We start from the raw sequence: 72,089 nt of genomic DNA, 5'->3' as shown, positions 1-72,089 counted from the left end.
ATTCATTCAATATTAATGATCTAAATGTGTTCTTTGCCCCCCCCCCCCAAAAAAAAAAACAACCTCCCTAGGAATAGACCCTAAGATCATCAAATTTGAGTTGATAGTTACATAGTTATGATCATTAAGACATTTTGGTGGCCATCTTGAAAAAAAAAACTTTTCCAGGGTCCTACTTTGGTAAACTTTTAGTATGTTATAAAGTACACTAAACCCTACCAGAATCAGTTGAGAAACCTTTTCTAGCAATTTTTGGGGGGTTAAACTGTATTTTGACCTGACTATTGATGTCAGCACAAAAAAAAAACACTGAGATTTTATTATAGGGCCACTCCTGAAAATTCCCTTGAGTGGCTGCTTAATACAGATTCTACGGTAATAAAAATAATTATAATCTTTATAAAAATTACTACACAAATACATATTTTCATTACAGAAATCCTTAGCTAAACATACATTATGATAAAGCGAAATCTGCCTATTACGTGTAGTGCGGTCCTCCTGCACTTACTATTAGAGTAGAGTTTTTAACTCTTCGTACTGCAGAATGTTCTCGTTTTTGGGATTTGCTCCTGTTTGCTCACTACACTTATTATTTAGCATTTTTCAATATTCCTTCCGGATTATCGCCCTTATTGTTAAAATTGTTTAACTCAGGACGTCAACTGGCAGACTATCGACATTGAAGAGACAACCACTGTCAAGATTGGTCGCATTATTTCTGTCTTTTTTTGTAAATCAATTTTTTTTTCATTTTTAGTCAGGCCTGTAGCGTAACAGGCCTAGGACTGTACAGCGCAGTGGATGCTTACGGCTAGCCTCGGGATCCATTCACTTTATTTCAAGAATTGTTCGTTTGTTTGTGATTTCTGCGTATGATGTCTTGTCTGTATATTTATTTTTGTGTAAATTATGTGTGGTGCAGTCCCCTTGCACTTTTGGTTTTTCCTCTTGTATGACTTCTGATGTGGGTCTGTAGATTACCATTCTGAGCAAATGATTTACTACAAACATCACATTTAAAGAGATTTTCACCAGTATGAATTCTGATATGGTTCTGTAGATTACCAGTCTGACTAAATGATTTACTACAAACATCACATTTATAAGGTCTTTCACCAGTATGGTTTCTCCTGTGGACCTGTAGATTACTACTAGTAATGAATGATTTACTACAAACATCACAATTATATGGTTTTTCACCAGTATGAATTCTTGTGTGTGACTTTAGAGAATACTTAAGAGGAAATGATTTACTACAAACATCACATTTATAAGGTTTTTCACCCGTATGTGTTCTGACATGTTTCTGTAGATTACCTTTATGAGTAAATAATTTACTACAAACATAACATTTATAATCTCTTTCCCCTGTTCGTCCTTTCTGATTAACATGTAATTTACAGTGTTTTTCTAAATCAGTGTAAGATTTAAATTCTACATTACACAAGTTACACTGATAAACAGTTTCAACATCTTCAGTTTGACAATAGCCATCAACAAGATCAGGTTTCTCTTCTTTAACATGACAATATTCATCTACATCATCAGTTTTCTCTTCTTTAATATGACAATATTCATCTACATCATCGGTTTTCTCTTCTTTAACATGACAATATTCATCAACATTATCAGTTTTCTCTTCTTTAACATGTATTTTATTGTGTTTTTCTAAATCATCATATTGTTGAAAAATCTCATCACATACAACACACTGATGGAAAGTTATAACATCATAAGTTTCCTGTAATATATAAAAGTTATAACATCATAAGTTTCCTGTAATATATAAAAGTTATAACATCATAAGTTTCCTGTAATATATAAAAGTTATAACATCATTAGTTTCCTGTAATGTATAAAAGCTATAACATCATTAGTATCCTGTAATATATAAAAGTTATAACATCATTAGTTTCCTGTAATATATAAAAGTAATAACATCATTAGTTTCCTGTAATATATAAAAGTTATAACATCAAATAACATTTGTTGCATGCAAAACATTAAATTGTTTAAATTTGAAATATCCAGTTCATATCTCATTTCCCTCATAGCCATTAAAAAATCTGTACTGACAACCTTGCCGTATACACATAACTGTAGAATTTCGTACACCAAACACAATTAAAAAATTCTATAGAATACTATAGTATTTTCCTATAGAAATTTACCATAAAGCTGTAGGAGAAATTATAGGATTTGGACTACAGAAAATATGTAGACTCCCAATATTTTGATGAATATTATCAACTTTATTTCATCCTACAGAAGATGGGACACGCCCCCTATCACCATAATATCACTAGAATTTTCTCAGGCTTCCCGCGGCTTCGTCAAACATTTTTTCAAAGATATTCAAGGATAAATATACGTCAAATATTCAAGGATTTTCAAGGACATTTTTTAGCCTAAAGTTACAATTTTTCATCTTAAAAATAACCAAAACATTACCAACTATCGTTATAATCTCATATTCAGAGAAAATTAGGTGTTTTCGTAATGCTATAGGATTGGAATGAAAGCATACCAACCCGTAGGCTATCTGCTTCAAATTTACGCCAGTAATATTCCTCCAAAATTATGTGTCTTCATTTACACAACAGAAAATGAAAGCAAAATATCTGCGATAAGAAAAGTTTGTGATGTGGAAACATTGTTAGCTCCTTTAAAATACCATTTTATAACGAAGACTAAGTCCGTAACTCAATATCATCTAAAATCTTCGACATTGAAAACACGAATTCTTTTGCAATTTAAATCAGCATTGGCGTTGTGATCTTACCTGGAAAAGATGGGCTTCTGATATCCAATATTTAAGACAAAATAAACATTTTATCATTGGTACACGAATCGTGTACCATAATACGTTTCAGCGCCATTTGTAACAAGGTGCTCAAAGAATGAGGCTAGACATATTCCACAAGTCATGTCAAACGGTGATATCATGTTCTTATTTGGAGAGCATGCGCAATAAATAATATAGGTGTTGACTGAAATAACCAGACGATAGAAACTGACTTGCGGTTGACACTTCTGGCGTATTTCGCCGAACATAACTGATGACAATTAACAGTAAAACGAACACGATTGAATATAAAACAGTTTATATAAATTCATATTACATTATTATATGTGTTGTGCCCCCTTTGTGCCAATTTCTAGGTCCAAAATATTAGCGATTTAGCTCCTTTAAAAATACATAGTAGCATTGACACCCGTATGCAATGCATGCATTGTCGCCATGTTGTATTTATTTGTCCACGTGACATTTTTTCCCGCCAAAATGAACTAAGTGCCATTTTAGTCGCATAGTAGTTTGTAAAACGAATAGCAATTAAAATGGTGTGTATAGGTAATAACAGTGCGAGCTTCGGGTGGATACATTTTTCGTATGATTATATTTTGTTGTTCTGTGAAGGGAAAACGATTAAAAACAGTGATGGTAAATAGGATGCCAGATGGGAATTCGTACGAAACAAAATGGCTAGAGATAAAAATTATTGTTTTGTGAATAATTATCGAGCTACAACTTCAATATTTATGAAATTATCAAATCTAACGTTTGTACTAACTTTTAGTTAGATCGTGAACTGAATGACTGTTAAAAGGTTAGCTTACAATTAGTTTATTGACTAATCATTGACTACTTTTAATCTCATCGAGCGACATCAAGGCGATTAAAATGTCCGTACGCAGTGGAACGGTAAATCAAGTTTGTTAAACATTTTTTCACGCTTAGTTTGGGACAAGAAACTTGATTCGCAGATTCCCTTAAATTTGATAACTTTCTGCTAATCAATTTAATATTTGATTCCCACTTACGTCGTTTTTGTTTAGCAAACTGCTATGCGATACCGCTTATCATATTCAATGCTAAAGACCAGAAATTTTTCAAATCCTGAGAATCATTAATCTGTTTAAATATTCAAAATAGGTTCAAAACCTTTTTTTTTGTACTGTAGCTGGTTTTATATACCCATACGTAAGCACCATTTTTTGAAATTCTGTCAAAATTTTTTGACTAACTGAATGACTTTGAAGCAGGCTCAAATTTTACATTCGTGTGCTCGATATACACATTTACTAAAATCAACCAGAAAAATATTGTTTTTAGCTTTTAAATTTAAAGAATTTAAAGAAATTCAGCAATATTTCGTAAAGAAAACCAATACAAATAACTAGATAAAACAAAATCATAAAAAAAAAACCCTTTAGATTGGAATAAAATTAAACATACATTATGCAAGAGCTAAATCTGCCTATTGCAGGTATTTCTTTAGGCCTGAAATGTTATCTACATTATTAATTAGACATTAATTAACGTATCCAGACCATAATCAACTCTCGATGTCAACGCTAGCCTGTGAGATTTGTTGGATTATGATCCGATTTGCTGCATAACTTTCCTTCTCGATTTAACGATTAAATGGATAATCAAGACTATGATTTTTGTCATACCGACTTTAGTAATGATGACAGAGGCTATGCGGAACTTTCGATCCATATTTCTCGGTTCATAGTGCATCAATTTCCATATCTAGTTTTAAACTATTTTAGTGAGAACTACCAGCTCTTTATCTAATTTCCCATATTGTATCTTTAAAGGAAATTCGTTTATTTCTGACTGAAGCGGAAAAAATAACAATATCACAATAACTAACAAGCCAACAGTGAGGCTGATGTCTCCCGCCGAAATCCCAAAATAAATTGATGACACACATTAATTAATCACACATTTATTTTATTTTTTCAAAAGTATCAAGCAATCAAACTATACACTAAGTTTCATCACTCTCTATCAGATAGAATCAAGATTATCTTGTCCCAAAGCATTGACTAATGAAATAGATTAACTCAAGACATTCACCTAATGAACATCTACATCAAGTCTAAACATTCTACCTCAATTAAAAACAGAGTTGTTATGTTCAAAAGTCTTGACCAATCAAATTGCTTATCGCTCATTAGCCTAAGCAGAAAATTATCACCATCGAAATTAGTCAAGGTAATGATATAATGAATCTATATTCAGAGTTCCATCGCTCTCATCGTGGGTAACTCTATAAGACTTTTTGCTAAGGGGGGTAACTCTATAAGGGTGGAAAGGCTATATAATGGTATTCTATAGGACTTTTTGCTCAGGGTTGTGTATACATTTGATAGGATATTGAAGACGATACCAATGACCGTATGAGCTAATATTTTACATACTAGACGACACATATTCTATTCACTTAATCGTATTTTACTCATTATATATTCTTTGTTTTGTACAGGGGTTTCAGGTCATGTGACTCTCGCGTGAAATCTGACAGCCAGCGACTGAAATATAACCCACTTTAATCTACGATTCTGAATTACTATTTAATTTAATTGTATTGCTGGCAATTATATTGTAATAGTTTAAAGATACATTAGTTAAGAGTTATGGATGATAAAAAAAAGAAAATATTGGAAATTTCTGTCAAATTACTTTATTCTGAACAGAGTTTGGATGAGAAATAGGCATCAACTGTGTCTGCACCGTCTACAAGAATTGCCGATCGTTTGATTGACAGGCAACACATACAACCGGGGATTCGAAACCATGCCAGTTAACTCAATGACATGATATAGTGCACACCTGAAGTAGGGGTTTCAGGTCACGTGACTTTAGCGTGAAATCGGACAGCCAGCGACTGAAATATAGCCCACTTCAATCTACGATTCTGAATTACTATTTTATGTAAATGCATTACTAGCAATTGTATTGCAATAGTTTAATATAAATCTCAATATTTGCAAAGATTCAGACTAAAAAATTATTAAAATGTAAGCGAAATTACCGTTTGTTTACATGAGACGCTCGCGGCCTGAGATTTTCATTTTTGTGGTTATTATGCTTGTTGATACCACTTGATCGAACAATTAGACCCGTAGAAAATGGGATTAATCTGTTTTGATGACTGAAAATTGCTAAATTTCGACTAAATATAAAAAAAACTTTCTTGAGGTATCATCCAGATTATAAATATTTGACATATTATCATTCAAATTATTACAATTTTAATAAATTTTAGCTGACAATAACGTGCAGATTTCAGTTTTAAAATTGGTACTAGCGATTCTGAAGGGAAAATACCGCTTATGACGTCGCTCAAATATGACTGAAAAGCACTTATTTTGGTGCCATGACACGCATTGACTGGTATAGAGCATTTTGATTACATTATTGACGTCAATCTCGGATTTTAAAATTCCATAACTTTGAATCTAATTAGAATATTTTGATGAAATAAAAAAATTTGGGTAGCATTTTATGTATATTTTCACAAAATATTTTTTTTAATTTTTTTTCTGTCATATGAAACTTTGACCTGAAACCCCTATAATAATTGTTGTGTTGCTTTGTTTAATCTAAAATCACCTCACCATTATTTTGTTGACAATTGTCTATTTGTGAAGCTGTTGCATCACAGGATTGCTGATCTGTCTATTCTACAAGTACAAGTCATAGAAAATAGGCATTCATTTAGTAAACAAGTTTTCAGTGAAGTACAGAATAACGTTAGCTTCCGTAAAAATATTACGTCACGGAAAAAGAATTCATTTCCGGTAGAAAGTTGTATACATGATATAGTCCTGGATCTCTCCAACCCGAATAGTTCACAAAAATAATATTTCTTGTGAAATTCACTTCATTCAGTCAAAATTTCTAATTTTCTCTTTGGCTCTTTTCCAAAATATCGCCCTGTATTCTCGAATGTTCGCTTTATTCAATGCAGTCTGTATTTCTAAGACACTATGTTGTATATTTAAAAAGCCTCTGTCTCAATGAACATTAGGTAACATATAAACCACCATAAATTCAAAATGTGTTATCTTCTGATTTTCTCAGCCACATTAAAGTTGTATTACGCCAGATACTTTAAACTTATATTACCCAAACCTATTTAAAGTTATATTACTTCAGCTATTTTAAAGCTATATTCCCCCAGCTATGTTATAGCTCTATTAATTCAGCTATTTTAAAACTATATTACTCCAGCTATGTCACAGCTCTATTACTTCAGCTACTTTAAAGCTATATTACTTTAGCTTTTTTAAAGCTATATTACTTCAGCTACTTTAAAGCTATATTACTTCAGCTACGTGACAGCTATATTACCCTAGATCCTTTAAAGTTATATTACTTCAGCTAATTTAAAGTTATATTACTTCAGTTCATTTAAAGCTATATTACCTTAGATAAGTTAGGGCTGTATTACTTCAGCTACTTTAAAGTTATATTACTTCAGTTACTTTAAAGGTATTTCACTTCAGCAGCTTTGAAGCTATATTAACTCAGCTACTTTAAAGATGGGACACCCTTGGTATTTTGAAGTTATATTACCTTAGCTACTTTAAAGCAATATTACCTTAGCTACTTTAAACCAATATTACCATAGCGACTTTAAAGCTATTTTACCCGAACTACTTTAAAGCCATATCACCATAGCTACCTTAAAGTTATATTACTAAAAAAATACTTTAGAGCTATCACTGTAAACCAGGTATCATTTAATGTTGTGTATATAGCACTAATTTCTTTCACATTCATTCAATATTAATGATCTTAATGTGTTCTTTGTGCCCCCCCCCCCAAAAAAAAAAACCTCCCTAGGAATAGACCCTAAGATCATCAAATTTGAGTTGATAGTTACATACTTATGATCATTAAGACATTTTGGTGGCCATCTTGAAAAAAAAAACTTTTCCAGGGTCCTACTTTGGTAAACTTTTAGTATGTTATAAAGTACACTAAACCCTACCAGAATCAGTTGAGAAACCTTTTCAGCAATTTTTGGGGGGTTAAGCTGTATTTTGACCTGACTATTGATGTCAGCACAAAAAAAAACACTGAGATTTTATTATAGGGCCACTCCTGAAAATTCCCTTGAGTGGCTGCTTAATACAGATTCTACGGTAATAAAAATAATTATAATCTTTATAAAAATTACTACACAAATACATATTTTTATTACAGAAATCCTTAGCTAAACATACATTATGAAAAAGCGAAATCTGCCTATTATGTGTAGTGCGGTCCTCCTGCACTTACTATTAGAGTAGAGTTTTTAACTCTTCGTACTGCAGAATATTCTCGTTGTTGGGCTTTGCTGCTGTTTGCTCACTACACTTGTTATTTAACATTTTTCAATATTCTCTCCGGATTATTGCCCTTATTGTTAAAATTGTTTAACTCAGGACGTCAACTGGCAGACTATCGACATTGAAGAGACAACCACTGTCAAGATTGGTCGCATTATTTTTGTCTTTTTTTGTAAATCAATTTTTTTTTCATTTTTAGTCAGGCCTGTAGCATAACACGCCTAGGACTGTACAGCGCAGCGGATGCTTACAGCTAGCCTCGGGACCCATTCACTTTATTTCAAGAATTGTTCGTTTGTTTGTGATTTCTGCGTATGATGTCTTGTCTGTATATTTATTTTTGTGTAAATTATGTGTGGTGCAGTCCCCCTGCACTTTTGGTTTTTCCTCTTGTATGACTTCTGATGTGGGTCTGTAGATTACCATTCTGAGTAAATGATTTACCACAAACATCACATTTAAAGAGATTTTCACCAGTATGAATTCTTATGTGGGTTTGTAGATTACTACTAGATGTGAATGATTTACTACAAACATTACATTTATAAGGCCTTTCACCTGTATGATTTCTCCTGTGGGCCTGTAGAGTACTATTAGCGATAAATGATTTACTACAAACATCACATATATAAGGTTTTTCACCTGTGTGAATTCTTGTGTGTGTCTGTAGAGAATATTTAACAGCAAATGATTTACTACAAACATCACATTTATATGGTTTTTCACCGGTATGTGTCCTGACATGTCTCTGTAGAGTTCCATTATGAGTAAATGATTTACCACAAACATCACATTTATAATGTCTTCCTCCTGTTCGCCCTTGCTGACTAACATGTATTTCACAGTGTTTTTCTAAACCAGTGTAAGATTTAAATTCTACATGACACAAATTACACTGATAAACAGTTTCAATATCATCTTCAGTTTGACAATAGCCATCCACACGATCAGGTTTCTTAACTTTAACATGACAATATTCATCTATATCATGAGTTTTCTCTTCTTTAACATGACAATATTCATCAACATCATCAGTTTTCTCTTCTTTAACATGACAATATCCATCTACATCATCAGTTTTCTCTTCTTTAACATGACAATATTCATCTACAACATCAATTTTCTCTTCCTTAACATGACAATATTCATCTACATCATCAGTTTTCTCTTCATTAAAATGAACAAGACAATATTCATCTACATCATCAGTTTTCTCTTCTTTAACATGTATCTTATTGTGTTTTTCTAAATCATCATATTGTTTAAAAATCTTATCACATACAACACACTGATGAAAGGATTTAACATCGTGCGTTTCCTGTAATATATAAAAGTTATAACATCATTAGTATCCTGTAATATATAAAAGTTACAACATCGTTAGTTTCCTGTAATATATAAAATATATAACATCATTAGTTTCCTGTAATATATAAAAGTTATAACATCAATAGTTTCCTGTAATAAATAAAAAGTGACAACATCATTAGTTTCCTGTAATATATAAAAGTTATATCATCATTAGTTTCCTGTAATATATAAAAGTTATAACATCATTAGTATCCTGTAATATATAAAAGTTATGACATCATTAGTTTCCTGTAATATATAAAAGTTATAACATCGTTAGTTTCCTGTAATATATAAAATATATAACATCGTTAGTTGCCTGTAATATATAAAAGTTATAACATCATTAGTTTCCTGTAATATATAAAAGTTATAACATCAAATAACATTTGTTAGATGCCAAACGTTAAATTGATTTAATTTGGAATATCCAGTTCATATTTTATTTCCCTCATAGCCATTAAACAAAACAGTAGTGACAACATTGCCAAGCTATAGAATACCATAGTATTCCTTATATACATAACTGTAGAAAATTCTATAGAAATTTACCATAAAGCTGTAGGAAAATTATAGGATTTGGACTACAGAAAATATGTAGACTCCCAATATTCTGATGATCTATTTATCTCGACGAACAGCGCCTGAAATACTGCCAGACTGCATTTCCGGCAGTCTGTTTTTCAAAATTTTCTGGGAGAGGCCCCCCTACCCCTAGTTGAAGCTCTTGCCTTTGCCCGATTAACCTTGGACTTTGCCCCAGCTTTGCCCCTCCAACCACCGACAGCTGGTGCCGCCACTGTTTGTACGGTAGATGGTTTTATATACCCATAGGTAAGCACCATTTTTCGAAATTCTGACAAAAAGGGACAAAAGTGATAAAACAAAATGTTCACTAACTAAATGACTTTGTAGCAGGCTCAAATTTTACACTCATGTGCTAGATATACACATTTACTACAAAAATATTGTTTTTAACTTTTAAATTTAAAGAATTTAAAGATACATTATGGGAGTTGGCAGTTCTCACTATAATAGTTAAAAACTAGATAATATAAAAGGCAATTTGCTGAAAATTTCATTCAAATTGATTCACTACCAACCAAGAACTAAGCGTTTGAAATTTCTGTCTAGCCTCTATATCATTACTAAAGTCGGTACAATAAAAAACGGTCTTGATTTTTCATTTCATGATTAAATTAAAGTCTAGCAGAAAATCGGAACTTAATCCAATAAATATTGCAGGTTGGCGATGCCATCGAGAGTTGATTATAGTCTGGATAAGTTAATTAATGTCTAATTAATAATTTAGATAACATTTAAGGCCTAAAAAAGACCTGCAATAGACAGATTTAGCTTTTGCATAATGTATGTTTAAAGAAAATCGGCAATATTTCGTACAGAAAAGCAATACAAATAACTAGATAAAACAAAATCATCAAAAAAACCCATTAGATTGGAATAAAATTAAAGGAAATTGGTCTATTTCTGACTGAAGCGGAAAAAATAAAAATATCACAATAACTAAAACAGACATTAGATCTTTAGAAACTGATTTTCTTTCTGATGTTGAAATGATAAAATCAAACCTTCATTCTTAAGTTTTTTTCAGCTCTGCATCATGCACAAAAAAAGTTACAAAATTTTAAACTTTTCAATAGGAGAAAAAAAATATTCTGACACTGTTGTGTACGTGAGAAATTTCCCATATGGAGCAACCGTGACCACTTAACTAACATTTTTTGGTTGGATGGAACTGGTATAAATTTCAGGAAACCGACAGGAGGCCGTGCGCAAGATTTACTTTTCGCGAAAAGATTGCGCCATATTTGTGACTGCCAATTAAGATAAATGTGTTACATCCCTTTTTTGGTTGGCACAGGCTACTGGTACATGTTTATCATCAGATACATATATTCTATTCACTTATTTATTTTATTCATTTACTATTCTTTGTTTTATACAGGGGTTTCAGTTCATGTGAAATCTTGAAAGCCAGTGGCTGAAATATAACCCACTTCAATCTATGATTCTGAATTACTATTTAATTTAATTGATTTAATTTTAAATCCAAGCCATCCAAGGGTCTACAGAGTTGATGTTGAGCTTGTAATGTAAATAAAGGTCTAATTAATCATTTCTATAAAATCCGAAGCCTAAATAACTTTGGATCTAATTAGAATATTTTGATGCAATAATTTTTTTTGGGTACGGTAGCATTTTATGTATATTTCCACAAAATATTTTTAAAAAATTGTTTCTGTCATTTAAAACTTTGACCTGTATTAAAATAATAATCGTTGTGTTGTTTTGGCTCACCATTATTTTGTTAACAATTGTCTATCTGTGAAGCTGTTGTAACACAGGATTGCTGATCTGTCTCTTCTACAACTACAAGTCAAGTAAATAGATCTTCATTTAGTCTTCAGTGAAGTGCAGAATAACGTTAGCTTCCATAAAATATTACGTCACGAAAAAAGAATTCGTTTCCGGTAGAAGGTTGTATACATGATATAGTAATGGATCTCTCCAACCCGAATAGTTCACAAAAATAATATTTCTTGTAAATTCACTTCATTCAGTAAAAAGTTGTAATTTTCTCTTTGGCTCTTTTCCAAAATATCGCCCCTGTTTTCTCGAATGTTCGCTTTATTCAATGCAGTCTGTATTTCTAAGACAATATGTTGTATTTTTAAAAAGCCTCTGTCTAAATGAACATTAGGTAACATATAAACCACCATAAATTCAAAACGTGTTTATCTTCTTTTTTCTCAGCCACATTAAAATTATATTACGCCAGGTCCTTTAAACTTAGATTACCCAAACCTATTTAAAGTTATATTACTTCAGCTATTTTAAAGTTATATTACTTCAGCTACTTTAAAGCTATATTATCCTTGGCACTTTAAAGTTATATTACCTTAGATCCTTTAAAGTTATATTACCTTAGATCCTTTAAAGCTATATTACCTTAGATCCTTTAAAGCTATATTACATTAGATCATTTAAAGCTATTTTACCATACCTACTTTAAAGTTATATTACATTAGATACTTTAAAGCTATATTACCCTCGTTACTTTAAAGCTACATTAGCATAGCAAATTTAAAGCTATACAACCTAACTACTTTAAAGCTATTTTACCATACCTACTTTAAAGTTATATTACCATAGCTACTTTAAACCAATATTACCATAGAAACTTTAAGCTATATTACCCAAACTATTTTAAAGTTATATTACTAAAAATACTTTAGAGCTATCTCTGTAACACAGGTATCATTTTATGTTGTGTATACAGCACTAATTTCTTTCACATTCATTCAATATCAAATCTGTATTTAGAAATTCGCAAAAATCAGTTTAAAGCTGACCATTTAATTTTGATAATGGGTGTTTAATTTACACTTGTTTAGTTTCTTGATCACTGTTAAAAAATAAACAATCCAATTGATTATTGATGTATAATGATTAATATTTGAACAGTGGTCAGGAAATTAAATACTTGTAAATTGGAACTCATTACCAAAATTAATCAGTCACCTTTAAACTGGACACAAGTACAAATAAGATGACTTTTGGTGATTTTAAATGATATTTACAAATTTTTAAACAAAGATTTGAACAAAGAAATTAGTGCTAGATACACAAGATTAAATGATACCTGGGTTACAGTGTATACTTCTATAACTATTTTAAATCTATATTACCATAGCATGTCTCAAGCTGTTATGATGTCATACTACTATATTACCATAGCAGGTCGCAAGCTGGTATGATGCCATACATACAATGAATAAATGTAGATTTACTGAACAATGTTTGTAAATGAAATTGTTAATGCTGTTATGCAAGAGCTAAAACTGCCTATTGCAGGTCTTTCTGTAGGCCTGAAATGTTTTCTAAATTATTAATGAAACATTAATTAACTGATCCAGGCCTTAATCAAGTCTCGATGGCATTGGATTTCTCCGATATTAAATAGATTAGAACGGTTCAGCCACATTTTGATTTAATCTAAAAATGGAGGAGCGAGACTTAGCTTCGTACAACCAGTACGGTGGTTACAATTATTGCAACGTCTTGTCAAACCTTCAGAGGCTAATATCTTCGTTTTTCATTATCCTTTTTTTAACTATTATAGCGAGAACTATCAGCTCTTGATCTAATCTTTCATAATGCCCCGGCTTTAATGACAGACCTTGCGATCAAACTGTTCTGAAGTTGTCTCTGATCAATAAATGACACACTGAATAAAGTTTCTAACGATATATTTTTGTACTGATTATACACAGAGGTCAAAAATGGTCGTCATGGGTGACTGGATAAAAAAAAGAGCAAGTAACTCTGACCTCTTAATAAGGAGTAATGCTACTGAAGTTAACTATTTATCCTTCACAACACCATAATCCTTTTCTTTTTCTAGTAGATATATTTATTCACAAAATACATAATACACAGGATTTGTACAGTTTAAGTTTTGTATATATAAATATATACACAAATGCACGCACCAGTACATACATTTACATAGATGAATTTAATCACTGACTTTACAACCAAATTTTTCGTGACGATGAATTGGATTAAAAAAAAACATAGATACATGTATGACCCTTGAAGGGAGAAATTTTACAATAATCAATTTGGAAGTGTTGGATGATTATCAGGTCTGAAAAGATATTTCTTAAATTAATTTAATGCGATTGTGTCCTCTGAAACAATTACATTTTGTACATAACGTAAAAGAATGGAATGAAATGAAATGGGATTTAACGTCCTACTGTTCTCCTTTCTAAACTGGGCTAATTAAGACGGGCATACGCTCGGCCAATGCAGGGATCGAACTCCCGACATCCAGGGTAGCGAGCCAGCGCCTTACCCACTTAGCCACCGTGACCCCCTGGTGCATATATGTTCTAATCAAATTAAAATACAGATCTATATTTCGTTTCGTATTTTTATACTTCCCGATGGCCTACGCTACACTACAGATCTATATTTCGTTTCGTATTTTTATACTTCCCGATGGCCTACGCTACACGAAGATCTATATTTCGTTTCGTATTTTTATACTTCCCGATGGCCTACGCTACACTACAGATCTATATTTCGTTTCGTATTTTTATACTTCCCGATGGCCTACGCTACACTACAGATCTATATTTCGTTTCGTATTTTTATACTTCCCGATGGCCTACGCTACACTACAGATCTATATTTCGTTTCGTATTTTTATACTTCCCGATGGCCTACGCTACACTACAGATCTATATTTCGTTTCGTATTTTTATACTTCCCGATGGCCTACCCTACACTACAGATCTATATTTCGTTTCGTATTTTTATACTTCCCGATGGCCTACGCTACACTACAGATCTATATTTCGTTTCGTATTTTTATACTTCCCGATGGCCTACGCTACACTACAGATCTATATTTCGTTTCGTATTTTTATACTTTCCGATGGCCTACCCTACACTACAGATCTATATTTCGTTTCGTATTTTTATCTGATTGGTTGTAGCCATAAGAGGTCATACGAGCTGCTTTTGACCCTATGACATCAGCCATTTCATTAACCAATCAGCAGTAATGTTACTAGTGGATTACCCACATTTCTGTGCAAAACATGCCTAAAGCTCGCCGTAACAGATCGTTTCATTGACTAATCCCTCACACCATCCAGAACACATCAATGATAACAACTTTTCCAGATCCTAGTGTAGTAAAGACAAGTAAAACTAAATTTTGAACTATAAAAAATGAAATGAAATAGGATCTGTGTTTTATTCAGATTGGTAAAAGACAGGATAATCTAGCCTATGACCTAGTTATCTAATATTTGTCTGAATGATAGAGACTACTTATACAATGTATGGCTTGTCTCCAATATGAGACTTGATGATAGAAACTACATGTACTTATATGGTCTGTCTCCAGTTTGAAACTTGATAATGTGTCTTTGCAGAAAGTCATTTCTGTAAAAGGATTTGTATCCAGTATGTGTTTTCGAGCGATTAAGCGTTGCTCCGCTATGAAAAAATAATTTACTTCAAACATCACATTTAAAAGGCTGTTTTCCAGTATGAATCCTCATGTGAAGACGGAGAGAACTACCATATTTAAAAGATTTACCACAAACATCACAGCTAAAAGGCAGTTCTCCAGTGTGCCTTATTACATGATTCCTTAGAGTACTACTCTGGGTACATGATTTACCACAAACATCACATTTATAAGGTTTTTCATTTGTCTGAGTTCTCATGTGTGTCTCTTCACTACTATTATCATTATTATAAAGTTTTTCTAAGGTATGACTTCTGATGTGGTTCTGTAGGTAACTACTACAAGTAAATGATTTACTACAAACATCACATTTATAAGGGTTTTCACCAGTATGAATTCTGATGTGCTCTTTTAAGTCATAACTTCTAGAAAATGATTTACTACAAACATCACATTTATAAGGTTTTTCACCTGTATGTATTCTTATGTGCCGCTGGTGATTACTATTATGGGTGAATGATTTATTACAAACATCACATTTATAAGGTTTTTCACCAGTATGAATTCTCATGTGGGAACTTAGATTAAAGTTCGTAGCGAATGATTTATCACAAACATTACATTTATAAGGTTTTTCTTCTGTCTGAAGGTCACCCACTCTTCTAGAATAGGATTTACTACACATGTCACAATCAAAATGTTGTTCTCTCGTATGAACCTTTACATGTTTCTGAAGGTTCGAACGACTTGTAAATGATTTACTACAAACATCATATTTATAAGGTTTTTCTCTGTTATATTTATGAATTTCTATATGTTGTTTGAGGTCAGTACGTCTTTCAAATGATTTACAACAAACATCACATTTATAAGCTTTTTCTCGGGAATGAATCTGTGCATGTTGCTGAATGTTAGCTTTTCTTGTGAATGATTTACTACAAACATCAGATTTATAAGGTTTTTCACCTGTATGTTGCCTCTGTAGATTATTTTTCAGTTTAAAAGTTTTACTACGAACATCACATTTTATATGTTTCTTCGAAAGTTTTAAATTTTGTGTCTGTGATTCATTATACTGGCTAAAACAAGTCTCCTGTCGTAAAACAGATTCCTCTTCTTTAACATGTATTTCACAGTGTATTTCTAAATCAGATTCTAATTTAAATTCTTCTTCACACAAATTACACTGATAAACAGTTTCAACATCAGTTTTCTCATCTTTAACATGACAATATTCATCTACATCATCAGTTTTCTCATCTTTAACATGGCAATATTCATCTGCATCATCAGTTTTCTCATCTTTAACATCCCAATATTCAACTATATCATCAGTTTTATGTTCTTTAACAGAACAATATTCATCTATATCATCAGTTTTCTCTTCTTTAACATGACAATATTCATCTACATCATCAGTTTTCTCTTCTTTAACATGACAATATTCATCTATATCATCAGTATGACAATATTCATCTACATCATCAGTTTTCTCATCTTTAAGATACTGGTGAAAAGTTATAACATCATTAGTTGCCTGTAATATATAAAAGTTATAACATCATTAGTTTCCTGTAATATATAAAAGTTATAACATCATTAGTTGCCTGTAATATATAAAAGTTATAACATCATTAGTTTCCTGTAATATATAAAAGTTATAACATCATTAGTTGCCTGTAATATATAAAAGTTATAACATCATTAGTTTGCTGAAATATATAAAAGTTATAACATCATTAGTTGCCTGTAATATATAAAAGTTATAACATCATTAGTTTGCTGAAATATATAAAAGTTATAACATCATTAGTATCCTGTAATATATAAAAGTTATAACATCATTAGTTTCCTGTAATATATAAAAGTTATAACATCATTAGTTTCCTGTAATATATAAAAGTTATTATTATTATTATTATTACAGCATATTTATAGTGCACCCTTTCATATAACATGTTCAGGGGCACTTTACAAAGTGACAATGTAAATCACACATAAACAACAAGATTATGGGCATGTTAACGATTGTATACAGAGTCAGTTAAAAGCCTGATTAAATAAATGTATATTAAAGTTATAACATCATTGTATAACACTGATCCAAAATATACTATTCAAAAAAGTAGGGGATATTTGATTTTTAAGTGTTATTAAAGTCACCTAATGAAACTGACGAAGAAACAAATGACAAAATGAAATGAAGTTCACATTCATCGATTTATTCCAAAGTGTTATTAAAGTCACCTAATGAAACTGACGAAGAAACAAATGACAAAATGAAATGAAGTTCACATTCATCGATTTATTCCAAATGATCGTTAGACTAAGTAAGGCACAGACTGACCATTATAAGGGTAAAATGATACCCGGGGTCAAACAGCAAAGTTACCACAGCATCACAACCAAGTCAGTAACGGGTAAATCCTCCTCTGTTTGCCAAACAAGCATTGATCCGACGTGGCATACTCCTAATGAGACGTCTAAGGTCATTTTGGTCCAGATTGTCCCATTCCTGTTGCAACGCAGCAGCAAGTTCTTGGACATTGGCAGGACGTTGTTGACGTTGACGTAACCTCTGTCCAAGCATGTCCCAGACATGCTCGATGGGGAAGAGGTCGGGACTCAGTGCTGGCCAAGGTAAGGTGGTGAGGTTGTGTTGTTGGAGGTAACCTGTAACGATCCTGGCCCTGTGACATCTTGCGTTGTCATCATGGAAGATGAAACGGCGGCCATGACGTCGTGCGAACGGCACAACATGGACTGCCAAGATGTTGTCCCGGTAGTACTGGCCTGTAACACGCCCTGCAACAACATGTAAAGCCGTTCTTCCAGCAACAGTGATGCCTCCCCACACCATAACAGAACCACCCCCAAATCGATCATGTCTGATGACGTTAACGTCTTGGAAGCGCTCGTTTCGACGACGCCACACCCTCCTACGTCTGTCCAAAAAATCAACAGTGAACCTTGACTCATCTGAAAACATCACATTGCTCCAGCGTCGATTATCCCAGTGTTGACGATCCCTACACCAACGACGTTTTGCCTGAATGTGATGATCTCTCAAACAAGGGATCACGCGAGGACGTCGGGCGCGAAGGTGACCCCTATGCAGTCGATTCCGAATCGTCTGGCCACTCACTCTCACACCAGTGTCTGTTTGAAGACGAGCGCTGATCTGATTTGCTGTGATGACACGATTTCTCAAGGCCAAGGTACGGATAAATCGATCCTGGGCTTGAGTTGTCGCCCTTGGTCGACCTGAGCGTGGTCTGTCCTGTACAGATTGTGTATCACGGTATCTGGACCATAGCCTGCTTATGACAGACTGAGAAACATTCATCGTCCGCGCCACAACCGCCTGTGTTGTGCCGATCTGTAGCATGCCAAGGGCACGTAACCTTTCATTTTGGGTAAGCCGACACATATCAAAATTTGTTTTCTGGTCACTAAAACAATTAAACTGATGTTTCCACCCTGGAATTCAATGCCACAATGACTGTAACATTCAAAGTCAGAGTCGTGCAAATCTTGGGTTGGACCCCCATGATGATCCCAAGCATCACCTGCATTCCATGCGGTAGCTATTGGTGCGTTTGGGCGTCACATGTAACTGGAAATGTTTCTTCTGTTAGGTTCTATAGTGACTTTTTTCGTAGTCATTTGCATATTTTAGTATTATGCCCCCAAAATCAAATATCCCCTACTTTTTTTGAATAGTATATTTAAATTTAATTTTCGATATACTGACATTTTTGCATTTTTGGCACTATTGAACATAGGATTTCCCAGGGGCATTTTATCTGATCAGACAATGTAATAGATCATTACATAGCCCTGTGGCTATTTGATAAGCCAATCCGGTTATTAAAACTATCCCGACAATAATCTCCATACCGGAAGTATGCAAAAAATGAAGAAAAAAGGTTTAAAAAAATAGCGCTCTTGCGAAAAACTTGATTTCTCCATCAGATGTTAGCAGGCCAAAAGAACTAAAGTATCGCTAGATAGCCCCATGAATGGACCATCATATGACATCTGAATGATACGATTTAGATGGCTAGAAAATAATTTATGGTACGCCGAAAATCTAGTATTTGGAGCATTTTGAGACGCCATTTTCTCGAAACCGAAAACTACAATTTTTCTTAAACTTCTTTTACTTAGAGTCCTAGCAGTGGACTATGGCGTGAGTCCAAAAATAAAAGCATTGAAATAATATAAGTGGTCCAAAAAGAGCCTCAATCTTGGAAAAAAGTTGAAAAATCCTTAAATTACTGAAAATGCTCTTCTATTTTTCTTTCTTTGGAAAACAGCTAAATGGATTTTTCTGAAACTTCTTGTACAGAAGGATAGGTAACCAAACAACTTGTTAAAACTATCCCGACAATTTTCCAAAAACCGGAAGTAGTCGAAAAAATATCCGATATATTGAGAAAAAAAAAATAATGATCCGTAAATAGGAAGTAGTCGAAAAAATATTCGATATTTTTTTTTAAAAAGAAGACAATAAAAAAATCGGTACTCTTGCAACAATCGGGATTTCACCGTTGGGTGTGACCGGATCAAAACGTCTAAAGCATCGTTTGGTAGCTCGATAAATGGGCTATTGTATGACACTTCCTGTCTGTTCCTGAAAGCCGGTTCAGTGCTGCTTGCAGGTCTAGTTATAATTGCTTTTATTAATCCTTCATACATGACTTTAATTGTTTATTATATACATGATTATAATTGCTTTTATTAATCCTTTATACATGACTTTAAACGTTTATTATATTTATTGTCAACAGAAAGAATAAGTACGAGCCAGTTGTTAAAAAAAATGTGGATCAGTTTATGGCCAGTGAATAAACGCGCCGATCAGAGACATCAAAAAATACAAAAAAACAAAAAAAACTTAATAACTTTATTACATCAAAAACTAAAAAATTGTTGATGTAATAAATATGAATATGCTACTTACCTGTACCATATGTTACGGGCATATTAAAAATAAAAAAATATATTTTATAAATTGTTGATGTAATAAAAATGAATATTTGCTAGATTTTGTATAGATTCATCTATAAATTATTTGCGTCTTTGAATTAATAAATAATATTTATTTAACTTAAATTTTGAATTTTATTTTTTAAATTGAATGGTCCGAGAGGCAACAAATATTATTCCGAGTGGTCTTCCAACACAAATTGAATTGGTCCGAGTGGTCTTTTGGGTTGGTCCGAGTGGTCTCCGTTTTGGTCCGAGTGGTCTTTTTTTTTGGTCCGAGTGGTCTTTGGTCCGCGTGGTCCGGGTACCCTCATTCGAACCTTCAGTGGCGAGAGCATTCAAAATATTTTAGTAATACGACAAAAATGACAATAAACTGTGCAATTAGCGATTGAGATCCGGAACAATATCATGTATACAACCTTATGCCGGAAACGAATTCTTTTTCCGTGACATAACCTTTTATGGAAGCTAACGTTACTCTGTACTGAAGATTTGTTTAAATGAAGATCTATTTTCTTGACTTGAAGTTGTAGAAGAGACAGATCAGCAATCCCCCGCCGGATTTTTATAATCGTCATTCAGTCACACAACAGCATCACAAATAGACAACAGAAGCCATTAACAAAATAATGGTGAGTAGCGGGCGCAGGCTGCTTCGTACTTGGTTCATTCGTACCTCACTTCGTACCTCAAATTGATTCGTACCTTTTCCTATGTTGTTGAAATCAGTTGAAAGAAATTGAATATATGGCGAATTAGAATATGCACAAGATTTGTACCTCAAATTGATGTAGAGTGGTTCATACTTATTTTTTTTTAACAACAAACAGACACTATTTCGGGATTATTCTTACATTATATGATAAGACTTACAATAAAAACTTCATTCATCAACAATGGAAGTCTGACCACATTTGATTTTTGAGGATATAACCATTTATAAATAATATTATAATTGTTTGAAAATCTACCCGGCTTCCATAATGAAGGCAGAAGGTGAGAATAAGAGTCCCTTGGTACCTGTAAAACTGAAACGTACTCCCCTGAAACGAAATTCAATTATCGCAGTCGGAAAACATCGTTTATTTCCTTGCTGTGAAGTAACGGAATACACTCGATGAGACGATTGAATTTGACATGTGTCTGTATGCGCAAACGCTTAGTTGTTTTAACAATATACCCACGCCTTCAAATGTCTTAATATTAACTGTTTATAATGTTTATAAATTAAAATACAAGTTTAGCTGGATATGAAAAGATCGAAGTTTGACGTGAATTGCTTAAAGATTAGCCTAATACATGTATTAAAAAGAACGGTGATTTCATTTCTGTATACCCACAGACACCGGGTCTGTTTATAATGGCATGTTATATAGCAGGAGCAAACGAGAGAGGGAGAGAGACGTCTATAAATCTAATAATGTAACAATTTAATGCTAGTCCCAACGATAAATAAATATTGTGCAGTATGATGTTTGTTATGAAAAATAACTTGCCGGATAAAGTACGAGGAAAATATAATGACATGTAATACGGAGAGTGAGGGATAAAGACCTCTATAAATCTATTAATTTAACACTTTATTTTTTGTTCCACAGATAAATAACTATATAGTGCCGTATGGTGTTTGTTAAGAACACATTGTAGGATAAAGTATGGGGACGATATTATATAAGTATTACAAATAAAATAACGATCGAGATTCAGGGAGATTTGAATTCGCATTTGGTATAGTGGGGATGGGTAAATACAACATAAAAGATAATTTATATTAACAAAAAATTCAAAATTAGGACCACATCTCCCTTGCGGTATTCTAGCATTTACACACAAATATTTATGTTATCTGTTCTATGTCGCATTCATTTATACTGGCATTCAAAGAGCTCAATATCATTTACCAAAACACGCACTCTGAATGAATATGTCTGTATGTTAGAGCTGCATTTGCTACCGAATGTTGTATTTTGCAACATCATTAAATCATATACATGTACTTATACAGTATAACCATATATCTGTCTGTTCAGATATTTTTTATATCAATCAATGTTATCATGTCAGCTATTATACTACAGAAATACAAGTTTCCCAAAGATGATTTAAGTTGATATTAAATTAATCTATTAATTGTAATCGCCTGTACACACAACCTATTTAAATTGAACTTTCTAAATCTGTTACCTAATCGTCACCCAATACCACGATCTATATTTAAATGTAATACATAAGTTGATAATTTAATTAACAAACATTATTTTTGTTTATATAATTCCTGGAACAAAAGAATTTACTACAAACCAATGAATAAAAAAGATGATCGTTGAAAACGCCAGTTGATAATATCCTCTTCTTTATCAAACAATAAAATGTAAAATTAAATTAACAAAAATTGTTCAAAATATTTCCTGGAACAAAAATATTTACAAAAACTAATAAATATGCACAGTTAAAATGAACTAGAAAACAACCGAAACTGTATAAATAGAGGGTATTAACTGATCAAAAGGTATTTACTTTGTCAGAATGTCTGTCTGCTGGGACATCTGGAATGAAGAATAAAATGGACATAGAAATAGAAAAAAAATCAATAAACTGCATTTTATAAACGCTAAGAAAGGGGCATTGTAAACTTTTTCTGATTAAGTAGGGCGAGCCGTACAAATAATTTTTTCTAAATTTGCTTTTAAACCTGGTACAGAACGTTCCTTACCCGCCGAAGAAAAATAAAAAAGTGATTTATCCGAAACTGGCTGATTCATGACGTATCTACGAAATCGGGGCTGTGCTTTTAATGCCTCTTTTGTTTCCCCGAGTGACGAAAACTTTGAAAGCCCATCATCCATTCCTTCTTTATTTATCCAAAGTCCCATCCCGGCAATTTCTGCAGTTAGGCGCTCTTTTTTCCTAATCTCAAGTTGCCCCCTTTCTTTTAATTTATCCCTTTTCGCCAAAAGAACCTCAATCGATTTTCTGCGCCAAAATCACCGAGAAAAGTTTTAATATGGTTGGCCATATAAGTTAAAATTGCGGCATTGTGAAAAATGATAATAAACTGGTTACCATGAAATGGGGTTAGCGGTAATTTTGAAATCCCTAAGGAATTTAAATATAACTTGAAAGGAAAATAACAACCCGACTTTTCGTCTCCACCCCGAGTAAAGGCCTTACAGATAGTTCGAACCAATCGAACACACCCCGATTCGTTTGGCGAAAAGGATGTAGCTGTTTTAAACGTTTGGGCTGAGAACGTTTAAAAATACAATTCTTCAAATTTGTTCAATTCCAGAACGCTTTTATCCGCCAAACCAGTGAAGACCACAAAAGAAATGATTAATATTCATATGAATATTTCGCTCTGAATCTGATAAATCTGACCAGTTTTCTACTAATTTAGCGCAAATACTGCCTCTGTATTGTGTAAATAAAGAATTAAAAAGCTTTTCGGTGCTGACTCTGTCTGACATGGTATTTTTAATTTCGAAAATAACGGATTTACTAAATGGTCCAGCAATTTCGTCGAGATCAGCCAAAATTTCGGTTAATGTCGTTAATGTAGTTTGCGCAGATTTATCAGCCATTTCACGAAGACCAAGAATAAGTGGCGTATGTGTCGAGTCAGCGGTTATTGCGTATGTGCCGAATTTAGAGCCAAATTTTGTAGTTTCGTCAGTATAAAGGCTGGTATTTTTCGCCGACTTTAAGGTTTCCGAAACATGTTTTAAAGATACACCGACGTGCTCACATGATATTCTTTGAACTGAAGATTTTGAAGGAGTGTAATTAGATTTTAGTCCCGCAACAGCCAAACATGCGGTTATAACCACTGCTACGTTACCATTCGAAACGTTTAGACTGATGTCTGAGTCCCTCTATTAATTAAATTAATTTCACTAGTATCTGCCGATGGAGTCTCGTCCACTATCCCGGGAAAAAATGGGTTGTCATTTATTGGACTTAGCCTTACTTTTACCCAGCTTCCTAGTCTTTGTCTTCAGTCTGACCAGTCTATTGTGAATGTAATTGTCACCAAACGTCATACAGTCGTCATGTAAAGCAGTTATGATAGACCGATGCTCCGTAGTTGTCGGAAATTTATTAATAATGCCTAGTATAAGCCTATTTGTGATTTTTGCCATGGGTAGTTGGGTTATAGTGCTCAAATCATAGGGGTACTTGTCCAATCCAATGCTGGATAGCAAATCATCGGTGGACGTCATCTTGCAGTGCTCAGTCTCAGATCTAGAAAAAAAAACTAAGTCCGTCTATGGCTACAGAATAATTAAATAAGATACTATGATTATAAAAATAATTTACACCAAGTTACCGAAAAGTGTCTGGAAAATAAAGACTACCAATAAAATAGTTCTGCATATTTAGAGCTAGCAAATATTTATTTCCTAAAGTAAATAGAGCGCCACGTAAACGAAGGTTGTAACCATTAAATAAAAGTAAATCCCAAAATGTTGTAATCAGTTTATCTTGCCCAGCTCATGGTTTTAAAAGTTAGAAATGAAACGAAGCTATTACAGCTAGCTCTGTACCGAAATTGCCAAAATCAAAAATTAAATCAAACAGTGCAATCGAAAATTTTGCTCACGTTCGCTATTAAATAAACACAAAAGTCGAAGCGCGTGATGTGTGTTTTTTTACTTGGCTTTATACACCAATACATGTTTGTATAATTCCACATGGAAAGCTATTTGTGACGTATATTAGCTGCGACCTCCAAAATCACGTGCGCGGGACTAAATTCTGCTCACTTCAGAACATGTCCCGAATGATGCAAACAGACAGGTAAGTCGGTCAGTTTTTATAAGGACAAAAATTTGAGTCATTGAACCACTCTATGATTAGTTCCTTTTCCTAAATCCAACGTCTGCGCTATATTTAATAAAAAGGGCTGCGCTAAATTTATAAAAATGGCTGCAGAACGAGAATTAGAATACACGCGTGATTTGTACCTCAAATTGATTTGTACCTTTTTCTATATGTTGTTGAAATAAATTGAAAGAAATTAAAATAAATCTATATGTTGTTGAAAGAAATTGAAATAATAAACGAATACCTGCCTTTTTTTTTAATCTGATGTTGATTATCGAACTCATTCTGCTCAGTGAGTTGTTTCTTTGATCTGTTATATCATGAACTGTATATTCGTTATATCATGGAGTAATTCTGTTATTGAAATCCAACTGCATCAAAATTTAGTGAAATGCTTAAGCAATTTTAGTTTAAATATATCCTTTGTGTGTGAATTACTACTATTGGGCAGGCTGTGTAATATCAGTATGGAAATTTCTTCTTTTTTTTTTCAATACATACAATTCACTTTTTGTTATTAAATCATCGTAGCTAATTCTCGTTCGGCAGCCATTTTTATAAAAAAATTGTTCTTTTTAATATTTTAACAGGCTGTGGTATATGATTTAAATATTTCATATCAATGCATAAAATTCGCTTTTTGTTATTAAATCATCGTAGCTAATGCTGGTTCGGCAGCCATTTTTATAAATTGAGCGCAACCTTTGGATTTGATCAAATTGTTTAATTATGTTTCATCTTTATTTCAATTTCTTTCAAACACATTTAGGAAAACAAACTAATCTCGTGCAAATTATAATTATGGCTCGACAGCCACTTTTATAAATTTAGCGTTTCCGTTGGCTTTGATCAAATCGTTTCACCTTTATTTCAATTTCTTTTAACTGCTTTCAACAACATAGTAAAAGGTACAAATCAATTTGAGGTTCGAAGTGATGTACGAAACAACTCATGCGAGGTATGAATGAACTAAGTACAAAAACAGCCAGGTTACGAAACAGCTGACATCCGATGTAGCAATGCAAAAACTCTTTAAAAAATTTTTAATCCGACTAAAAGTGAATATTTTCCAACCCCTCTCCCATTTAAGAAACCCCCAAAATTTCAAAATCGATTAAGAAATAAGAATGTTATTGCACTTTTATGACCCAAAATTGATCGGTGTCAGTATATACAGGTCACAATTCTATGGAATACAATTACTCTAGTTCAATTACTAAATGCCATTGAAACAGTTTATCACGGTGTCAGTATACACGTTTTTTTTAAATTTGCAAAAACAGTGACCGAAGACAATTTCTCAGCAACCATTGAAGATATAGGCATCAGGAAACATCCATCCAACCATTAACTATTTATTGGAATTTTTAAATTTGGGCTGTATAATTTTTTTCCTCTGAAATAGGGGTCTTTCTATGAGAAAATACGTTTAATTTTAGTGCCGAACGAAGTTCTGCCTTGTCCAGATAATTTTATTTTTTCATAATATAAGAAATAAGTCGTTAATACATATCTGAATGTCCAAACCATGCTGGATAGATATTACTTTAGTTTTCAGGTCTGAATATACACAAAATACTACCCAGAAAATATTATTTCATCAAAATATTCTAATTAAATCCAAAGTTATAGGATTTTAAAATCTGAGATCACCAATAATGTATTCAAAATGAACTGTCAATGTCTGCCATGGCATAAATAAGTGCTTTTCAGTCATATTTGAGAGATGTCACAAGCAGCATTTCCCCTTTAGAATTGCGAGAGAAATGGGGTTTAACGTCCATTCGACACAAACTAGGTCATTTTGGGACTAACATATGATTTATTTTTATTTCAATAATTCGCTTGCACGTACAGGTCTTTAGCAGTGGGAGGAAACCCGAGGACCCGGAGAAAACCCACGAGGTTGGACAGGCGACCCTACTCATTGTCACGTACAACCAGGGATTCGAAACCACGCCAGTCGACTCAATGACAGACTTTTATGATAAAGCGCACGCACACTAACCATTCAGAAATCCCCCCCCTTCAGAATTGCTAGTACCAAGTTTAAAGATACATTATGGGAGATAAGATAAAGAGATGACAGTTCTCGCTATAATAGTTAAAACCTAGATAGTGTAAAGGTAATTTGCTGAAAATTTCAATCAAATTGATCCACTATGAGCCGAGAAAGAAGCGGTTGAAATTTTTGCATAGTCTCGGTCATCATTACTAAAATCATTAATATAAACAGCATAGTCTCGATTATCCACTTTTTCTGATTTAATTATCAACGGCCGTTAGCGGCATATAGGAATCTAATCCAGCCAACATCGAAGGCTAGCCTTGACATCGAGAGTTTATTATGGTCTGGATAAGTTAATTAATGTCTAATTGATAATTTAGATAACATTTCAGGCCTAAAGAAAGACTTGTAATAAGCAGATTTTGCTCTTGCATAATGCATGTTTAAAACAAAATGCTAAAACTTTTATATATTACAGGAAGCTAATGATGTTATGACTTTTATATATTACAGGAAACTAATGGTGTTATAACTTTTATATATTACAGGAAACTAATTATGTTATAACTTTTATATATTACAGGAAATTAATGTTGTTAACACTTTCCATCAGTGTGTTGTATGTGATGAGATTTTTCAACAATGTAATGATTTAGAAAAGCACACTAAAATACATGATGTAGATGGATATTGTCATGTTAAACAAGCAAAAACTGATGTTATAGTTGGATATTGGCATGATAAAGAAGAGAAAACTGATGATGTAAATGGATATTGTCATGTTAAAGAAGAGAAAACTGATGTTGTAGATGAATATTGTCATGGTAAAGAAGAGAAAACTGCTGATGTTGTAGATGAAAATTGTCATGGTAAAGAAGCAAAAACTGATGATATAGATGAATATTGTCATGGTAAAGAAGAGAAAACTGATGATGTAGATGAATGTTGTCATGGTAAAGAAGCGAAAAATGATGATATAGATGAATATTGTCATGGTAAAGAAGCGAAAACTGATGATATTGGAACCATTTATCAGTGTAATTTGTGTGATGAAGAATTTAAATTAGAAACTGATTTAGAAAAACACTGTGGAATACATGTTAGTCAGAAAGGGCAAATTGGTGATGTTTGTGGTAAATCTTTTAGTCAGAATGTTAGTCTACAGAGACGCTCAAAAACTTGTACACGAGAAAAAACGTATAAATGTGATGTTTGTTGTAAATTATTCGCAGTAAAAGGTCGGCTGAAGGAACACTTCAGAATTCACAGTGGAGAAAAACCACATAGATGTGATGTTTGTTTTAAATCATTTGGTAAAAGTGAATATCTAAAGAAGCACACGAGAATTCATTCTGGAAAAAAACCTTATAAATGTGATGTTTGTAGTAAATCATTTGTTTACAGTGAATATCTAAAGAGCCACAGGATAATTCATACCGGTGAAAAACTTTATAAATGTGATGTTTGTAGTAAATCATTTAGTCATAGTAGTACTCTACATTCACACATGAGAATTCATACAGGAAAAACACCTTATAAATGTGATGTTTGTGATAGATCATTCACCTATAGATGCAATGTACAGGAACACATGAGAATTCATACAGGTGAAAGAAAATTTAAATGTGATATTTGTAGTAAATTATTCACCACTAGTGGTAATCTACAGAGACACATGAGAATTCATACAGGTGAAAAACCTTATAGATGTGATGTTTGTAGTAAATCATTTACACAGCGTAGCAAACTACAGTCACACATAAGAAATCATGCTGGTGAAGTTTGTCATGGATCATTAACTGTCAGCAGTGCCCTACAGCCACACATGAGAACTCATACCAGGGACAAACCTTATAAATGTGATGTTTGTGGTAAATCATTTCTACATAAATATAGTCTTCAAACACACGTAAAAAATCATACTGGTGACAAACCATATCATTGTGACATTTGTGGTAAAACATTTACTATTATTAGTGCTCTACAGGCACACAGGAGATGTCATACCGGTGAAAAACCTTATAATTGTGATGTTTGTAGTAAATCATTCAGCTATAGTAGTACCCTACGGGCCCATAAAAGAATTCATACTGGTGAAAAGCCATATAAATGTGATGTTTGTGATAAATCATTCACCCAGAGAAGTGGCCAAAAGAAACACATGAGACTTCATACTGGTTTAAAACCATATAAATGTGATGTTTGTAGTAAATCATTCACCACTAGTAGTAATCTACGGCAACACAAGAGATCGCATGCTGGCGAAAAACTCTATAAATGTGATGTTTGTAGTAAATCATTCGCTTCAAGTAGTTATTTACACATACACAAAAGAATTCATAAACAAGAGAAACCAAATCAATGTGATGTTTGTGGTAAATCATTTACACAGGCTGGAACTCTACAGAAACACATGAGAATTCATACTGGCAAAAAACCTTATAAATGTGATGTTTGTAGTAAATCATTTACTCATAGTAGTACTCTACATTCACACATGAGAATTCATACAGGAAAAACACCTTATAAATGTGATGTTTGTAGTAAAACATTCACACAGGTTGGAACTCTACAGAGACACATGAAAACTCATAATATCAACTGAACTGCAGATTGAAAGTTTATTGTAAGAACCTAATTTCAACGACACAAAGTTAGACATCCGAAGGCTATACACGCACAGTACAGAAAGTTGGTACACGCTTCAGTGACTTATCTTGAAGTGATTTCTCGCATAGACGCACTATGATAACACTTAGCGCAAGCGTCTGTGATACTATAAATAGCCATCGCACATGAAATTCTCTATACATCTATTAACTGTTACAGCCGTAAAAATCTATTGTTGACGATTCTGAATAGCAGTAATTTTAGCTTATTGGTTATTACTGCAGCTTTAGAAATTACGTTCATTTTATTTTTGAAATTGCTTTATCATTAACTATACCATTAGGAGCTGTATCTTTTGGTTTAGTACAAATACTATCTCTGAAATACTTGCGTTGGGCAAGAACATGATACTAGCAGTAGTTTCATTTTACTTTTACAAGATTCTTAAAACAGTTGTTGAGTTGCCCAACGTGCATGCTTCTAAATTCAATTGATTGTTCCAGCTTTCTGTTATGTTTCGTAAAAAAGTAGTCTTGATAATCCCGGCCTGTTAATCAAACGTAGAATGGTCGGTAGACTGGTTAAGCGAGACTACTTTCAAAATAAGGGCACAGCACGTAACCTATTTTTTACTCACACATGCTCGGATTTTATTGCCGAACACTCTGAACCGAACCATCTTTCAGTGTATTATTTATGGATGATTAAATGGTCATACATGTAGCTTATTAAGTACAGCATAACCGTTTATTTAGTGACTAAAATGTTTGAAACTGATTTAAGGCTTGGTGTATATATAGATATTGTGGTGTAATTGTCGAGATATTTGGAGATATTTATTTATGGTGGGGCACCCTATACATACCAACAAACACTACGATTAACAAAGATGATCAAACAGGGTTAAAAGAGATTATCACTAGACTCCAACCACCCGAAAACAGTCCTGCTAATTAATGCTGTACACAGATAATCAAAGCAGGTTAAAACTACTCTAACTTGGGGGTTGGATGGCCGAATGGTTAACACGTTGAAAATGACATTGAAAATATGATATAGGCCTACTGTATTTTTTTCTAAGGACCGGATTCTCCCAATTTTAATATAGGCTATAGGCCTACTTACATGTAATATATGGCTGTGTTATTATCAAAAGTTTACGTATTAGTGTATTTGAGGGTTAATTTATGGTATCAAAACCAAATACATGTACTGAAAGAAAAATTTTTCAATAGGACCTACAGTAACTTTTTTTTAACAAAACCAAATTTATTTTTAAAATTTATTTATCAAACAACTTTACATGTCATATAATTTCCTTTCTCCTTTAATAAATGTATTGTAATTTTAAACAACATCGAAAATAAATCGTCTCAAATTAAAACAAATCTGGTTCTCATATTGAAATGAAATGGAGTTTAATGTCCTACTGTTCTGCTCCGACTGGGCTAATGAAGACGGGCATACGCCATGCAGTGTGCTATAAGGGATATTTTGCCCGGGCAGTGGCACTATGGCTTGCTCTTAGTGCACGCCAATGTGTACACGGAACTTGGTTTTTCATCCCATCCAAACGACTAGACAGCTGTTCTTGTCAGGCTTTTCGTTCGGAGTAGGGTCGCCTGTCCAACCTCGTGGGTTTTCTCCGGGTCCTCCGGTTTCCTACCACTGCTAAAGACCCCTACGTGCAAGCGAATTATTAAAATAAAATTAAACCATATGTTAGTCCCGAAATGACCTAGTTTGTGTCGAGTGGACGTTAAACCCAATTAGCACGACGTTTCGACAAGTATACTCTTATCGTTATCAAGCACAATGAGATTGATAACGATAAAAGGATACTTGTCGAAACGACGTGCTATTAGAATAAAACCAGTGATTGTTTCCCATAAAAATTGTGTTCTGTAATATGATGTAAATGATATTTATAAAACTTGATTTTAGATAGACGGTTAGAAAGTTATGTATGACCACATTTAAATGTAGTCTAGATAGAGTTTAAACACGTTTCGAATTTTCGCTACAGAGTACGATCTGTTATGTTCAGTGACCTGTATGGAGATACAAAAAAGGTCAGCTTTAGTGTAATGTTAGAGAGGATTGGGTCGCTCACGAATGTTCCCTGAGGCGCCATATCATCTTGCGAGTTCTGTGACCTCTGTGAAGTTATATGCATGCATCTTTAGCATTTATTTATTTTCCTGGAATGTTTTATTTCTAACTGGTATATATATAATGTTATTTGATTGTTTTAGGTGTTTTGAGTAACTTCTGAGGGATAAAATAAATCAATGAATGGTAAAAATAAGAATATAACTTGTTATTATTTGTTAAAATAAGAAGTATGTTTACGCACTGGGGACGGGGTGTAATAGGAAGGTCAAGTCTACGTATTACACGGTGATGGGGAGGGAGCAAGGGAAAAGGGATTGCGCTTTAGGGAACATTTTGCCCAGAAAGTGGCCTTACTTTCTACCGAATTCCAACTGTCCAAGGTTCTTTTACATGCCTGACAAGGAGTACATGGGGCCTCACTTTTACATGCCTGACAAGGAGTACATGGGGCCTCACTTTTTTTTATCCCATTCGAACGACTAGACGTTGTGCAGTGCCAGGCTCTTCGTAGTTCTCGGTCATTTTGTCCAGACAGTCACGTTTCTGTCTACTCTTTGTTGAATTCCAACTGCCAATAATTATTGTAGATTTCTGTAAACGAGTACACAGGGCCAGTGTTTTTTGTCCCATCCAGCCAACTAGATGGTTTTTATACATTGTCAGACTGTTCGTCCTGCACTAGGGGGTTGGATGGCCGAATGGTTAGCGTGTGCGCATTGTATCAAAAGGTATGTCATCGAGTCAACTGGAGTTGTTTCGATTCCCGTTTGTGACTCTCTCTCTCTCTCCCTCCCTCCCTCTCTCTCCCCTTTCTCTCTCCCCCCTCTCTCTCTCTCTCTTTCTCTCACTCTCTCTCTCTCTCACTTTTGTCGATTGGGATGTTTTTTTCCTGTTGAGCAAGGGAATGGTACTAGTCTGGTAGTCAAACCCCAGGTTAAGCCTTGCGATGAAAATTATTTTGAGAAACCTGGATTTATGGATGAGGTACTAGCTTTGTTGATGGAATGAATCGTTGAGTGGGGTGGTTTGTGGAACTTACGTCGGAAAGAGAGCGAAAGATGATGATAGAGCGAAAGATGATGAAATCAGAACTTTTTAACGAACAAAGTGAATTTCAAATGAAATAGTAGTTTTGTGAACTATTCGGGTTGGAGAGATCCGGGACTATATCGTGTATACAACCTACTACCGGAGAAATTCTAGGCTGGCCAAACTAACATTTGACGTAGGACAAATTGCAACAAAAGGTTTTTTGATTTTTATGGACTCTTTATGATGCCCTAAGTAAGGAAAAGAAGGTTTTGAAAAATCGGAGGACAGGGGGGCGGGGCCAAATCCAAGATGGCGGCTGTCGATCAAAATCGCGAATGTATCGAAAACTGTTGGATTTAGACACCATAAATGTATTGCGGACAGATAGGAAGTCGGTACCAGTAGTTTTGTGAACTATTCGGGTTGGAGAGATCCGGGACTATATCGTGTATACAACCTACTACCGGAAAGAAATTCTTTTTCCATGACGTAATATTCTAGGCTGGCCAAACTAACATTTGATGTAGGACAAATTGCAACAAAAGGTTTTTTGATTTTTATGGACTCTTTATGATGCCCTAAGTAAGGAAAAGAAAGTTTTAAAAAATCGGAGGACAGGGGGGCGGGGCCAAATCCAAGATGGCGCCTGTCGATCAAAATCGCGAATGTCTCGAAAACTGTTGGATTTAGGCACCATAAATGTATTGTAGACAGATAGGAAGTCGGTACCAGCTAGTCCAAAAATGGCACCGTTATGTCTCTATGGCGTCATGACGTTACTGTGATGTCTACAGTAGCTGTAGGAACACTGATTCTTTTCAGTTGTTGACAAAAATAGCCTACGTCTATAAAAAGAAATGAAATGGGATTATAATTATACGTCTGACTGTTCACTCTGACTGGGTTCAATCAGTGTGCTATGAGGGGAATTTTGCCCTGCAATGGTGCAACAGTCTACTCCTGTATTGAATTCCAACTGCCAAGGGTTCTTTGACTGGAGAAGTGCACTAAAGTTTGATTGGGCGGGGCCGACCTATTTTGACATTGGCCCATTCAGAAGTAGGTTAATTCCAAAAAACATCAGAAGAATTTATATTTTGACACAGGTGTATTCGAGATGTGTTACAAAACCAATTTTGACAGTACTTAAGAGTTTGTTTTGGGAGTCCCAATCATGGGGACAGACAAGAAGTCAATACCAGAGAGTTCAAAAAGGTGAAAATTAGTCTACCCGATTTTTTATATTTTGTCACTGGCTCTAGCTGAAAGTCTGTTGGGATGTTTTTTTCCTGTTGAGTAAGGGTAATGGTACTAGTCCGGTAGTCAAACCAAAGGTTAAGCCTTGCGATGAAAATAAAGCAGGGCCCGTGAGAGATGGGGGGGGGACAACTGGGACACTTGTCCAGGGCCCGAAGCCTAGAGGGTCCCGGAGATATTCCAAGTAATGTTTTAAAAACATTTGTTGGTATAAAGTAATAAAAAAAATACACTGTTACTTGATCGTAAAATACAAGAATACCTGTAACATTTCTGAATGTGCGTACTTAGTGGCATGGGTAAGATTAGAATATGATTCTGTCAGTTCACTTTTTTTTTTTTAGAAAAATTGGTAAATTAAAGACTACCTGCCCAGGCCTTAGCCCCGTCGAGCCCCGATCCATTCTAGTTCTGTTTAAAGCTATTGTCTTCATCAAGGTATCCATTGCCATGTCTGGGCCTGAAGAATCCTAGGTAGGCTGACTGGTATCCGATCATTAAAAACAAAACTGAAAGCGAAACTTTTACTTTTGTCTTCGTTTCATTAGGTGCTAAAAATCTTGATGTTTTTCAATATTTTTGCCAATTGTGGACATTTTTCAGAACAATGCGCTTTAGCAAAGTTACCTTCAGTTACCCAAGATATACACCAAGTGACGCTAGAGACTATGTATCTTTAAAAATGTTTCACCAAGGTCCTTGTCCCAGGGCCTTGATGTCACTATTGCGGGCTCTGAAATAAAGTTCCCCTAATGTTTTTTGATGGATTATATATCTTTAAGATGTATAGATTGAGAATCTGGATGATGCTAATAAAAATTAGTATTCCAATTTGATGGTTTTATTTAAAATATTTAAAACATTTGGTGTTAAATTTCGATGTTAGCGATGTGATGGTATAATATGTCAAATAGTAGGTTTTCAAGGTGGGCAAATTAATATCTGAACTACAAAATGTGCCATGACAAACAAAACACCAAAATGGTTCTCAAATTCGACAAAATATCTATGTTCAGGAGATCATGGAAGAAAATAGTACACTTACCTTTGGGCGGAAAACATATTTTATGTTAATACCTGAATTAGGGGACCACGAAAAACTATATAGGAGACTTTGTGATTTTCTCTCAAAAATGGGCCCCATTTTGCATTTGACTTCCTAGCGAATTCGCCGTCACTTTTGGGGGTGGGGGGATACCTGAGCCCATCGGATTCAGCGAAGTGTATTCGTATAGAAACCAAACTTCAAACAGACGTCTGAGATAATTTACACCCAACTTAATAACCAGAAAATGTATGGGGACAAATATTAGAACTGCTTCAAAACGTGGCCTAAAATAACTAGTATAAAGATGGTAGAATTAATTTTGAGGATGAACTATGAAGTCCAATGAAATCGATGATGCAGTGGCCCAAAAGATAAAAACAAGCAACATTAAGGAGCTCAGCGAGTGCATGTTTGACAGCCATTTTGTGCTTGTAAATGTTGAATGGACAGGACCGTCTGGTATTGACTTCCTATCTGTCCACATATGATCTGAAACCCCAAAATACAACTTTCTGATGATTTTTTGGGCCAAATGTCAAAATTGGTCGGCCACGTCCATTCAACCTTTAATGCACTTCTCCAATAAAAGAACCTTTGGCAGTTAGAATTCGATATAAGATGAGACTGTTGTGCCACTGCAGGGCAAAATTTCCCTCATAGTACATAGGATGTTTGGCCCGATTTCATTTCATTTCTTCAAAAATTGAAGTGTTCCTGCAGCTATTCTAATAGTATCAGCTATTGACACAGAAGCAGTAGTTATACCTTTAGCCCCCTTCTAGGTAAATGGAGAACATTGTTCTTCTCAATCAATCCAACACAATTTCCATATACTCTTCTCTGCATCACCATTCGTTTCTACGGTTACCATGAGTAAATGGACCAATTTTGAAAAAAGTGAGACGTCAGGTATGCCGTTGTGACGTTACAGTAACGTCATGACGTAATACAGATATAACATCGCCATTTTTGGACTCACTGGTACCGTCTTCTTGTCTTTCTGCAATACATTTATGGTGTCTATATCCGACAATTTTAGAGATATTTGCGATTTCTGATCAACACTCGCCATTTTGTATTTGGCACCACCCCCTGTCCTTATTTGGACTCCGATTTGGGTAAACTTTCTTTTCCATAATCTGGACATCATAATGAGTCAATATAAATCAAAAAACCTTTTGTTTCACGTATGACACAATCCAGCTGTCGTTTGACCAGCCTATTTTATGGAAGCTGGCGTTACTTTATACTCCACCGACGGGCTATACTATATACCGGAAAACACCAAGAAACACCGGAAAACAACCGGAAAACTACCAGAAAACACCATGTTATACTGAATACCGGAAAACACAGGAAAAACACTAAATACCGGAAAACACACTAAATAACGGAAACCACCCTAAATAGGTTACCCGGAGAAGGGCTATACTATAAACCGGAAACTAACCCTAACCCTAACCCTAACCCAGGCACACAGAGGACCAGGCTCCCGGTTACGTATTTAGGGTGCCAGTCTCCGGGTTACCTTTTTAGGGTATTTTCCGGTATTTAGCGTGTTTTCCGGTATTTAGTGTTTTCCGGTGTTTTCCGGTATTCAATATAAAATGGTGTTTTCCGGGGTTTTCCAGGTTTTTTTCCGGTGTTTTCCTGTGTTTTCTGGTATATAGTATTGCCGCTCCACCGATGACTTGTTTATTATATGAATACCTATTTTCTATGACTTGTAGAAGAGACCGATCAGCAATTCTGTGTAGTGTTTTTAGACCAACAGACATAATGGTGAGTAATACAACATTATAGATGTTACTAGAGGTTTCAGCTCAGAATATACACAAAATACTACCCTAGAGAGATGTTACTACAGGTTTCAGGTCAGAATATACATAAAATACTTACCCAAGATAGATGTTACTATAGGTTTCAGGTCAGAATATACATAAAATACTATCCAAGATAGATGTTACTATAGGTTTCAGGTCAGAATATACATAACCCAAGATAGATGTTACTAGAGGTTTCAGCTCAGAATACACAAAATACTACCCCCAAGATAGCTGTTACTATAGGTTTCAGGTCAGAATATACATTTTTTTTTTTTTTTTTTATCTTTTTTTTTTTTATTGTTATTCCATACAAAAGTACATTATATCAATATATCATCAAACTGCAATATGCAAATCTCACAATATTCTATTCTTTACATAATCTCAGACAGCTTAGCACTATTCTATTCTTTGCATACTCTATTATTTACATGTCATCAAACAGCTTAGCAATCATGTTCCATTTTCTATTAAAGATATGCATGTTTCCATTTTTCTTATATATGTACTTTTCAATTCTGTAATAAAAATGAATAAATTTCAATAAGGCTTGGAAATTAAGGGAGTTACCTGTTATACTACTTCTGAAAATGTAGTATTTACTACATATGATAATAAAATTGACAACAGGGGATGTCTCCTGTTTTCCAAGCATTATATCATTACATGTGAAATGAGTATCGCACATTCCGTATTTTTCAAGAACATTAGACATATTCGTCCAAATATTTTGAGTTTCAGGGCATTCGTAGTACAAATGTTCAAGAGTTTCATCTTTTTCCCCACAGATTGAGCACTGTTTCTCATTGCTTACTTTGATAGTGTAAAGATATTTTTTTTGTGGTAACAATTCTGTGTAGAAATTTGAATTGAAACTCTATTAACTTTGTGTCCAATGTCACTTTTTTCGGTATAGCATATATTTTTCTCCACTGTTCTGGAGACAAATTTAGGTTAAGTATATTCATCCATTTTATTTCATTTTTGCATTCTTTTTCCTTTGATTCATTTTTGATTAAGAACTTATATATATGTTTACAGCCTTTAGCTTCGCTTAGTACGATCTGGATGGGTCTTGGTATGTATGGTTTTTGTAAATGAGAATGTACATTGTCTGATATCACATTTTTCCACCTTTTAGGGAGAGATGTTATCAATCCGTTATAGTGAAGAAATGTGCCTTTCAGTCCAAATTCACTTTTCATATTGTCAAATGTTTTGAGCTTACCTCTATCATTTATGAGGTCATTAATAGTTCTGACTCCCTTTTGGAACCAGTCCTTAATAAACCTAAATCTGAATATTTTATTGTACCAGATGGGTTGTAATAAAATATTTTCCATGTTCGTATCTTTGTTATCCTTTTCAAGTACATTCCCAACAAACTCAACCCATGCTGTATAGGTGTCCCTCCAGAATGGGTTTTCTATCACCCCAAGTATTTTGGAATTTAAATCAGAACCTACTGCTGAGATTTCAAAGGGGAGTATTTTCAAATAATGGTCCACAAATGGACTCCAATTACTGTTTTGAACATGTAATCTTCTGATCCAAGATATTTTCATACTCTTATTAAATGCATTGATATCAGTAAAATTTAGACCACCATTTTCAATTGATTTTATGACTCTTGAGCGTTTAATTCGGTCATTCCCATGGTTCCATATAAATCTGAAACATATTTGTTCAAGCCTTTTGAGGTCAGAACATTCTGGGTTGGGTAGTGCCGAGAACAAGTGATTGATTTTAGGTAAGATTAGACTCTTAAGAATGGTGACTCTTCCAATTAGAGTCAGTTTACGTTTACTCCAGATATGTGTTAATTTCTCAAGATCATCCAATTTCACATTAAAGTTGAGATCTATAATTTCGTCTAAATTTATACTGAAATTAATGCCAAGAGATGTAAACTGATTTTCAAGTCAGAATATACATAACCCAAGATAGATGTTACTAGAGGTTTCAGGTCAGAATATACAAAATACTACCCAAGATAGATGTTACTAGAGGTTTCAGGTCAGAATATACATAAAATACTACCCAAGATAGGTGTTACTACAGGTTTCAGGTCAGAATATACATAAAATACTACCCAAGATACATGTTACTACAGGTTTCAGGTCAGAATATACACAAAATACTACACTAGAGAGATGTTACTAGAGGTTTCAGCTCAGAATATACACAAAATACTACCCTAGAGAGATGTTACTACAGGTTTCAGGTCAGAATATACACAAAATACTACCCTAGAGAGATGTTACTACAGGTTTCAGGTCAGAATATACAAAATACTACCCAAGATAGATGTTACTACAGGTTTCAGGTCAGAATATACACAAAATACTACACTAGATAGCTGTTACTAGAGGTTTCAGGTCAGAATATACATAAAATACTACACTAGGTTTCAGGTCAGAATATACAAAAAATACTACCCAACAAACATTATTTCATCAAAATATTCTAATTAGATCCAATATTATCAGATTTTAAAATCTGAGATCACCAATAAAGTAATCAAAATGAACAGTCAATGCCTGCCATGGCATAAATAAGTGCTTTTCAGTCATATTTGAATGACGTCATGAGCCGTATTTCCCCTTCAGAATCGCTAGTACCAAGTTTAAAACTTTTATACATTACAGGAAACTAATAATTTTATAACTTTTATATATTACAGGAAACTAATAATTTTATAACTTTTATATATTACAGGAAACTAATGATGTTATAACTTTTATATATTACAGGAAACCAATGATGTTATAACTTTTATAAATTACAGGAAACTAATGATGTTATAACTTTTATATATTACAGGAAACTAATGATGTTTTTACTTTTATATATTACAGGATCCTAATGATGTTATAACTTTTATATATTACAGGAAACCAATGATGTTAAAGCATTTTATCAGTGTGTTGAATGTGATGAGATTTTTCAACAATATGATGATTTAGAAAAGCACAATGAAATACACATTAAAGAAGAGAAAACTGATGATGTAGGTGGATATTATCATGTTCAATTTAAAGAAGAGAAAATTGATGATGGAGATGAATATTGTCATGTTAACGAAGAGAAAACTGATGATATAGTTGGATATTGGCATGATAAAGAAGAGAAAACTGATGATGTAGATGAATATTGTCATGTTAAAGAAGAGAAAAATGGTGATGTTGAAACTGTTTATCAGTGTAATTTATGTGATGAAGAATTTAATTTAGAAACAGATTTAGAAAAACACTGTGAATTACATGTTAGTCAACAAGGGCAAACTGGAGAAAGAGATTATAATGGTGATGTTTGTAGTCAATCTTTTAGTCAGAAACACTCAAAAACTCAAACAGTAGAAAAAACTTATAAATGTGATGTTTGTTGTAAATCATTTGCAGTGAAATGTCAGCTGAAGGAACACTTGAGAATCCATACAGGTGTAAAACCTTATAAATGTGATGTTTGTTGTAAATCATTTACTCAGAATAGCAGTCTACAGAGACATATCAGAATTCATACTGGTGAAAAACCCTATAAATGTGATGTTTGTGGTAAATCATGTACCCAGAGTAGTGCCCTACAGTCACACATTAGAACTCATACAGTAAAAAAAACATATAAATGTGATGTTTGTAGTAAATCATTCACTTGGAACAGTAATCTACAGAGACACATGAGAAGTCATACTGAAGAAAAACGTTATAAATGTGATGTTTGTAGTAAATCATTTACTATTAGTAGTGCTCTCCAAAAACACATACGAACTCATACCGTAGACAAACCTTATAAATGTGATGTTTGTTTTAAATCATTCAACTTTAGTGGCAATCGACAGCAACACATGAGAATTCATACAGGTGAAAAACCTTATAAATGTGATGTTTGTTATAAATCATTCACTTTTAGTACTAGTCTACCGAAACACATGAGAATTCATACGGGAAAAAGGCCATATAAATGTGATGTTTGTAGTAAATCATTCACTGAGAATGGTAGTCTACAGCGACACATGAGAAATCATACAGGTGAAAAGCCATATAAATGTGATGTTTGTAGTAAATCATTCACCAATAGTTGTACACTACAATTGCATATAAGAATTCACACTGGTGAAAAACCTTATAAATGTAATGTTTGTAGTAAATCATTCACCCAGAATAGTAATCTACATGCACACATGAGAATTCATACTGATGAAAAACCTTATAGATGTGATGTTTGTGATAAATCATTTACACAGAATAGTTATCTACACATACACATGAGAATTCATACTGGTGAAACACCATATAGATGTGATGTTTGTGATAAATCATTCACACAAAATAATTATCTACAGAGACACATGAGAATTCATACTGGTGAAAAACCATATAGATGTGATGTTTGTCATAGAACATTCACTGTTGGTAGCAGTCTACATTCACACATGAGACTTCATACTAGAGAAAACAATGTCAGGATACTTGCTCCGTCAAGGGCCAGCTTTGACCCAGAAATATCAACTGAACTGCAGCTTGAAAGGTTGTTAGTTTCCATGACACAAGCTAGACATCCGAAGGCTATACTAACAAACCCTACAAATGACATAGATGGTCAAACTTGTCTAAAAGAGGTTATCCCAACACAAGCTAAACATCCAACCATTCACAATTAACGTCCCAACAATTAATTGTCTATGATCTTTTAGAATTTTACATACTACTTATGAAGGCTATACAATCAAACCCAACGATTACAGGTTAACACTACACTAACTGGCGCCATTTTGAATTTCGACCTTCTCCAATCACATACGAGAGCACTTATTCCTCAATAACGTGTGAATGTTAACCTCTAAATCCAGTAGTTATGGTGTCTAAGTCTTTCTATGGGAAATGGATACCATAGATTTCAAAATTCCCATCATTTTTACGTGATGGTGTCACTGTGACGTAAAATTCAAATTGGCGTCCAACATGGCCACCATTACGTTTTAATGACCACAATGATAGGGGAACAAGTTTGGTGTCTATACCTAGGTTTTAGGGGTTAGGCAACCGCTGACAACTAACTGCTAGTTGAAAAAGACATGAGATTGTGAAATCCAAGATGATGGACATCAATTAGGCTACAGTGAAATCCAAGATGATGGACACGACAACTGTCCCAATTTACATCTTAGAACGTTGTTTTATTAAGACGTTCCTCAAGGGGTAAAGATGGGTAACTTCATGGAGGGTTAGTATTGTATTTCGACCCCGCTAATGCATCCCAAACTTAGGCTGCCTGTCTACAGCTAGCTCCGCCTGAGAACAGGCCCTAAGCTAATTAAATGACATTTTAATTCCTACATCGATGATTTTAGTCGAAAACACTGAGTATGCTTTTAGAAATTTTTATAAGTATTTATTTCTCTTCTATTGTCATATTGAATGAAATTAAATATGTTTATTTAGCCGTTGAGTGTATGAAAGATGTCAAACTAAGCAGAGCCGAATCACAAAATAGTCCTCTAATTATTCAATATGGCGGCTCCCATGAAAGATAATTTCACAGAGGCGTTTTTTTTTTTGCAAAGACAAATTTAGGAGTATCTGACCTTATTTTGAAAGATAAACAGATTGAAACTCTAAAAACAGTTTACAATGGCAAAGAATGTATTGCAATATTACCCACTAGCACATATTATATTTCGCTTTTACCGGAGTGGCAGCTAAGTTGACATTTTGGAAAGGACATGTGTTGTGTACACAACGCAGTAATCCAGTCGATAAGTCCCGCCCCAAAATGATCACGTGAGCATTTTAAACGGAGGCTAAATAGGGCAGTGATCATAATCTCGAAGTATGACGTAGATGGATCGCTGCATGCAGTTTGCCCACTAATGGTGATATCTAAAGCTAGCTACCTGATAATAGTCAGGGTTAGATTATTTCTTTTGTAATAACTAACTTTTGTTTTCATATTGTTTCCTTATTATTTTACATTTCGTGTACATTATCAATATTCACATGATCAAATATTTAAATTGAATTTAAAGAGCCCTATGCACAAGTGAATTATTGGAATAAAATTGGACCATATGTTAGACCCGAAATGACCTGGTTTGTGTTGAGTGTACTCTAAAGTCCATCTCTCTCACTCTCTCTCTCTCTCTCTCTCTTGTTGTGAGTTTTAATATGAATTATTATTTTTTTGTACAGAAAATTAAAAAAAACAAAAAAACAAAACAAAATTATTAGTGAATAAAATTAAAGTTTGTAGCACCATCAATATTCACAATAAGTTTATTATTAGATTATTTTTATAATTAGAGATTATTAAAGATACATTATGGGAGATTAGATAAAGAGTTGGCAGTTAAAAACTAGATAATGTAAAGGGAATTTGCTGAAAATTTCAGTCAAATTGATCCACTATGAACCGAGAATTAAGCAATTGAAATTTCCGCCTAGCCTCGATCATCAATACTAAAGTCGGTACAATTAAAAGCATAGTCTCGATTATCCATTTCATGACTAAATCATTATATTGTGCAGCAAATCGGATCATAATCCACTAATGATTTTAGGCTAGAGATGACATCAAGAGTTGATTATGGTCTGGATAAGTTAATAAATGTCTAATTATTAATTTAGAAAACATTTCATGCCTAAAGAAAGACCTGCAATTGACAGATTTAGCTCTTGTATAATGTATGTTTAATGGGTATTGTAATACACAAAAACTATTGTCTGTAAATGTTTGACAAGGACAGGTGTTAATGTAGCTACCTGACAAAGACAGGTGTTAATGTATCTACCTGATACAATCTAATGTAGAGATTATTCATCTATTATATAATACACAAGAATTATTTTCTATTGTACATGCACCCGAAACACAATCTGATTAAAATACAGATCTATATTTTGTTTTTTTTGGGTTTTTTTACTTTCAATGGCCTCTACTACTTGAAGATCTGACCAGTTGTAGTGGGAGGTGGCTTCAGAGGTCATTCGAGCGGCTTTTCACCCTATGACGTCAGACATTTGATTAATAAACCAGCTTTGATGTTTCTAGTGGATTACCCAGAGTTCGGTGAAACATGTCATGGAGAACTATTTGTCAATTAACAATACAGGTGGTGATTGATGCCCTAGGAATATGTTTATTTTGCTTAATGACTGAGGTAACTTTAGCCAGGCAGTTCAATGTATTCAGTTCTTGTATAAATACATGTTTTTAGACTATTGTGATGCTGTATAAAATCCTACCAATACACAATATCCATGACAATAAAGAAAAAAAAAATTTTTATTGAAGAAATTGTTTCAAAGTAAGTTTAAAAATAAAACACACTTATATGGATATACTACTTCTGAATTTATTAACATGCTACGTTTCGATACACATACAGATATCGTTTTCAAGCAAATAATGAAAACGATATCTGTATGTGTATCGAAACGTAGCATGTTAATAAATTCAGAAGTAGTATATCCATATAAGTGTGTTTTATTTTTAGTGAAATCTATTTCTATATGTCTTATAAGGATTAAAGTAAGTTTAGTTTGAAATTCACACACGAAAAGGTGTGCACAGCTAAACCATAGTACCAACGTTTATATTACATTTTTTGTGCGTAGATTTTTTTAAAAATTAAATTACCGCAACCACAGAGTACTGAAAAGATAGAGATATTACAGTTTTACAGGCAGAATTTTTGATAAATAAAATAATATTGAATGTGGGTTACTCGGGTCGGGTAGATCCAGAAATTAGTTTAGTATACAACCTTCTTCATATTATACCGGAAGTGGACTTTGAAACGAAAGGCATTCTTCCTCGTTGGTGTTATTTGTGTAAGCTCCTGTGAAGATTATTGTTTACTTGATTACTAGCCACGTGGTGTTGTAGAGTCACGTCAACAATTTTCCATTTTTGTTTATAGTTTCATTATGAAGTAGCGACCACATGGTGAGTAAAGGATAAATAGCCGTGTTGTGCTGTATTTTCAGTTTACTTGGCTGCCGAGTTCACAGAAGTGAATATTCGCTAGGCCGTCACTGATAAGGATGACACCTATGCGACTTAATGGGTCAAAGATATTAACTTTCGTTTCTAACCCTAACCCAATTTTCAAGAGTAGCCGGATCAACGTACTGCGCCACTTTCTTACACCGACAAATTAAATTCTACATTTTTTTATGTATTAGAATAAAGGCGTTTGACGTATTTGTTGGTAAAAATTATTTCCTATTTAGTGTAAATGGGTATTTAAATGAGTAAAAGTCACCATTGTGCCCGAACCAGTAACGTCTTATGTAAACAATGCACATGCCATTGAGCCAATGATTGACGCCATGTGATGTGACGTCATGTGTTCAAGGCAGTTGTCTTTTACAGAGATATTAGTAGACTTTGGTAATTCTCTGTGAAACAGATTGTGTCGAGTTATGTCCATTAAAGAAAGTAATCTGAATCGCTGACTTGTCTCTATTAATAAGCTTTGAAAAACAGAAGATCGATTGGCACATGGTCAAATCTAATTATACCTCTGCGTAGTTATACAAGAACTTTGGTATGATGTGATTTGGTGGAGTCGGGATCACTGAAGAGGGCGACCCGTTCAATAGAAACTGTAAATTTGACCGCAAGTACTCTTTTCTCCAGGTTATTGAACACATGTAACTATTCAATAAAAAACAAGAGGCTTGATTTTAATATGGAAGTGAGTATAAGTGGAAGAAGAAAACCCTGCTATGCTCTATCCTGATCTCTGAGACCTACAGTTGCGAGGGTCGCAATAAGATAACTGAACAGCCGATCTTTATTTCAATTCATCTCATGTCTGTTACATCTATTACATATTAGGTAATTAGAAAACAACAAGATAGAGTTTTATTTATACTCTTTCCTTGTGTCCCTTATCCATCAAATAATTCACTGCTATCAGTTATGACCAGTTAAAACAAATGGTTGCCTAGCAAGATATGCCCTCTTTTTGCAGGAAATGGACGGGGAAGAGGTAAAATCAATAGGTCTATCCTCTCATTCAAGATCTTTTGATCCTTAACATATTTAAGTTTCAACAGAATGGCAGGGGTAGAAACTAACCTGAATTGGTCACTAGCCATTTGGGCGAGTAGCTTTCAGATCTTACTAGCCCAGCCAACCTTCTACTAGCCCAGTTAGAAACTGACACGAGACCAGCCAACATTCTACTAGCCCAGTAAGAATCTGACACGAGACGTAAAAATTCTGATTTAGACTGTTTTGTTCATCATTAATCAATCAAAAACACCAAAATGCATGCACTTAAATTTATTTTGGCACATTTAATAATACAACAAATAGACTTTGTTCATTGTTGCCTCTGTTTTTTCATCAAATAATGAATTCATTAATCAGTCATGAAGACATATATATTAAAATTCAATTTGGCACATTTCATTTCATATTTGTCCTTTGGAAGTTACTTTTGGTGCATGCCCGACCCCCTGGGAAGAGCCATGCCCAATAACATCCATTTGAAACTCTGCATACCTATTCCTTATACCCCAAGTATGACCCCTTTTGTTTTTGGTGATTGCCCGACCCTTAGGGGCAGAGCCACGCCCAATTTTTATGTTTTTCATTTACAGGCCGCAATTCTGAATGGATCGCTATCAGCTTGGAATATGTATTCCTTATAGCCTAAGGGCAGCAACTATTGATTTTGGTGGATGCCCCGCCCCCCAGGGGCAGAGCTTCACCCAATTTATGCCTTTAGCACCTGAAGGCCACAATTCTGAATGGATTATCTTGGAACTTCGTATACTTATTCCTTATACCCTGAGGACGGCAGCCATTGATGTTGGTGCACTATTGATGTTATAACTTTTATATATTACAGGATACTAACGATGTTATAACTTTTATATATTACAGGAAACTAATGATGTTATAACTTTTATATATTACAGGAAACTAATGATGTTATAACTTTTATATATTACAGGAAACTAATGATGTTATAACTTTTATATATTATAGGAAACTAATGATGTTAAAGAATTTTATCAGTGTGTTGTATGTGATGAAATTTTTCAACAATATGATGATTTAGAAAAGCACAGTAAAATACATATTAAAGAAGAGAAAACTGATGATGTAGATGGATATTGTCATGTTAAAGAAGAGAAAACAGATGATGTAGGTGAATATTGTCATGTTAAAGAAGAGAAAACTGATGATGTAGATGAATATTGTCATGTTAAAGAAGAGAAAACTGATAATGTAGATGAATATTGTCATGTTAAAGAAGAGAAAACTGATGATGTAGATGAATATTGTTATGTTAAAGAAGAGAAAATTGATGATATAGATGAATATTGTCATGTTAAAGAAGAGAAAACTGATAATGTTGATGAATATTGTCATGTTAAAAAAGAGAAAACTGATGATGTAGATGGATATTGTCATGTTAAAGAAGAGAAAACTGATGATATTGAAACTGTTTATCAGTGTAATTTATGTGATGAAGAATTTAAATCTTACACTAATTTAGAGAAACACTGTGATATACATGTTAAAGAAGAGGAGTGTGTTAAAAATATAGAAATACGAAATCCAAATCAGACAGGTTCTAAAACAAGTCATAAATCTTCTAAGAAACGCTTTGAATGTGATATTTGTAGTAAATCATTTAATAAAAAATATTTCCTAATGTGTCACAGGAGGATTCATACAGGTGAAAAACCCTATAAATGTGATGTTTGTGGTAAATCATTCAGCCAGAGTAGTAATCTAAAACATCACATGAGAATTCATGCAGAAGAAAAACTATACAAATGTAGCGGTTGTGATCGATCATTCACTCATAGTTGTACTCTACGGGTGCACATGAGAATTCATACTGGTGTAAAACCTTATAAATGTGATGTTTGTAGTAAATCATACACCCAGAGTACAGCTCTAAAGAAACACATGAGAATTCATACTGGAATAAAAACATGTAAATGTGAAATTTGTAATAAATCCTTCACTGAGAGTGGAAGTCTACAACGACACATGACAATTCATACTGGTGAAAAACCTTATAAGTGTGATGTTTGTAGTAAATCATTCACCACCAGTGCTAGTCTACAGCAGCACACAAGAATTCATACTGGTGAAAAACCTTATCAGTGTGATGTTTGTGGTAAATCATTTACTGTGAGTAGTAGTCTACAGCAACATCTGAGAATTCACACTGGTGTAAAACCATATAAATGTGATGTTTGTAGTAAATCATTTACTGATAATAGTAGTCTACAGCAACACAGGAGAATTCATACTGGTAAAAAACCTTATAAATGTGATATTTGTAGTAAATCATTCACTGTGAATCGTTATTTGCAGATACACTTGAGGGTTCATTCTGGTGAAAAACCATATAGATGTGATGTTTGTGATAAATCATTCACCAAAAACGATAATCTACACCACCACATGAGAATTCACACGGGTGAAAAACCATATAAATGTGATGTTTGTGGTAAATCATTTACACAGAGAAGTAATCTAAAAACACACAAGATAATTCATTCTGAAGAACAAGCATTTGTTATTCAGTTATCTTAACGTATTTTTATCAATATCAATAAACTGAACTGGGGTTTAACGTCCTACTGTTCTGTCTCCCTCAGGGGCCAGATCTGAACCCAGAAGGGGGGGGGGTGGATGGCTGAATGGTTAGCATGCGCGCTAGTGTTGAAACTACTATTTGGATATTCGTTAACGGATACAAAATAAGGGTTATCCAAATCATTTTACTGTCCTTTTACTATTCGTTACAAAATATTCTGACATTCTGTATGCTCTATATTTCGCCATTTTTACATCTGATTACTTTGAAATTTTCCCAAATGCAATTGATCACGTACGCAGCTCTGAGCATAATTAAAGTCAATATTATGCATATTATTTAGTGATAGTAACTAATAAAATTATTAATGCAGTGCAACGAAAACAGTAGTCTAAATAAAAAAAAATATTCATTCATTCCCTGCGCTAGTTTACGGCATACAAGTTTAGACCATGTTTTGACTTCCCACAATGAAATTTATTCATAACGATCTAGGTCACGTATATTCCCACTCACTGATTGGTTCAATAGTAGTAGATTATCAGAATGAGGCAAACGACCTTGGCGGAATAAATGGCACATGTTTTTATTTTACTTTTTTCATTCCTGTTGATTGAGCAAAATGGTAAGTGGGAGGGTGCGGATTACAGGAGTAGTTATACTATACAAATTTCTTCACCTCATTGATTTTTTGGGATATCATACATAGTCTTAATAATTACGGCTAAAGGTAGGCATGTTTTTTTCTTCGCGGCTCAAACAATTTGAAAATTGAAAGTACGATTTCATACTCGGCATACACAGACACTCATAAACATTGAAACAAGTAAGAAATTATGAGTACCGGTATATGAACTTTTGTTCAAGAATTTCAGGTCTCCGAATTGTATAACCAACAAAAGTATTCGGATCACAAATCTCGATCCGATTTTCAACACTAGTCTGCGCGCTGTATCATAAAGTCTGTCATTGAGTCGACTGGCGTGATTTCGAATCCAAGGTTGTATGTGACAAGGAGTAGGGTTGCCTGTCCAACCTTGTGAGTTTTCTCTGGTTTCCTCCCACTACTAAAGACCCCTATGCGCAGGTGAATTATTGAAATAAAATTAAACCATGTGTTAGTCCCAAAATGACCTATGATAATAATAGTCCATTATATGGAGTGTCTTAGATCTATTGTGTTTATATTCTATTATTTGAATGGGTCTGTTTTGTTCTTTTTGTGTTGACTGTAGTGTTATTATTTGAATAATTATCTATTGTAACGTGTGTTCGACCACGTGGTTAAGTTGCCGGTCTATTGACTACAGTCGTCTGCATTTCTGAGCAGGCGAATTATTTTTTGTTCACGTGTTAGCTCTCACCGTTCTATGCTACAAAGGAAATAAAACTTGTATTTGTGTTTATAATATTAACTTTGAAAATGTAAATAATTAAATATTACCTCTAAAAGGAAATCTGAATAATTAAATGGTATAATATTAAAATGAATATTGCATTGTATATATTTTTTAAAAAGTAAAACACATTAAGTTTATTTCATGATGTCTAAAATTTGTATACAATTATGAAATCACGTGGTATACACGTGACGTTTAATTGAATTTTGTGTTGTGGTTTAGAAAATTGTCGTATAAAAAGGTGGATCCAAAGTTAAAAGTAGAATTGTTTTACAGAGACACTCCAATAAGTTAACATCGTGAGTTCTGTTGTGAATTTGTATCAAGAGGATATAGGAAATTATTATTTTGTTGTAAAATGTATTTGGCAAGAAACCGTGTGTTATCACATCAGATTGTATGGTCACACCATAAGTGGTCATCGATACCCTACACCGAACGGTATCATGTTGCACGAGAGAACGAGAGAAATGGGGTTTAACGTCCACTCGACACAAACTAGGTCATTTCGGGACTAACATATGGTTTAATTTTATTTACATAATTCGCTTTCGCGTAGGGGTCTTTAGCAGTGGGAGGAAACCGGAGGACCCGGAGAAAACCCACGAGGTTGAACATGTTGCACGAAGATCAGTGGAAAATGTTAATGGACATGGCTGTAGACGTGGATGAGTATTTACAAAGAAAATAATGTATATATAACTGTGGATACCAATTACCCGGGAGTCAACTACCGGGAGTCAACATTCGTAAATTTTGCCCCGGTTGTACGTGACAAGGAGTAGGGTCGCCTGTCCAACCTCGTGGGTTTTCTCCGGGTCCTCCGGTTTCCTCCCACTGCTAAAGACCCCTACGCGCAAGCGAATTATTGAAATAAAATTAAACCAAATGTTTGTCCCGAAATGACCTTGTTTGTGTCGAGTGAACGTGAAACCCCATTTCTGTCTGTTTCTGTCTGTCGTAAATTTTGGTGGTGTGAGGGAGAGAGAATGCCCAAACCTACACGAAAGGGTGTTCATTTTAATTTGGACCAATGGGAGGCTGTCAAAGCTAGTTTCAAGTTGTGCGAATCTCGTTTTACATCGGAGGACCCCCCCCCCCCCCTGATATGGTAGGCGTTCGTAAAAGACTGGCCTCCGTATAATGATTGTCAAACATTTTTTAATTGGTGTATTCCTGGGAGACCAATGGTGTTTCTAGCTGTACATATTTAAATAAAGGGTGACTAGTATGTATGTTATTATATGAAACAATATGGCTTCTATGGTATCCGATGTTTCTGTTCGTGTGGCAATGAATTTAGGCCCTAAGGGCAATACAGATACGGAAATATTACTGAAGGCTGGTTATTTAGGTTTGAGACGTAAAATGGTTTTATGATGACATTAAAAGAATGGAGTCATGTCGCCGATCGTTTTAAGAGATATTTTAGCATGTACAAAACCTACGAAATTTAATATCAACAACGAGCTAAGCTGTGAGCTAGGGACAGTTCGTCAAATTGTTCTGGAGAGAACAAAATGGTAGACAGCTTGTGATACCCGAAAAAACTTTTCCCGACTTAACAGCCGTAACACGAGTTACAAAATCGTTCAAGTCCGGTCTTGATGTGGAGGATTGGAGTTTGTTAAAATCAGGGCAGGCATGGTGCAATACCCCCGATGAATGTGTTTCAGCCGCCGAAAATGAAGGATGGGACCAGCCTGATAGCCACACCACCAAAGTACGTGTAGAAGGGTTTTACGCAGACAATCAACTCATTTTCCATGAAGATCTTGTTGAAGAAGTTGAAAACGTTACACCACTCATACCATGTACGTGTGTTCAAAACCTGCACAGGTAACGTTAAACCCCATTTCTCTCTCTCTGTACAGGTAAATGTCGACCATTACGGTCCACCTGGGGAACATAATCAGTACAGAGATTTCAAAAAGTTTAACTACCCGTTGCGAGGGCTGTCTCAATAACCACGGAGGTCAACTAGAACATACGTGTTTGGGAATCGACCGTTGGTTCGACGAAATCAATTTTTTGGAATTGTACTTTGAAACATGCTTTCTTGAGCTGGATAAAGATCGATTTTTGCAGATAGCCCGATTCGTGCCTGAGATTCGGAACCACAGTGAAGAATTGTTTCTGCGTGGGACTCTGTATTGGAAAGAAAATATCTTAGAATGTATACGCACACTTTCCAAATAATGTTCGTTTTTATGTATTAAATGTCAACATTTTTTTTGTTACCTTAATATAATAAAAGATCTTTAGTTTTTAAAAAAGATGTTTGTTATTTTTACCGTAGCTTACAGAATGGATTTTAGATTAAAGTGGCCGTTTACTTGCATGATATCAGGGCCTACGCAATCTGGTAAGAGTCGGTTGGTCAAACGTCTGATTCTAGAATTGTCGACCAAGCCGTAGATCGTATCGTATGGTGTTATGGGTTTTGCAGCCACTGTACGCCGAGTTAGCAGGGGTGGTTGAGTTTGTGGATGGTTAGTCTAAATCCTAAGGAGCGTTCCCTTTTGATCATCGACGATCTAATGGATGAAACGACAGATAAAGTTTCAAAACTCTTTACTAGAGGGAGTCATCACGAAAATGCATCGGTCGTTTATATTGTCCAGAATCTGTTTCATAAAGGTAAACATCATAGGACCATCAGTCTAAATGCCCATTACATGATCATATTTAAGAACCCTCGAGATGTGTCGGCTATAACACAATTAGCCAAGCAATTGTATCCGGGGAAAACTAAATTTGTTCTAAATGCCCATTACATGATCACATTTAAGAACCCTCGAGATGTGTCGGCTATAAAACAATTAGCCAAGCAGATGTATCCGGGGAAAACTAAATTTGTTCGTGAAAGTTACGAGGACGCTACACGAAAACCATATTCGTATTTGTTTCTCGATTTGAAAAGTACAACCCCCGAGCTTTTGAGGCTTCGTAATAGTATTTTCCCTAGTGACAACCTCACTGTGTACGTTCCAAAGGTATAAAAGCTATTTGGTTTATACATCTTTTACATAATTGCCAGGGAAAAAATAATGTATGGTCTACATCGTCACGCTAAGCTATTAGACAGCAAACAAAATATTTGATAGTCTCACCTTCAACCTCCTCTGATAACCGTTTCATATAGCATCTATGATTAGGCTTGCACAGTTGCATACAATTACGACATTTGTGCACGTCACAGGTGTGCTTATTAATCGCATCATCTTCGTGGGTGTCTATTGTTGTATAACACTTTAAGCACGCCCTATATTTCATACACGTCGACACTGTGTATAACGGAACATTTTGGTTATGTCTCTCCAAGCACTTTTTGCCTCTAAAATAACGGTGACAAAGTTCACACTGTATTCGCGGCCTATCCAGAGGACAAATTCCTAACTGCTTGCAGCTTCGACATATCGCTTTACACACATGGTTATTCTTATTAGAATATGGTTTTTCACACCCAGAACAATAGTGTGAACGAAAAAAATTAATAAAAAAAATTAATAATAATAATAAAAAATAATAATTTAAAAAAAAAAAAAAAAAAAAATGGAGCTTATGTATTAAAGGGGAGATAATGTTAGCAAAAGCCCCGGATTGAAAACGTATAAAAGGGGGATAACTCTCTTTTTTTCTATTTCCGGGAGAAATAAAGTTAGCAAAAGCCCCGGATTGAAAACGTATAAAAGGGGGGGGGGGGATAACTCTCTTTTTTTAAAAAATTTCAAGCGCGAGTCTATTTTCGGGGAGAAATAAAGTTAGCAAAAGCCCCGGATTGAAAACGTATAAAAGGGGGATAACTCTCTTTTTTTCTATTTCCGGGAGAAATAAAGTTAGCCAAAACCCCGGATTGAAAACGTATAAAAGGGGGGGGGATAACTCTCTTTTTTCTATTTCCGGGAGAAATAAAGTTAGCAAAAGCCCCGGATTGAAAACGGATAAAAGGGGGGGATAACTCTTTTTTAAATTTTTTTCAAAGATTTCACGCGCGAGTCTATTTCCGGGGAGAAATAAAGTTAGCAAAAGCCCCGGATTGAAAACGTATAAAAGGGGGATAACTCTTTTTTCTATTTCCGGGAGAAATAAAGTTAGCAAAAGCCCCGGATTGAAAACGTATAAAAGGGGGGATAACTCTCTTTTTTTTTCTTTTTTTCAAAGATTTCAAGCGCGAGTCTATTTTCAAAATAAAGCGCTACAACAGGATTGTACCACATTGTATTTGGATTATGCTAAAAAAAATATGTAACAGAGTCGTTTAATTATTATGACCGGAATAATTCTAAATGGACACATACATGTATTACGGTATAGCCATGCCCCATATTTATAACACATACCTATTTTGAAATAAATTATAATCCAATGGAGACAACTCGGTTAACAAAAAAAATTAATATATTTCAGAAAAAATACTATTGCCTCAAAAAGAGATTAATAAAATTTATAATAATTTCCCCACCCTAGCATCTTGGTTTTGTTTATGATACGGTTAAGAGAACGAATAATATATCCAATGACCTTATTATTATTCCCCAAATGTTTTCATAACATCTAGACTAATATTTTTGGAATATTTTTTGGCATGATATCGAAAAAAAATCAATTTGCAGTTGGTCATAAAATTATGCTATACCCTTTAAAAACAGCCGTACTTATGAAAATTGTCACTTCGACTTGTGGCTGAAAAGAATACGACACCAAAACACAAAGACTTGACAAAATCCAAACACCTGAAGCCTATACAAAAAAGACAAATAATTTAAAATGTAAGTTACTATTTTTTTCTTTTTCTTTCAAAATTATGATTCAAAACCTACTTTTAAAAAATCTGTAATCGTTATTTCTATTTTAAGTTACGGGGTACGGGTATGGTCTAGACTGAAAGCATGTGGGTGGGTGTGGGGGTTGGGGAGATGAGGGGTGGGGGGAGCTTAGCCCCTACATAATTTGAAGCTTTTAAAGAGGCATAACATTGTATGAGTACGGTATGATTTGACGATATATTCGGTCTAAAAGACATTTTCAAACTATTTAATTTATCATAATTTGGCTATAATGCATCTTGTATGGATTAACAGCGATAGGCGCAACTGTCGTTGGATACCGTTGTTGAATTCGTTGCATAAACAAGATTTTTGACAGTGATGTGGGCCGAACCCTTGGCAAGACAGTTGCCTAGTCGTCCGGATAGGCCGAAAACAATGCAGAACCCCACGTGCACATAGTCATGTACGCGTAAAAGATCGATATAAGCGTTAACCCTTGACACCACACCCTGTGGCCTAAATATTTTACGGTGAAAATATCTTTAATATTATATTTTTGTCTTTTTTTTAAGGTATGCAATTTCTGATGTTAGAAATTTTATACTGTGCACCATTAGCCTGATTACGACAACATTGGCACCATATACCAATTCCTTGGGCACGCCTGATGTTGTAATGCAATTACGGGATATTTTGACGGACGCGGACGCTTTGCTGTCTACCCACAACCCATTCATCCCGACTAGACCAGCCACGCCTAGCCAGGAAAAAGAAACGTAAGTTTTTTAACTACTTGTATGGTGTTTCGGAAGAAAGGAGGGGGCTCGTCACTACCGTTGCAATGCGGGGCTTGTCTGTATCTGGTTACCCATTCAAGGGTGTTCAGTCAAGCAGACTGTACTTTACAGGCCACGTGTGTTTGTTTGTGGTTTCTAAGTATCGATTCTTGAACGTAGTTTTGTTTTGAACGACACCCATATAGCCTATGGCATTAATGTTACATAGTGTGAGAGACAGTGATAGGTAAAAGATTATAATTATCCTATGACCGCATGTGTAATAAACTCTCCACTGTTCTCTAATTGACCACACTATTGTTCATTTAATAAAGAACCAGATGCTGCCATATGTATAATGGTCAAGTTAGATAATCCGCTGATCACTAATGACGTTTACTAGCGTTAGCTGTCACACATCAATTGTTCTGAAGCCTGCCATATGCTTATAGTGAGATAATCTATCAATGACAAATGATTTAATTATGTAGTCTTTACATAAGTCCTTTTGTTCCATATTATTAATTACCCGTGTTATCAAAGTGAATTTAGTATAAATTGGCTTTGGTTTTTCATGTAAATCAGATCAGCTTTGGCGGCTGACCAGGTACGACTTTATAGTATATCTAGTATGCTAGAATAAAATGTTGCATCCAGATCATGTTTTATTTCTATTAACTCAAACTATGTTATATTAATTTAGGTATAGGAAACAAACAGCGAGGCTGTTAAACGTCTCACTTCATTTCACCTCCCGCCATTTGAAGATGCTCGCGTGTATACCCCCCCCCCCCCCACGCCGTCAATACCGAAATGAAATAGGGAGGGGGGGGGGGGTAAAATCCTACTGTTCTACTCCTAACGTGTGCTAAGGAAGGGCAGGGCATAAGCCAGACAGTGTGCTATGAGTGAAATTTTGCCCGGGTAGCGCTACTACGGCCTACTCTTATATCGATTTCCGACGGCCAAGGGACCTTTTACCTGCACGACAATGTGTACACACGGCACCTCAGTTTTTCGCCCCATCCGAACGACTAGACTGCCGTCCTTGTCAGGACCTCCGACCTGAATCACGGCCAATGGGGAAACCCCGCCAGAAATCGGGGTGAACTTTCTCAGCCAATGCAGGGATCGAACACCCGACCTCTAGGCTAGCGAACCCGAGACTAATCAATGCTATTCTTATATTAATATTGCTTTATTTAACTGATACCTATTTGTTTTGTTCTTTTCTGCAGATTGTTAGCATACACTGACTATATATTGCCACGCTTGAGGTTGGTGGCAGACACGAATCCGGGGTTTAAGAAGCCAATGGACATTCTAGAAACCTACAGGGAATTCGCCGATTGGAACTTACCGTCTCTTTAAAATGCAAATGAAAAATAAAAAAAAAATATTGAAAAAAAACCCCAACATTGTTAGCTTCTTAGCCTTGTCACTAATTGAAGGATATAGAGGAATGAAATGGTGGGAGGGGGGCGTGGGAGGGGGGACGTTGGGGTGAAGGGGTATGTGGGGGGTCGTGGGAGGGGGGGACGTTGGGGTGAAGGGGTATGTGGGGGGTCGTGGGAGGGGGGTGAAGGGGTATGTGGGGGGGGGGGGGGTGTATAAGTAACCAACCCCGGATAAACAATGGTCAATCTTAACGTTAGCCCTTAACGCTAGACCACGCACGACCTGACCTCAGCACGAACCCCGACGCGGCTGTCTATAAAGGGGCAACCCCACCCCACTCTCCCAGAATAATCAATGAGTGACCTCCAGCTAACCTCGTAACAGAAGTCAAAGGATAAACAAGAGTTCATTATAACAATACCTATTCATCTATGTTCATATCCCCATTGTTCGGATAACAATACCATATTCAATCTATTGAATAGAACAAAGGCGTCAACTCTCCTTGGTAAAAATTTGGCTGAACTGCCACAGGTACTACTACCGTGACATTGGTATTGTTGAGCAATGGAAATTGCAAATAAAACTAAAATACGTATTTTGAACTACTGACATTTGCAGTTTGCACCGTGAACAATGAAATAATATTGGCAACGTTATCCTTCCATATAAAACAGGCATCTTTTTTTATCTTAAATTCCATAATATACTATTCAAAAAAAGTAGGGGATATTTGATTTTGGGGGCATAATACTAAAATATGCAAATGACTACGAAAAAAGTCACTATAGAACCTAACAGAAGAAACATTTCCAGTTACATGTGACGCCCATACGCACCAATAGCTACCGCATGGAATGCAGGTGATGCTTGGGATCATCATGGGGGTCCAACCCAAGATTTGCACGACTCTGACTTTGAATGTTACAGTCATTGTGGCATTGAATTCCAGGGTGGAAACATCAGTTTATTTGTTTTAGTGACCAGAAAACAAATTTTGATATGCGTCGGCTTACCCAAAATGAAAGTTTACGTGCCCTTGGCATGCTACAGATCGGCACAACACAGGCGGTTGTGGCGCGGACGATGAATGTTTCTCAGTCTGTCATAAGCAGGCTATGGTCCAGATACCGTGATACACAATCTGTACAGGACAGACCACGCTCAGGTCGACCAAGGGCGACAACTCAAGCCCAGGATCGATTTATCCGTACCTTGGCCTTGAGAAATCGTGTCATCACAGCAAATCAGATCAGCGCTCGTCTTCAAACAGACACTGGTGTGAGAGTGAGTGGCCAGACGATTCGGAATCGACTGCATAGGGGTCACCTTCGCGCCCGACGTCCTCGCGTGATCCCTTGTTTGAGAGATCATCACATTCAGGCAAGACGTCGTTGGTGTAGGGATCGTCAACACTGGGATAATCGACGCTGGAGCAATGTGATGTTTTCAGATGAGTCAAGGTTCACTGTTGATTTTTTGGACAGACGTAGGAGGGTGTGGCGTCGTCGAAACGAGCGCTTCCAAGACGTTAACGTCATCAGACATGATCGATTTGGGGGTGGTTCTGTTATGGTGTGGGGAGGCATCACTGTTGCTGGAAGAACGGCTTTACATGTTGTTGCAGGGCGTGTTACAGGCCAGTACTACCGGGACAACATCTTGGCAGTCCCTGTTGTGCCGTTCGCACGACGTCATGGCCGCCGTTTCATCTTCCAGGATAACAACGCAAGATGTCACAGGGCCAGGATCGTTACAGGTTACCTCCAACAACAGAACATCACCACATAGTCCCGACCTCTCCCCCATCGAGCATGTCTGGGACATGCTTGGACAGAGGTTACGTCAACGTCAACAACGTCCTGTCAATGTCCAAGAACTTGCTGCTGCGTTGCAACAGGAATGGGACAATCTGGACCAAAATGACCTTAGACGTCTCATTAGGAGTATGCCACGTCGGATCAATGCTTGTTTGGCAAACAGAGGAGGATTTACCCGTTACTGATTTGGTTGTGATGCTGTGGTAACTTTGCTGTTTGACCCCGGGTATCATTTTACCCTTATAATGGTCAGTCTGTGCCTTACTTAGTCTAACGATCATTTGGAATAAATCGATGAATGTGAACTTCATTTCATTTTGTCATTTGTTTCTTCGTCAGTTTCATTAGGTGACTTTAATAACACTTAAAAATCAAATATCCCCTACTTATTTTGAATAGTATACATCTATATGTTTATTTTCCTTAAGGAATATCGAACAAATTAGAGGTCTACTGACAACCACGGCTGGCTTGGTCTCGTTTGCGACAACGCACGAGACAGATGAAATATCAAGGAGTTTAATAGACATAATACATGATGCCGATAAGCTATTAGCCGGTATGTGTGGGCTAGAGCAACCCTGTTAGCCCAAACAGATAGAGAAGAAGAAAAAAACACGTAAGTTCCATTATATAAACGATCTTGTTAGTCTAATCAAAACGTTATGAGAATAGGTACCTTGTCATAATTATGTCCACAATAATAATTAAAGAAATGCCTAATTGTCTAGGCAAAAGTAATTTGACAGCCCTCCCTTACCCTACCAAACAAAATAATCTCGTACGTGATAAAGAAACAATGTTAAAATTTACACAAGGACATCAATTTGAATGTTATTACGGAATAATAATTTTTTTAAACAAATATCCTTTAACATCATCTGATTCTTGTCTTTCCTTTCCAGATTATTAGCATACATAAGTTATGTGATGGCAAGATTCCGTCTACTTAATGGAACGACGTATGTTAAATTGTTAACAAATTTTAGAGGTTTACAGATAAGATGTAGACAGGAATTACGTAATAAATATTTAAAAATTGGAATTATAAAAGTAAATGTTTAAATGTTTTAAAATTGGAATTATAAAAGTAAATGTTTAAATTAGAATTATACAAAGTACATGTTTTAAAATTGGAATTATAAAAAGTACATGTTTTAAAGTTTAATTACGTAATAAATGTTTAAAATTGAATAGATTTGCCAAACGAAGAGAAATTTCACGAATTCAACTCAAGAATCGAGATAATTATTGCGCGCATTGTATCCCTACATTTGACTTTTAAGACTGGTGTTAAACACATCCTTTCATCCTTCAAGTTCTACGGACTCCAGCAGTTTGGTTCATGTCAAAGACATTTTAAATATGGGACTTTGTTTATTTGATGGCCATGCAATTGTTCCAGATGAATGATATGATTCACCAAAGAACAGCCCATCAAATATCGAGACGGGAGAGTAGCGAATTGAAACATCTTACCGGAGTGTACTCTCGGCTAAGCTAATCGAATACGTCAATCATCACCTCGACAGATATTCTGCTGAACAGAGAGAACCACTGCGAAGAAAACATCAGCATCAACAAGGAAGAACTTTCGGATGAAACTATCATCGGGTGCCTTCTCGGAGAACGTTGCGCAAGAGGTCAATGGTTTCATCTTACCTGTTCTGGAGTCAACCTAGATAATGTACCTGGGCCCTGTTTCACGAAATTTTAACTAAAGATAAAATCCAAATTTTAGTAGATACTTCAAATTTGATTGGCTAAGCACTAAAATCAATCTAATATTATCCAATCAAATTACTAAAATTTGGATTTTATCTTAGTTAAAATTTCGTGAAACAGGGCCCAGAGCCCTTCTACTGCAGCCACAAATGCCAAAGCAGACAAGAAGAGTGCACTTACCGCTACAGCCTGTGCAAAGAAGATCTTGGCGAATTTGAACCGGACAGGCCTCGCTGCAGAGGATAAGTGCAGGATCAGAATGGTACCACTACAGATGCCTAAAAATTTCATCAAAGGATGTTCCATCCGGTAACTGGTTTTAGGGGGTTGCACGAATGTCACCAGAAGAAAAAGACAGAATAGAAAAGGCAAAGATACCCCCATCTACCTTTACACCAAGGGTCCAGTTACCAGACTACAAAGAGAACTACAGCAGGACTATAGTCTGGGGTGGATTATCTACCTTTACACCCGAGGTCCAGTTACCAGACTACAAGGAGAACTACAGCAGGGCTATAGTCTGGAGTGGATTATCTACCTTTACACCCGAGGTCCAGTTACCAGACTACAAGGAGAACTACAGCAGGGCTATACTCTGGAGCGGATTGAACATGCTATGTCGCAGAGATGCAGTGCGAGAAGGCGATGGAGAGGCGATGATGTCGCATTGGAAAATGGACTTAGTGCATTTATTTGCTAAAAAAAAAACACCCAAAATACCTAGTCTTAGCACATAGATTGGTGTGTTCAATCAGTGGTATGTGTAGTGAGAAAGTAGAACAAGAATTACTTTGGAACAGAACGGTGAATTAGGGAGGTGGTGTAGGACTATATGAATGAAGTGTTCAATAGACTGTATAAAGATCTACTAGATAAGGCACAGGGTAGATATACCGATTCAACTGTTAAAAGATGTGGTCAAATTGTTGGACAACTTGGAGAATCATTAGACGTTATTTTCGACACAAACTTCGAAGGCATCTATAGCCACCGCCAGGGAGCGACTAATCGTGACGAAAATGTTAAATTGATCACACTTTTAAGCGGGGATAAAATATTTCATAAATTACCAGGCCGACAGCATCGCATTTTTATATTATTTAATTAGACTCCTAATCCAAATCAACCTGAAAAATACCTAAATAAACTTCAAGATTTGTCTAATAAACTTGACAAGATGGGAAAATATGTCATTAATGAAATGAGGTTTAACGTCCTACTCCTATATTGGGCTAATGAAGACGGCCACCACCATAGTGTGCCGTGGGAAATTTTGCCCGGGCAGCGGCACTATCGCCTACTCTTATATCGAATTCCAACTGCCAGGGAATCTTTTACGTGCATTCCAATATATACACGGGACCTCGGTTTTTCGTCTCATCCGAAGGACTAGACAGCTGTCCTTGTCAGGCCCTCCGCTGGGCATCACTGACAAGGGGAAACCACGCCGGAAAATCTGGATGAACTTTCTCGGCCAATGCAGGGATCGAACACCCGACCTCCAGGCTAGCGAGCCAGCGTCTTACCCACTTAGCCACGTGATTCCCTCACCCAAATCGTGAACACATCTTTAGTAGGCGCAGAAGTATGTGAAACACTTAAAACAGCCCATGTTACACCCCTCATTAAAAATCAACCCTTGATCCTAATGTGCTAAAAATATTGCCGACCTGTGTCGAATTTCGAAAATTATAGAAACAATTGTCCTTAATCGTTTTAAATATCATTTGTGTGAAAACAATCTCCAAGAGCATACAAAAAAACGGCACAGTACGGAATCCGCCTTACTTCGTGTTCACAATGATATCGTATGTAGCTTGGATCAAAAGAAACCGGTGTTGCTAGTTTTATGGGACTTGAGTGCGGCATTTGATGCGATAGATCAATCTTACTCGGGAGACTTGAAACTCGATACGGTATATCCGGAGATGCACTGAAGTGGTTTGAGTTCTATCTGAGTGGAAGACAGCAGAGTATTGTTATTGACGCATCTCAACAAATGCATAAAGTTCTTGGTTTTGGTGTTCCCCAGGGATCCGTATTGGGACCGGTTTTGTTCACTGCACCAATTGGAAATATCCGTGGAATGGGTCTTAATGACCACCTCTAGGCGGATGATACCCATTTATATGTTGAACTTGAGCCTTCACCAGATACCAGAAGCATGCATTGAACGAATTAGAATTTGGATGCACTGCAATTTTTTTAAATTTAACGATTACAAAACAGAAAATATAATAATCGGGAATAAAAATAACATTGACATCAACCATGTGACTATTGGTAGCACAGCCATAACCCCATCCAACTGTGTCAGGAATCTTGGTGTGTTCTTTGACTCGTCCTTCGATATGAAAACCCATGTATCCAGGCTGTGCAAAAAGGCGAACTTTCACCTGTATAACATTTTCAAAATTCGACCCTATATTGACCTTGATGCCACTAAAATTTTAATAAATGCTTTTATTATGTCATATTTAATTATTGTAATTCATTATTGTATTCTCTTCCTAAAACTCTTCAAAGTCAGCTACAGAAAATCCAGAATAAAGCAGCTCGAATTGTATCTCACCAAACCATCTGACCATATTTATTATACCTGTTCTAAAATAGTGACATTGGCTACCGGTTAATCAACGCATCATTTTCAAAATTAACACAATCACTTACAACTGTTTAAACGATCCTTTGGCACCACCCGATTACATTAAACAATATGTTCCTTGCGTTCATCTCATAAAAACCAACTTGTATGTCCAGTACAGAAGTCAAAATTAGGAGAGAGAGCTTTTGCGTACGCAGCACCAAAAGAATGAAACAAATTGCCTAGTCCAAACTTGGCTATATTTAAATGACGTCTAAAAACACTGTTTTTTACCCAAACTTTTGAACAATAATTTAAATGCTTCACTTTCCATTTGCATATTGTAACTTGACTATTCTTTTGTTTATTTGTATATAGATGTATGTTTTTTTTATAATCATATCTACATTGTAAAACGCCACAGAGCGCTATAGAAAACGATTATTATAAATAATCATATTTTAAACCAGCGGCTGTCAGGCAGGATACACCCACATTTTCGAGAGATGGATAGAGAAAAAGCTAAAAAGAAAGTGATTTTTCCTAAAATCAAGGGCCATAATTCAGGAAATTACAATTCGATATGCGCAAATATCGAAAAGAACCGAGATCTTTGGGTTATAAACTTACATTTCAAGTTTCAACAAAATCGGATCAAATTTGTGACCTCTATAGGGTCCACAACCTTGATATACCATATTTTCACGAAATTCGAACTCAGCCGCCCTTACGGTGTAACGGTGATATAATAATACGGTTTGTTTTTTAAATCGGATAAAAATTATGACCCCTATAGGGTCCACAAGCTAAAAACTCAATTTTTCGTACAATCAGGGGCCATAATTCAGGAAGTTACGGTGCGATATGCGCTAATATCGAAAGGAACCGAGATCTTTGGGTTATAAACTTACATTGCAAGTGTCAACAAAATCGGATAAAAATTGTAACCTCTATAGGGTCCACAACCTTGATATACCATATATTTACGCTATTTAAGAACGAAGGGCGGCCATTTTGTCTGTCAGTTTTGGGCCGATTTTCACGAAATTCGAACGCAGCCGCCCTTAAGGTGTAACGGTGATATAATAACATATTTTTTTTTTAAATCGTATAAAAAGATATAATCAAATTTAGTTATTATATTAGGCGTGCTTTTTATATAATTTCTCAGCTTGTACTGAATTATATTCCACCGGCTTAATAAGTTGAACTAGGATTTTAAGTAGTGAATGTGTCCAATTATGCAAGGTGCTTATTTTAGTCTTAATATATCCAGTTTGTTTGGATAATAGTGATGACTCGCTTGTAAAACAGTTTAATTATATCCTTGACATCAGTCACGCATGTGTTCAATGTTATTAATAGATATTTTCTACTGGTCAGTTGCTTGTTTATCTCTTGGATTTAGAACAGTTTCTTCCATAACATGCTTATTTTGAACTATCCGAATTTATCTTGAACTCGGCTAAATTGATAAGAAAGCATATATAAGAGAGGGCCTGGGTTTGGGGAAGCGAGCGATGAATTTGAGAACCTAAAGTTGGAACTGTCTAAGGTAAGAGATTTCTGTTCACATTAAATCTAGTCATATAGAACTATTTTAGTTAGTAAATTGTATGAGACATAATTAGTATTCTCTTTAATTATATATATATATATATATATATATATATAAAATTGTATTGTATTATTAAACCTGGGAAAATATCAAAATATGCTCTGTATTCACTATAAGCTTTGTGTCGTTTATTTCCCTAGACTGAAAAGTGTTACTACTTTTACTGGTTTATAAAATGTTTTATCGACACTTCACCCTCTTATATAAAAGATTTAATCACTGTATATACGCCAACCAGAAGTTTGAGATCATTTAGTGACCCCCTTTCTCCTCAACCGATATCTGTAAATCTTTCTTCTTTCGGAGAACGACCCGTCTCTTTCCAGGCACCGAAACTCTCGAATAAGCTCCCTCTTTTCATAAGGTCAGCAAAATCTATTACAATATTCAAACAATCACTTTATACACAGAGTGCTAGTTTAAAAACATTTGATATATCTTGCATTTTATCATATGTTAATGTCATTCTCTATATGTATGTAATTTTATCATGTAGACTTAATGTACATTTGAATTTTATAGTTTCAATTTATGTTTTTGTAAAGTGCCCCTGAGTGCTGTATCAATATCGTTTTAATAATAATTTAATAATAATAATTTTATACTGAAATCCTGCTGTTTCTATAGGCAACCAATGCAGGAACTTTAATGATATAGACGAATATTTTGTAATTAATCTAGCAGCGGCACTTTCAATGTCCTGTAATTATTGCATTAGTTGTGAGGACAGTCCATACAGCAAGCTGTTGGAATAATAATTCGTGAAAGAACCAAAGACTGCAATAACATTTTTGGGGCATCTCAATTAACATATTCTGTTTTTTCATCATTGACTTAAAGATGGCAAAATCAACTTGTATTGTTGTGATATGTGACCTACATGTTTGCTAGTCCCAATGAACATACTCTGTGTTTTTTCATCATTGAGGTTAAGATTGTTGTAAATGATTCATTACTTTAAATAAGGTCTAAAGTGCATTTAGTTGCGTGTTATCAACATATAAATAATGTCCAGTGCATCGTATCTGATAGTAGATGTGACACAGCTCATTAACATGTGACCTAGATGTTTGGTAGTCGCAATTAACATACATGTACTCTCTTTTTTCACCATTGAATTTAAGTTTATTGTGGGTCATCCATGTTCTGATTGACTCTGGACACATTCCTGTACGATTGAATGATTCATTATTTTTATTAAAGTCGAAAGTGTCAATCCCTCAGCATATGAATAGTGATACTTTATCAGACGGTTCAATGTCAAACCAATCAAGCGCGGTACCGATGATTTTGAAGTCGATTCAGCATCACATTATGATCAATGGTGTTAACTTAATATTAAACGATACTTGCGTAGTAAGTTGAAGATTGAAAGTATTTGGGATGTTTTATTTGACATTATTAAAACATGGTGCCGATAAATTGAACTACTGGGAAGGGGAAGCGAGGTTAATGGGTGATAAAAAATACCATGAACCAGGCGTTCTCTTCGACCGGCGGACGAGTTTTTGATGGTGTGTATGCGTTTGAGGTTAGGACTACTGCAAGAACATTTCAGATATTTTCCGTGTATCTGAGACAACGGTATCCAGGATAATGAATACATGGCTGAACTTTCTGTATGACCACTGCCGTTCCCGTATAACATGGTCAACCAGAGAGCAAATTATGGCTAATTTACCAAGACTGTTTTCATTGCACTCTCATACGCGAATTGTCTTGAGACTGCACAGACTTTTATATGGAGAAACCTTCATCTCTGAAGGCCCAGTGGATGACATGGTAAGAATATAAGCACTCCAACACATTAAAAGTTTTAATTGGGGTGTCACCAACTGGAATGGTTACATTCATTTCAAGACTCTGGGGTGGAAACGTGTCTGACCGTCATATAGCACAGCATGATGGGTTTTCGCCCAGGCTCGTATCAGGAGATGTCGTAATGGCTGACAAAGGCTTCACAATTGAAGATTTACTACCCACAGATGTTGGTTTAAATGTTCCTCCCCGGGTGTCAACTGTCGGTTTAAATGTTCCTCCCCGGGTGTCAACTGTCATCAAATGTATTTTTTTTAAAACAAACAGAATTGTCTCAGCTTGAATAGTGGTTGAGATGAAAATGGAACAAATAAAAAATTCTCAACTCATGCTTTCCCATATCTGAGCAAATTGTTCTTATATGTCTTGCACTCACAAATTTACTCCCCCCACTCTCAAAATAAACACCAGAAAATAATTAAAAATTAAAAACTACAAATGTGTTTGTGTTTCTTCTTTTTAATATCATTCAAGACATATATAACGATTTTCTCCTTTGCACTCTTCTTGAAGAAAATTCTGGAATAATGCTATCAAGATAAAAGTTTTTAAGTTGAGTATACATCATTTCCCCAAGTTGTTGGAGAAAATCTAATTCGCTCAACATTGATGTCTTTCTTCGTATATACAACAAAGTCTACCCAAGACAGTTCATGCAGAGCCATTGTCCTTGAAACATATAATTGTGTGATTCCTTTAATTTTAACTTGCCATTTGATATTTGACAAAAATAAATTCTTGTCCCTAGCACAGTCCTTCGGGAGCATATTTCTCCAGGGAACATCGGTTGTGTCCTCCCATAAGTACACTTTATTTCAACTAGGCCTGTGCCACACTTAGAGCAAGTAACAAGCCCGTCAATACTAGCACCTAGAAAATGATTTTGCATTTACTAAAAGGCCAAAAGTTTCATCAATGACATGTCTGCAGATGACTTTGCGTGTACTTGGCCAATGCAACAGATTCATTTGCATTTCCATATCCAATACTCTTGACATATTTTGGGACATTAGTATAACCACAAATTTTTTTCAATAAATTGTCTGGTGCAACTTTTAGTCCTACGACACACTTCCCCCATCACAGATGATGTTATTAGGCAAGTCCTAGCCTTCAGCCAGTTTTGATTAGAACCCTTGCCCCGTGTCGATCGTTCTAATGCTTGGCATAGGTCCGAAGTCAAATTAATGTTGTCCAAGAATGACCGAAAGACATCGGTACACATATCTGATTTCAAATTAACACTGTCCACCATACATGAAAGGTGGCTGATATTTAGACAAAAATGAGCCTATTTTGAAATCATCACCCCTTAATGTCTGGTATATGACTGCTTGGGGTTGCACATCCTTAAGTCCTCCTAAAATGTCATCTAAAAATGAGCAATCTTTATGTGGTCCTGCATTGTAGATACCTAGGTATGGCTTCACCGGTTCAACAATCTTCACAAACTTTATATCGTAAACCCTTTTTGGACTTGGTTTTCTTTGTAACGGTCTTGGTCTGCCCCATGTACACTCATTTGATGTGCATGCATTTTTGGTCTTGACCAGTGTGTAAAGTAGAGCACCTACATGTGCACCTAGTCCTGCCTACAGTTGAACTTTGCACTCAGAATATGACCTGTCTTTGGAATAATACACAATGTATAAAATTTAGCTGTATTTGAACGGTTTGCCTCATAGATGGCAAACACTTGGCCTGGATATAATAATATCCCTTCTCATCATGTACCTTATTAAATTCAATATCTTGAACAAAGCCTTCATTGCATAACATCTTTGCTCTCTTTAGTTGTCTCTTAAAGTGTGACTGGATTTTTGTGGTAAATGAAGAAGCTATCTACACCTTTGCTGGAAACTGAAGGTATGTCTGAGCTGTCCAATGGTTTCCATGGGTTTGAGACTTGAAAAATTGGTAACTTTCAAGTCATCAAATTCGTAGCATCACTTGACGAATACAAGTTATCATACTTCGTCATATAGTAAAAAAAAACCTCGTTATCACCAGACTTCTTCTTGAGTTTTTTTTTTATCAAACCTTGCCTTTAATTCAGTTGATTTCACTTCGTGAATAGATAACGAACATTCTATTTCAGAGATTTTGTCACAATCAGGATTGGTTAATTTACTGAAATTTAAAATAAAGTAATTGTCAGAAAAAGATTGTGGCATCTATATTATGCATCCGCGATTATAATGGGAAAATTCATTATTTTATTCTAACGCGAAAAGAATTCCATCGTAGACCCAGTTCTCTTTTGTTTGTTTACTCACTGACGTGACAATATTATTATTTTAACACGTCGGTATTTCTCGTCGACACTTGCGAACTATATTAAGATTTAATCTTATCCAAAAGATTACATGGTGACAAAAATAAAACTATTATTAACAGATACAATGCATAAATGATGTGCCTACTAAACTAATAAATATGCACGTGTAAAATGAACCAGAAAACAAACTGGAACTGTAACTAGAGGGTATTAAATGATCAAAAGGTATTTACTGAGTCAGAATGTCTGTCTTCTGGGACATCTGGATTGAGGAACAAAATGGAAATTTGCCTTTAAATTTGGAACATAACGTTCCTTACCAGCCAAAGAAAAAAAAAGTGATTTATCCGAAACTGGCTGATTCATGACGTATCTACGAAATCGGAGCTGTGCTTTGAATGCGTTTCACTGAGTGACGAAGACTTTAAAAGCCCGTCAACCATTCCCTCCTTACTTGTCCAAAATCCCATCCCGGCAATTTCTGCTGTTAGGCACCCCTTTTTCCTAATCTCAAGTTTCCCCCTTTCTTTTAATTTGGACGGAGGGGCTGACAAGGAAAGCTGTCTAGTCGTTTGGATGGGACGAAAAACCGAGGTCCCGTGTACACATTGGCGTGCACGTAAAAGATCCCTTGGCAGTTGGAATTTGATATAAGAGTAGGCCGTAGTGCCGCTGTCCGGGCAAAATTTCCCTCATAGCACACTGTATGGCGTATGCCCGTCTTCATTAGCCCAGGTTAGGACCAGAACAGTAGGACGTTAAACTCCATTTCATTTCATTTCATTTAATTTATCCCTTTTCGCCAAAAGAACCTCTCACCGCTTTCTCTCAATCTCTTCGCGCCTTTGTCTAAATTTAGAAAGTTGGTTTTTCATTATAATTAGAGCATCGGTTAAGACCAAATTACGTCTATCAGAAGAAAAGTTTTAAGCCATTTAGATTTGTTCATTTTATATAAAATGGTTGCTTCCTAAGTATTACATGAGGGCGCGGTTTTCATTAATCTATCGAGATGACTGAACACGGTTTTCGGCAATTTGTGAGGCATGGCAGAATCCGAACATGAAAGGGTTAAAGTCATCTCGATACTTAAAGATACATTATGGGAGATAAGATAACGAGATGGCAGTTCTCGCTATAATAGTTAAAAACTAGATAGTGTAAAGGTAATTTGCTGAAAATTTCAGTGAAATTGATCCACCATGAGCCGAGAAAGAAGCTCGTGAAATTTTGGCATAGTCTCGGTCATCATTACTAAAATCATTAATATAAACAGCAAGTCTCGATTATCCGCTTTTTGATTTAATTATCAACGGCCGTTAGCGGCATATAGGAATCTAATCCAACCAACATCGAAGGCTAGCCTTGACATCGAGTTTATTATGGTCTGGATAAGTTAATTAATGTCTAATTGATAATTTAGATAACATTTCAGGCCTAAAGAAAGACCTGTAATAAGCAGATTTTGCTCTTGCATATTTAAGTAAAATATTTGAAATGTGAAACCCGACAAAGAAGATTTCCAAAACATGGATGAGGGTTGAATTAATATCAGAATCAAAATCTAATTTTGTTATGTGATCAAGGACCTTTTTCAATTTTAAACACATGTCAATATATAAAAATAACAAAGTAGCACAAATCAAATTTCCGTGCGAATCAGAAATATGCCGTCCATGCCAATTTATGGACAATTTATTGATTTATTTTTTTATTTTTTGCTTTTACCGGCTTTGTGGGCATAGATTGAGATTAGTTTAGCTTTTAATCTAAACGTATAGAATTGTCGGTATTCTACACATTTCCCCTGTTGCAAGTGTGACAAAGTTTATTTGTCTTTAAAACTATCTTTATTCACCATGGTTACAGAACAGAGATTTGACAGCGCAGCAATGCTGTTGACTGTTAGCTTTCATCCCCGCTCTCTCACTGTATCCAGACAGACCTCTCCTGGCTGTGCTATAAATAGATCTCGTGTAAGCATGCAAGCACGTGAACACAATCTTAAAGGCTTGTCTCAAAGTGATTTTTCTCTAACTACGCACTATAATTGTTGACAATTCTGAATAGCAGTAATATTTAGCTTTTCGGTTATTTTATTTATAAAAATTAACATAGCATAAAATAATAACAGCGATTTATAACAACGGGCATAAATATTTGATGAAACAATAGCGTCAGCCTGGTATTCAATTATTTTATAAAACATACATTTATTTGTTTTTGAAACATACAATTATTTTCTGAAACATATATTTATTTTCTGAAACATATATTTATTTTCTGTAACATGCAGTTATTGGTGTAACATACACTTTTTATGAAACATACAGTTATATTATCAGTTTTCCAATTATTTTTACACTTTTCTTTATAGGGCAGGTGGGCTGTATGGGAGAAGACATGTCCACTGGGTCATTTGGACGAAGAGTCTGTCGAGCTCTGTGCACCGATCTCATCAATGCTGCAAGAGGCGGTCTGCTATGCACTGGTTCACTAACCGACCCCAAACTTGACATCACATTCTCTGGGATGGAAGGGCCTCCTTCTTTGCCTGTAATGATATAATAAATATTAAACATAAATATTATTTTTTATTTATTTTAGCAGCAGTCAGTATACCAGGTTCAGCTGGATGAATGTGATCTTTTAATCTTTTATTATTTGTATTTTTATGTACATACCATTACTTTCATTTTAGCAGCAGTCAGTATACCAGGTTCTGCTGGATAATATGATCTTTTAATCCTTTTGTGAAACTATTTCCGTCCTGATCACCGTTGCTGGACAAGTCCGAGAACCACTTCTCTTGCAACACCTCCATACGGTCATTTTCTGTTCTGCCTGAAACTCAAAACATTAGTTCTAAGATATTATATTTTTTGACAGGTACCAAATTGACAAACAACTTCTCACCCGTTTTTCCAGACATGGAATTGTCTGTCCAGCTCTATCTTTACATTGCTTTATCTAACACATATCTACTTACCTTTATCATGTAACCAAAACCTATGTTGTCAAACAACTTCTTTTTTCCAAGAGTGATTCCAGCCTCTTCTATTGTATTTTAACTCGGGTGTCTAATAACACGCTGATATCTTCCTCACCTTCAGACAT

General features: G+C 35.1%; 4 protein-coding genes across 5 annotated transcripts; 3 read left to right on the top strand and 1 right to left on the bottom strand.

The window, feature by feature from the left end:
• Window positions 1-7,833: 7,833 nt before the first annotated feature.
• On the bottom strand, window positions 7,834-11,906 carry LOC126818732 (zinc finger protein 45). The gene is made up of 2 exons (XM_050546276.1): window positions 11,803-11,906; window positions 7,834-9,451 (listed from the first exon to the last, which is right to left on the bottom strand). Exons 1-2 carry the CDS (start codon window positions 11,803-11,805, stop codon window positions 8,483-8,485), a joined length of 972 nt encoding a protein of 323 aa, XP_050402233.1. The 5' UTR covers window positions 11,806-11,906; the 3' UTR covers window positions 7,834-8,482.
• Window positions 11,907-20,950: 9,044 nt separating this feature from the next.
• Window positions 20,951-30,164, top strand: LOC126817149 (zinc finger protein 883). Its single transcript, XM_050543995.2, has 2 exons — window positions 20,951-21,120; window positions 27,904-30,164. The coding sequence occupies exons 1-2, from the start codon at window positions 21,118-21,120 to the stop codon at window positions 29,923-29,925; spliced, it is 2,025 nt and encodes a 674-aa protein (XP_050399952.1). The 5' UTR covers window positions 20,951-21,117; the 3' UTR covers window positions 29,926-30,164.
• A 3,407-nt stretch (window positions 30,165-33,571) lies between these two features.
• On the top strand, window positions 33,572-44,391 carry LOC126817246 (zinc finger protein 883). 2 transcript variants are annotated; one of them, XM_050544055.2, is made up of 3 exons: window positions 33,572-33,600; window positions 37,113-37,164; window positions 40,102-44,391. In XM_050544055.2, the coding sequence occupies exons 2-3, from the start codon at window positions 37,162-37,164 to the stop codon at window positions 41,866-41,868; spliced, it is 1,770 nt and encodes a 589-aa protein (XP_050400012.1). In that variant the 5' UTR covers window positions 33,572-33,600; window positions 37,113-37,161; the 3' UTR covers window positions 41,869-44,391. The 2 variants fall into 2 exon arrangements, with proteins under 2 accessions (XP_050400012.1, XP_050400011.1); XM_050544054.2 differs by lacking the exon at window positions 33,572-33,600 and having other exon boundaries at window positions 37,022-37,164.
• Window positions 44,392-45,001: 610 nt separating this feature from the next.
• LOC126817626 (zinc finger protein 501) lies at window positions 45,002-52,419 on the top strand. The gene is made up of 2 exons (XM_050544720.2): window positions 45,002-45,152; window positions 47,211-52,419. Exons 1-2 carry the CDS (start codon window positions 45,150-45,152, stop codon window positions 48,777-48,779), a joined length of 1,572 nt encoding a protein of 523 aa, XP_050400677.1. The 5' UTR covers window positions 45,002-45,149; the 3' UTR covers window positions 48,780-52,419.
• Window positions 52,420-72,089: the final 19,670 nt, after the last annotated feature.

This window comes from Patella vulgata, chromosome 1 (genome assembly GCF_932274485.2).
Source record: "Patella vulgata chromosome 1, xgPatVulg1.2, whole genome shotgun sequence".
NCBI classification, from domain to species: Eukaryota; Metazoa; Mollusca; class Gastropoda; family Patellidae; genus Patella; species Patella vulgata.
Note: the sequence above shows the minus strand (reverse complement) of the source record. Positions and strands in the feature narration are given on the sequence as shown.

Coding starts and splice junctions, on each gene's coding strand:
- LOC126817246 (XM_050544054.2), top strand. CDS start 37,069: ATGACTTGTTTATTATATGAATACCTATTTTCTATGACTTGTAGAAGA. Junction 37,165..40,101: donor TTAGACCAACAGACATAATG/GTGAGTAATACA, acceptor TATATATTACAG/GAAACCAATGATGTTAAAGC.